At 41.4% G+C, this 72,089-nt stretch overlaps 2 protein-coding genes across 2 annotated transcripts in view; one reads left to right on the top strand and one right to left on the bottom strand.

The window, feature by feature from the left end:
- Window positions 1-26,670: 26,670 nt before the first annotated feature.
- On the bottom strand, window positions 26,671-57,814 carry LOC136871875 (agrin). Its single transcript, XM_068227233.1, has 3 exons — window positions 57,669-57,814; window positions 31,492-31,827; window positions 26,671-26,798 (listed from the first exon to the last, which is right to left on the bottom strand). Exons 2-3 carry the CDS (start codon window positions 31,736-31,738, stop codon window positions 26,752-26,754), a joined length of 294 nt encoding a protein of 97 aa, XP_068083334.1. The 5' UTR covers window positions 31,739-31,827; window positions 57,669-57,814; the 3' UTR covers window positions 26,671-26,751.
- Window positions 57,815-68,045: 10,231 nt separating this feature from the next.
- Window positions 68,046-72,089, top strand: part of LOC136871874 (turripeptide Ici9.2) — a 10,844-nt gene continuing 6,800 nt past the window's right edge. The window contains exon 1 of the mRNA XM_067145530.2: window positions 68,046-68,109. Within this exon, the coding sequence (XP_067001631.2) occupies window positions 68,085-68,109 (25 nt within the window). The 5' untranslated portion in view covers window positions 68,046-68,084. The remainder of the gene's footprint in view (window positions 68,110-72,089) is intronic.

The raw sequence follows: 72,089 nt of genomic DNA, 5'->3' as shown, positions 1-72,089 counted from the left end.
TTGAAATATCAAAACCAGAACTTGATAAAACAGGAACAGAACGAACGAAAACAGTTTCCCTTGCTACCGCAGCTAAACAGTCAGAAGCGATTTTCGATATTACAAGATATAGTAGATTAACCAAAGTTCTCAGGATCACAGCATGGATTTGGCGATTTACACAAAATACACGCTATCAAGAAAAAACGTTAGGCCCACTCCAATTAGACGAAATCCAAGCTGCAAAGTTGTTTTGGATTAAACATTCACAGAGAGAATCGTTCTCAGAAGAAATAGAAGCACTACAGAAAAGGTCAGAACTACCCAAGCAGTCCAAAATTAGAACGTTTTCTCCATTCATCAAACGTGGCATCCTAAGAGTTGGTGGACGTTTACAATTTGCCAGTTTAGATGAAAACGAGTAACATCCCATTATTTTAAATGGTGACCACCATTTTACGAAACTGTTAGTAGAAGAAGAACACAAAACCCAATTTCATGTAGGAACTCGAATTTTGTTGAGTATTTTAAGGACAGACTTTTGGATACTTCGAGGACGACAGATCATCAAGAAAATCATTAGACAGTGCTTACCGTGCAAAAAACTGACAGCAAAGGCAGCTTCGGATGTTGAACCCCCTCTTCCGGCAGAACGCGTAACTCCTAGCAGACCATTTGAGACCACTGGTGTGGACTTCGCAGGTCCGTTATATTCCAAGAATGGAGGCATATTACGGAAAAGATACATTGCATTGTTCACATGCGCTGTCACACGTGCTGTACACTTGGAGCTTGTGACAGATATGAGTACGGAGAAATTCATTCACGCCTTACAGCGATTAATTCGACGAAGAGGTTTATTTCGAACAATTTGGTCCGATAACGCACGAACATTTAAGAAAGCTGAAAGAGAACTTAGCACATTATGGGAAAATCTGAAAACAGAAGACATTGTGCATTTTTTGAATGGTAAAAATATTCATTGGCAATATATAGTCGAACGCGCTGCTTGGTGGGGAGGATTCTGGAAGAGAATGGTACAGACAGTGACAAGCTGTTTGAAGAAAGCCTTAGGAAGCAGGCGGTTCGATGATGAAGAAATTTACAGTGTTCTCGTCGGAATTGAAGCAACAATCAACAGTAGACCCTTGACGTATGTGGAAAACGATCCTCAGCATCGTGCACTGACACCAGCACATTTTCTTATTGGTGATAACACAACAAGGCTACCAGACAGAAAGACCAATGCTGAAGATAGTAACAAAACAAAAGAAGAAATGAATCAGATGTGGATAGAAAAACAGTCTGCATTGAACACATTTTGGAAGCAGTGGAGGAACGAGTATCTATTGGATCTAAATCGTTTCCATGGAGTTCAGCAACGGAACCAGAATCGTCCACTTCTTAAACAAGGAGATCTGGCGCAGCTAAGCGACGATAAACTACCAAGGCAAATTTGGAAGCTGGCTAGAATCTCCAAACTCATCATAGGACGAGATGGGAAGATCAGGTCCTGTGAGCTGACTGACAAAGAGGGGAGAGTGTTTCGAAGACCCATTCAACTGGTACATCCATTGGAGTTGAGCAACCGTGATACGGCTCAAGGTGGGGAGTGTGGAGAATTATCTAATTGACCGTACCTGTTCGCTACACAGCTAAGGAGTTTGAGCCTCCGTGGACTCCATCTCTTGCTATCTACTTAATATGAACTCCATGAAAGTAATAGTATAGTAGTCATGGTGATGTTTTGATGATGTTGTAGCAGAGGATGATTCTTTGTAAGAATAAATCAGTAACCTATGACATTTCAGTGTTCTTATGAAGTAAAACATTACAAACCTAACTATACTTACATCATGCATCTTATAGAGTATCGATGATATCACCTTCTTCAATGGTTCAATGGGGTATTTCAATCAGCTGACTGAGGTAAGTAGAAAAGTTTGGGACATTGTGTAGTAAGTGGGAAGAGTGAATGACATACTGAAATGGACCTTGATTCGCGATTCTTTAATACGATGATGAACTATTGAGCATTCAGGCAATTCAATATTTAACTTCATTAATCCACAGTTTACCGAGCTCGGTAGCTGTAGTCTCATAAGTGTGGCCAGTGCCCAGCATTCGGGAGATAGCAGGTTCGAACCCCACTGCCGATAGCCCTAAACACGGCTTTCCGTGGTTTCCCATTTTCACACCAGGAAAATGCTGAGTCTCTAGCTTAATTAAGGCTACGGCCACTTCCTCCCCACGCCTACTCTTTTCCTTCCCCATCATCGCCAAAAGACCTACCTGTGTCGGTGTGACATAAAGCAACTTGTGGTTTAAGGTCATCACAAATAATGTATATGTATTTGTAGGGAGGCCTACTCAAAAAAAAAAAAATTAACCGAGCTTTGAAAATTCTGCGTAAATGCGAAGTCAGTTCCCTGTAAGTGGCGTTGTATTGTGGTATTCTTCCAAAGTACGTAGCAATTTGCCGAATATTTCTCAAACAATTAGTTATCACCCAGTTATCGCAAGCGGATTGACTAAGTATTACGACTGATGTCTGAGTAATACGAGCAGTCTATCAACATTCGCATCTACTGCAGACTGGGGAAAGCGAGAGGGACGAAAGTGCAGCAGGTCAGATCATACGTGAAAATGTTTTTGGCAGTCTTTTTTAACATCGACAATGTTAACTCCCACCTGAGGGTCAAACGGTGTACCGCTGTCTCCAAGTCATGAGATATTTGAGAGAAAATGTCAGGAGAAAGGGACAGCAACTTGAGCCTCTACCATGATAACGCGCTAGCTCACGTATTGCTGTTTATTCTAGAATTTCTGATGCATATAAAGACAGCTGCGCTTCCCCATCCACCCTACTCACCTGGACTACTTTCCGCAGGCATCCGTCCCTTCACCGAACTGAAATTCACCCTGAAAGGCCGACGGATTCAGTCAAGTGAATAGATAATGCATTATATTTTACTTTAAAGAAAGCGTTTTGTGTAGGGATAAATGTGAAGTGCAATCTTGATGCGAGTATATAAGAATTCAGCCTGCGTGTGTTTGTGATCGCAAAACTCTAAAAGTAGTCAGTCAATTGACCTGAAATTTTGACACAACGTTGCATTCGAATATATGCGTATTCAGGAAGTAGTTTCAACGAAATCGTATATGTAGTCTTTTTATTATGAGTAATTTTTATGGAATTAATTTAATTACAAAGCCGCAAAAAGACTGAACCGATGATTGACAGATCATCACTAGACGACAACGACTTACTCTTTATCATTATAATCCGGTAAGAATTGCTGTATATAGAGAGCTAAGAACACGCCGCCATGTTTTATGACGTATCTTTCTTGCGAAGAGGAATCCAACATGGCGTGATCGAGATGTACTTTAATGTAACTAGGCAGCTCATTGCCTGTTATTGTAAATGTTAATAAATGTGAATAAAAAACGAATAAATGTATCCTGTGCTCGCGAAACTCTAAAAGTAGTCGATCATCGTCTATGTTTTCACCAGCCATAGTACGAGATTTACGAGTTGAATCGAGAAGAAGAAGAGTACCACAATCGTCTCAACAACACTAAGAACATTAGACAAACGCCTAAGACGTATACAGTTACAATAGCTGAATAATCAAGCTTCATATCTTCAGGTAATAATAATAAAAAAATCTTAGTAATAGTACGGCAGCCTTTAGCCTTTCAACAATCGTTAATCATCTGTAATGCCTCGCTCACGTTCGAGCATAGGCCGCCTTTTACGACGCGCAATCACAGTACGTCAATGGATATCAGACCGCACTGATCAAGAACGTTTATACGTCAATGAATGTGTTAGTAGTAGGGCAAGGGGGAATCTAAAACACCATGTCAGCATTTTGTGCTGAGTCAGCACCCGAGGTCATTGACCCCTAGTAGTGTACCTATGCGGGTTCTGACCCCGAGGTCATTGACCCCTAGTACAGTAGTAGTGCAATGCGATTATTCACGTAAGACAGCAAGCCTAACCTCACAGTCGCCATCTTGGTGGGGCCTAACCTCACTTTTACGGCCAAATGACCTTCCCAACGCCATATTAGAGGGGCCTAACCTCAAAAGGCCAGCTTTACGGCTAGATGCCCTTCCCAACGTCATCTTGCCAGATGCCCTTCCCGACCCCATCTTGGAGGGGCCTAAACTCACAGGGCCTAGTTTTACGGTCAGATGCCCTACCCCACCTCCTCCTCCTCCTCATCTGGCCTAGCCTCCCCTTGAAGTAGTGACAAAGCTGTGACGTAATAAGCGCGGGAGATTTAAAAATGCACACAACCGAACGCGCAGGTCTTCTCCTGGCAGAGCTGTGACGTCACAGTCCGTTTTAACATACAATGATTACATCGACGTGGTTATGTATGTTTAGACTTGTTCGTTATCAAGGTCACTCTCTAGCAAACTCAAGCCTTTATAGGTGGTATAAGTGTGAACTTTTCCTTAATCTCTGAAATACTGTGACAGAGAGTAGAGCGCTTTTATTCCATCATGACAAGAACAATAATAGTTGATGTACAAGGATTTAAAGCGAACGGCAAGAAATTTGTGACCATGGAGGTGGCTGTGTTGGGTTGCACTGTGTTGTGGACGCCAAACCTCTTCAGTTTAATATTTAGCCCACCTTTCCCTCACTGTTTGCAAACAGACGAAGACAAAAAGCTCACTCAATGGATAGAAAAAATAGGTCTGCAGTGGGAAGAAAAAGGAATACCTTATCGCTTTCCATCTATGATCATGAACGCTCATTTTTCAAGAGCAGATCTAGTTTTTTGAAAGGGTTGTGATTAGAAGGAATGGTTGCGTGAGTATCTACCATCAACATGCGAAAAGAGTAAACAATTTGTCGCAGAAAAAGGTGAAGGAACGGGCTTGGAGAAAGGTGAGGGAGCATGCTGGGCATGGATTCATCAATAAGGTGATTGATCTTCTTCCTTTTGAGCTTCATCTTCCTAGTTACCAGTACTGCGGCCGTGGAATTCGCCTTGACGTCTGCTTGGCACGTGGTGATCCTGGTATTAATACGTTAGATGCTGCCTGCAAAGAGCATGACATTGCTTATTGTCAAAACAATCCTGAACTAAGACGTGTAGCTGATCAAAATCTGTATCGTAAAGCCGTGCAGCGTGTGTCGTCACCTAAGGCTACAGTTGCTGAGAACATAGCAGCACTTGTCGTTGCTGGTGCAATGAAAGGAAAACTGTTACTAGGTGGTGGCATTACACAGCGTAGTCAGTAGAAATAATCTACGTAAGAAAGGACAGAATAGGTTTACTTGAAGAAAGAAAAATGTATGTACTCTAAAATAAATACCAATTGTGGAACATATTGCAGGGGTTGTTTAGTTTTAAATATTAATCCTACCCTAAATTAACTAGTAGTAATAACGTTGACTTGCAAGATTAATCTTGTCTTATGGCATAGAAGGAAGGAGAGGTAGATGTTCGAGAATAAAAAACTCAAGTTTTAAAGTACATCTCCTCTATTAATCCATGAATTGAAGTTGTTATTCAAACCAAGCCATTTGACATACATTTTATTTCCACAGCGTCAAAAAGCACTTTTGATTAACTAGTGATCAGGATATTTTGTTTTTGCAGCTCTTCGATGCAGAATCCTCCTTCAATAGGCTGTCCTCTGAGATCGCGAAGTAAATATGTAACTGCATTAGTAAGCTTAACACTCCTGATTTGAAAATTTTCTGTTCTCCAGTTAGGGGTGTATCCTTTTGCAAAGATAGACTTGTATTTGCTGATACGAACGAAATCACCCTTCTTTAAAGCGATGGTGGCGCGGATCATCCGTTTTGATTACAAGATGAATAGCATCTAAGCGTGGTGTATTCTTAGTAAGAAGACGTGGCTTTGAGTCGATAGTACGATGAGTTGTGTAGTTGTAGGTAGACACGAGTCTAGGTAGCAGTTCAGTCCAACGATAAGAACATTGAGCTGTAAATTCTCGCCACATCATTGTTTTGAGTGTACGATTAAAGCTTTCTACGATACTTGCCTTGAGATTGCTGTACGTAGAGTAGTGATGAACTTGAGGTAAGAAGAAAAATCCTTGTTGTAAAACTCTTTTCCTCGATCGGCTTGAAGAAGCCGTGGGCAGCGTTTCGATTGTTCAACAATATGCTTAAATGCGTTTTTGACTTGAGCTGCTGTCTTAGAACGCACAGGTTGTGAAAAAGCAAACTTAGAGTACGCATCGATTACAGTAAGTAGACACTTATACCTCTTATTGCCAGAGGCATATGGAATCATTTGTACTAAGTCTGCTTGCCAAAGATAATCTTTTCCGCGTGCAATAACGCGTCTGCGACAGTAGGTGCGACGTGGTGGTTCATGTAACTCGTGTTCGATGCTTATCTTTACAGGCGAGATCTTATTTTGACGAGTCATTAATGAATAATACCCGCATGACGTAATTCTCTATTTCTCGATTTTCTGATTCGTGACCTGTGTGACCAGCATCTGGCGAAGCTCTTAGAAGTTGTAATCGTATAACGAGTAAGTTAGGTTCATTCCGGTATCCTACGGCTTCATACGGCAACAAATGCTTGTAGATAACATTAAGACCACGTGCAGTCGCTTGATGTGACGTAACTAGCTTAGAAATAAACTCTCTATACTTCTGACCCTTATTTGCATTTACAGTTTCCGTCCTCTTGTAATTACGTCGTGTTGAGTCAGTAGCAAAAAGCAATGCTTTATATTTTTTAAGATCATCTTGTAAAATTATATCCTTGTTAGGTATTCGTGAGAAAAGAAGTCCTAAGAGTCCTTTAGTAGGTTTATAGGTGACACCTTTTACGATGAGTCTGTTGAATTACCGATCCGAAAACGTTCATCTTCATAGCGAATACCGTAGGTTGTGTCAGTTTGTCCTGTAAAGAGTTTTTTCTGTATGAGGAGCAAAGAGAGATCCATTGGTATTTCGAATAAAAGTCTTTATAGTCTTACGATACTCTGGCGTGATCATAACCTCAGACAAAGAAGGTAGATCTTGTGTTGATGTAGTAAGTGTTTCAGCAATAACATCTGTAGTTAAAAACTGAACACGCTTAGATGGTGAAGTATGGTTAAGTTCTTTTTCCTCATCCATTTCTTCATCCCTTTCCTGCTTTTCCTCTTCCTCATCCCGCTTCTCTTTTTCTTTATGCTTTTCTTGTTCATGCTTCTGTTCCTCTTCACGTTTTTCTTGTTCATGCTTCTCTTTATTATAAGATGATTGCATAGAAGCAAAACTTGCAGTAGATTGGGCAATGAAGTAGAAGCAATCATTTCTTTCAGTGGTGTACCTAGTTGCGTTTTCAAAAAAATATCAGTGCCTGCTTGAATACGTTCAAGCTGTGATAGTACATATATCACACCCTCGCACTATATGTAGAAGTGTGAGATATTCGTCAGTATTCGATTTATAATAATAATAATAATAATAATAATAATAATAATAATAATAATAATAATAATAATAATAATAATAATAATAATAATAATAATAATAGTAATAATAATAATAATAAATATAATAATCAATATAATCAATATAATCAATCAATATAATAATAACAATAATTTCGAATTATTATTATTATTATTATTATTATTATTATTATTATTATTATTATTATTATCGTCAGTATTTCAGTTGTACATTTTGTTACTAATATTTGTAAACTGGGAGGTCTCCATATATGAAGTGTGAGTAATTTGTTTTGTAACACGCCCTGGGAAAACATTGCTATGTTGAACTCTGGTAATTTGTGTGACTCATGCGGACATCCCAGTGTTTGATGAGATGAGCTTGTTGTTGTACTAGGAAAGTTCTATGACTAATGTGAAACACCCCAGCGTTTGCTTATGTCTTGGGACCAATAATGAGATCACGGCGTGGTCTTGACAAGAGGATCACTCATGGTTGGCTGGCGAGGACCAATCCAGACGTATCATGTGAGAGGAAGGGGAATGCTGATGTCTATAAAGGTTGATCAAACGGCGGGAACCAGACACTCGGTACGGACAAGGACTGCTGACACTGTACGGGGAGGAAGTGGTGCTAACACACGGGAGTGAAACTGGATATACGGTATTCGAGTGACACGGCTACAATGGACTGGACTTCAAACGTTTGTTGAACCTAGTCTTGTTATGTTCGTGGAAAGTGGCTGATCGACAAATTGTGGAGTGCTTACGCATTAAGTATTGTAGCACTTGTGGCGGCCTGGCATTATGTTGGTGAAAGCTATCTTAGACTTTCCATAATTTATGTTCAGGATCGACACGCATGTGTTGCTCAAATGTATATATCTTTACAACAAGTGTTTAAGTCTGTGAACACAGTATTACGAGGTACAGTATCTGTGTGATGTTATTAGTGCCGATTATGAGAATCGGCAAGTCGTGTTGATACAGAGACAGTGAAGGGTATTTATCTACATATATGTACATTGTTCAACGGACTATCTGCAAATGGTGGCTTAGTTCTCGCTTTCGTTTTCCCACTGTTTTCATTGTTGTTGTTGTAAATATGGAGTCTTCCATCAATCTTTTGTTTGTGTTTTAAGTGTATTTTGGTGTGTTGATGAGGTGCTCATGCACGGATTTTATTAAGAATATAGTTAGATATTTTAGAATCAGTGGAGTTATTCATGAACCTAGGTGCAGTTCCTACCTATTTAGTCGTTTTGAGAAGGTTAGGTAAGGCCTGAAGCAAATGTACCAGTACGCAGCATTATGTACACGCCCTGGGATATCAAGAATTATCATGCTCTATCTAAATTCGAGGGATCCATTCTGGTGAACTATGGCGCCCATATTTCGGACATTTTAGTTAATTATTTTTATGAATTTAATTTATTTAAAGTATTTTATGAAGTTTTTTATTAATTTCATTTTATTTATACATTTTTATTTATGAAATTTTATTATTTATCTGGACAAAATATCTACAAAGCTCGTTAAATTTTCGTCGAATGTTGTTTCGAACACGGATTATATGTTTTGTAATCTCTTTGCTGTATGTTGACATGATGGTTGTTTTTGATCAAGTGGTGACTGTAACTCTGTGTTAATGCATATAACAGATCAAAACCCATGCGATATCGTACATGCTGAACATCACTTTCTTTATCAATAACTAAAAGCCGTAACGATGTGATAACCAGCATTAGCACACATACGTTTAAAGTCATTGAATGTCATATCAGTGTTCACGTGATCATCATACACATGCCGCATGTTGCACTCATCTTGCCGAAAAAGCACAATAATATTTGCGTTTTCGCATACCAACTGCTTAGGTACACGAAAATATTTTTGACATAAATAGATGCAATCTACATATTTATGTCTCCCCATACTAAAGTATGCACGAATAAAGTTTTGCTGTTCTGTTGCAACATCCTCAAATATCATAAGAGAATTGGGGAGCACATCATCTGGTGATGGTACTTGCTCATGTAAATTAAACTGAAAATATTTTAAACCATCTTTAACCAGACCGTGCATTACAATTTGTAGAATAGTATATAGCGGTTGATAGAGTGACTTTGCGAAAACGTGAATATTCTCGAAACGTATGCCATTTAAATAGGTAATGAGTGTAAGTAAAAGATTTGTCTTTCCACATCCCAATGGACCAGATATAATACATCGAATAGTAAAAGTTAACAACGTTCCATGTCGTCTTTTTGTAGTAGTACCAGAACTAGCTAAGAGATGTGGCACTATGTCACTAACAGGTAATGTGTCTTGCTGCTTTAAAATAATCATGGTAACAATAATAATGTAGACAATAGTAATATATATATCACACGAAACAACAGGTAACTGTCAGTTCATAATTCGCTCTTGACGAGTAAAGTCATGTACAGAATAGTGAAACAACGATATCCAAACGTTATGGAGAAGAAAACTAAAACTGTTGGATGGAAAGATGTTATAAAGGCTGCATAAAAAGCTATTCGAGGGGAATACAATCCGCGAGTAGCTATTACTAAGGCACTACGCGCAGCAAGAGTGAGAATTTCTCCAAAGTGCAGAGCAATATTTTGTAACCGTGCAAGGATTATTCCTGTACCAAAACGAGGAGGATTTCTTCCTGCGCTCTTTGCTGGACTAGTAGCTTTAGGGTCTTTGCTGGTGGTGCTGGTGCTGTAGCAAGAACTATTAAGACTGTACAAGAAGCAAAGCAACAGTTGAAAGAGAGTGAACGTCATAACAAGACAATGGAGGCAATTGCATTACGAGGCAAAGGCGTGCACATGAAGCTTGAGCCATACTAAAAAGGCTTGGCATCTATATATCTCCAAAAAACTTCTACTAAATGCATTGCCACATCGAGCTCTAACCCACGAAGAAAGTTTTATGTTTGCTAAACAACTAGGGATTTATTAATTCCGAGGTGTGTATATGCGCGATCAACTACCAGCACGCCCACGTGAACGTAAGAGTGCTTTAATTAACTTAGACAACAGTCGCGGACCTGGATCTCCTCAGGTTGCCTACGTAAAACGTAAATCTAAAGTATGGTATTTCGATAGCTATGGAGACTTACCTCCTCCATTTGAGCTCATACGTTATTTCGGAAGCAGTGCAGACATTATTTACGATAAAAACCATGTGCAAATATTCAATGCACGCATGTGCGGGCGATTATGTCTTATGTTCTTATATCAAACCCAGAATGGAGACAAAGAGCAACAGTGTACACGTTATGAACAACGGTGAAAGAACCTTCACTGTACGCGGAGAAGAACCTGAAACAACCGTCTACTTTAATCCACCGATCGAGCTCGTTTATTACCCACACAGTCTTGGACTTGTGTCGTTTGAAAGCTACAATAAAATCTATAATGTGTGTGATGGCGGAAACAAGTTCTATGACGATGAGTATGTGCTAACACTACCATCAGGCAATTATTCAGTGGACGATATTCACGATTACATTGAAAGTACTTTAATTGAACAGTTTAGAGAAGAGAGTTTTAATAATCATAATAACATGTTCTCAATTACTGTGAGAAACATCACACATAAATGTGTTATTAAGTCATCATTCAAGATTGACTTCAAATCACAATCTTATTCGATTGGACCATTGCTTGTATTTTCACCAAAAGACCTCATACCGAATGTACGTCTGATCCACCTATAACACACTTCGATGATCATCATGTAAACATTCCTTGTAATATTTTTACAGACTTGAATAGTAAACAACAACCTTCACACGTCCTGCACGACTTTATTATTACAGAAGGAACTGGATGTACTATTTGTGATAAACCGTCAATAATTCTTTATCATCCTGTGTCTGTAAAACACATCAGCAACATCACTCTTAGGTTTGTAAATAAACATATTCAGCTTATTCATTTAGATCGACACACGTACGTAGCTTAAAACCTTAATCTTTAACCAGTATGAAAAAAGACCTATAAAACTCGATGTGCATTCCGGAGACTTACTACATGTTTGCGAAGACTCAACGAGTTAACAGATGCCTATAAGGAGATTCTCCAAGATTTAGGTTATACGCTACTACAACAAAATGGAAGTAATGATAGCCATTATGAACAAAGTAAAAACACATGAAGGTGTAGTACGAAGTGAGCTTCATTCTTATCAACCTTTTACGTTTGGACTTAATAACAATGATGAAATTCGCTTTATCGTTAATCAGCAAGGTGTATACACCTTACCACATGAAAGCTACCTCTATATCGATGGATGCCTAGATAAGGCAGATGAAAATGGACCAAGCAAATCTCAACTAAACAACCAGGGTCTTGCTTTTCCCTATTCTGAAGCACGTTATGAAGTAAATAATATGGAAAAAGATCGATCGAAGAATGTTGGTACTGCTAGTGCAATGAAACTGTACCCTTGTTATAGTGATGAACAAAGTAATCATTTACGGTTGTTAGGATGGTGTCCGAAAGCTAATAACAACTGGATGATTAATGTGGACGGTACTTTTCCTGGTATATTACAATTAAAACATATTCTCGGCTTTGCAGATTATTTTATACGTATTATAATCAACGCAAAACAAGAGCTAATTCTAATTCGTGATCGAAGTGATTACAATTCTCTTAAAGCAGCAGAAACATCAGTAAACTCACTTACACTTCATCGTATATTGTGGAGGATACCACATATAACATTACCTGATCGAGAGATACTTCGATTTCTCAAGATTGTAGAAAATGATACACCATTACCTATCCGTTTTCGAAGTCGGGAGTTGCATGAATATCCTGTGTTATCACCTACAAACAATCATAGCTGGGCTCTTAAAACGTCACGTTTTACTGAAAAGCCTTTGTATATTATTTGTGGATTTCAAACCCATCGTAAATTCAACCATGAAAAAGATAGCTCACAGTTTGATCACTGTAAATTAAGAATTATTAGAATATATCTCAATATAATTACATATCCCTAAGAAAACATGGACATTATTTTTGAGAAAAAATAAATATAGGTTGAATGTGACATGTTTTGCAAATTCCAATCATCGTATTATCATAAAGCAGATCGTCCGCTATTTTCGCCTGTAGAATTTAAAAATAAAGCACCGATTGTAGTTATAGAATGATCTTATCATGAAGAATATCTAAAAGAATCTCCTGTCGATATACGTTTAGAATTTGAAACATCTGAAAACATTCCTGCTAACACAACAGCTTATTGTGATGAGTAATGTTACTTACCATCCGCTAACAAATATTGTTACAAGACTATAAATATGGATAGCCCTTTATCATGAACATTAGAGTGTGCTTCTACATTATACACTGTGGAACAGAAAAATAAAAAGACTACACGGTTACAAACAATCGTCTTGTTAACAAACAAAACTGTGAATGTGGATCCTGTTCGCCTACCAGTGTAACTAAAACGCAACATCTTATTTATCTCACAATTAAGTGAGGCTATTAAATGTTCTATAAACATAGAACCTTATATCATATGCCAAAACATCTGATTCAATATTTTTATCTACGTACGCTGCTCCTTTCTTAGATGCTTTTTGGGACATCCTTCCTCTCCACAGTAAATGTTAATCGATGTAGCTTTATGCAGACCCTGCCGTCGTCAATACAAGTTCGGATGATTGGGATGGATCTAATCCGAAGATTGTAAACTATACACAGTGTATGGACGAACTTTTCTCCTTCATTACAGTACCTGATAATAATTCAGAAAGGAACAAAACACACAAATAACAACAAGGTAAGAACTGCATTAACTGCTATGTAAAGCATAACATACATAGTATAATATACTTAAAAAAACTTAATTTCATGAACATTAAATATTTTGTTTAATTTAAATGTTGCATGCGGCAATACAGTTTTGGAAGAATGGTACCTCTTCGCAGTAAGCTGTTAAGGAGTACAGCAACCTTGTCGACAGCATAACCAAGACTCTTGTATAAACGGTAGTAGTTTCCTTAATTTTGTAAATAATTACACAATAAATATTTTATTAAATTGAAAATGTTCTACTTATTGCATTCCCTTTGCCTCCTTACAGCTTTCGAAAATATTCACATATATACCATCTATAAAAGCTTGAGTTTATTAGAGAGTAATCTTGAAAACGAACAGACCGAGCTCGATAGCTACAGTTGCTTAAGTGCGGCCAGTATCCAGTATTCGGGAGATAGTAGGTTCGAACCCCACTGTCGGCAGCCCTGAAAGTGGTTTTCCATGGTTTCCTATTTTCACACCAGGAAAATGCTGGGGCTGTACCTTAATTAAGGCCATGGCCGCTTCCTTGCCACTCCTAGCCCTTTCCTGTCCCATCGTCGCCATAAGACCTATCTGTGTCGGTGCGACATACAGCAAACAGCAAAAAAAAAAAAAATCGAACAGGTCTAAACATGCATAGGGGCCTAACCATGTCGACGTAATCGCTGCATGTTAAAACGAAATGACTTTAGTATCGCACGTGCTCAGTACCGTCGGAGATAAATATATTTTTTTTTTTGCTAGTTGCTTTACGTCGCACCGACACAGATAGGTCTTATGGCGACGATGGGACAGGGAAGCGCTAGGAGTGGGAAGGAAGCGGCCGTGGCCTTAATTAAGGTACAGCCCCAGCATTTGCCTGGTGTGAAAATGGGAAACCACGAAAAACCATCTTCAAGGCTGCCGACAGTGGGGTTCGAACCTACTATCTCCCGAATACTGGATACTGGCCGCACTTAAGCGACTGCAGCTATCGAGCTCGGTTGGAGATAAATCTGACACAGGTAGTCAACTAAGTAGAAATGCGTTTTAGGAGGAGGAGGAGGAGGAGGAGGAGGAGGAGGAGGAGGAGGAGGAGGAGGAGGAGGAGGAGGAAGAGGGTCGTGTATGAGGTAAGGCAAAAGTTTGCAACGGAAAGGCCAGCGTCCCATCCGTCTGTGCCATTCAATCTTGCTGGGTTAAGGTAGATCGTAGTATACGATTTCTAATTACTAGATTGTGTGCCCAAAATGCCTCTTAAGCCTCTCCGCAGTGTGGGCATATAACGCTATTGTTGTTGGTTATTTGTGCGTTGGATGGAGACGTAAAGCCTTGAGCAGACCTCTCGATGCTATTCGACAGGAGAAGGCTATGTGCCACTACCAGGTTTTACCCTCCCTCCATATATCGTGACATGCATTTCATCTTCCCTGACGTTAGGAAGGGCATCCGGTAATCGATCTTAACAGATTTATCTCATTACAAATGAACCGACACCGTAGAGAAACGAGACAAAGAATGGACACTCCTCATGCACCCTTAGCCATCAGTCCGCATTTCAAATACTCGCGCTGTGAGTCACAACTCTGTCAGGAGAAGGCCTCCGCGTTCGGTTGTTTGCATTTTTAAATCGCCCGCGCTTATTACGTCACAGATCTGTAACTACTCTTAGTGGGGACTAAGCCAGATGATGATGAGGAGGAGGGAAGGGCATCTGACCGTAAAACTGAGCCCAGGATGGCTACTGTGTAGTTAGGCCCTTCCGAAATGGCGTTTGTAAGGAGGGAAGGGCATCTGTCCGTAAAACTGGGCCCAAGATAGCGACTGTGTAGTTAGGCCTAACAAAAATGGCGTCTGTGAGGAAGGAAGGGCATATATCCGTAAAACAGGACCCAAGATGGTGATTGTGTAGTTAGGCCCCTCCAAAATGTGGACGGAAGATGGCTATTGTGTAGTTAGGCTCCTCCAAAATGGCGGCGGGAAAGGCCATCTTCACCATAAAACTGGGTCAAGATGGCCACGGTGTAGTTAGGCCCCTCAAAAGAAATGGTGACGGGAAGGGCATCTGACCGTAAAACTAGGTCAAGATGGCGACGTTGTAGTTAGGCCCCTCCAAGATTGCGTCGGGAAAGGCAACTGATCATAAAACTAGGGTAGGCCATGTATGGTCCCTCTCGTGGGAGGATCAAAATGGCGACGGGAAAGTCATCTGACTGTAGAACTGGGGCCCTGTGTCGTTATGCCCCTCCAAAATGGCGTCGGGAAGGGCATCTGGTCGTAAACCTAGGTTGTGCCACATGAGCCCTCTCTGGTGGGAGTATCAAAATGGCGATGGGAATAGCATCTGACCGTAAAACTGGGGCCCTGTGTAGTTCCTGGCTGAGAGGGAACGGAGATGTGTTTCATGGCTTGTGAATCAAAATCACTTCCCAAACCGACAGGAATTGCTGCAGTTAGTGAATGAAGGTCTATCCCAACCTGAGAGCGAGAGAACATTGCGACGGGAGCTGCACGAAATGAACATTTGGAATCGGTCACCTCGCAAGAGGCCGTTGCTTACACAGGCACATATAGCCGCGCGTCTTCAATGGACTAGAAATCCTCGAACGTAGCTGACTGGTGGAATGTAGTGTGGTCTGACCAATTACGGTTTTGCCTGTATTCCAATGACGCACGACATCGAGTACACAAGAGACTAAATGAAGCATTTCATCCTGGATGTGTGCAAAGTGAGGTTCAAGCCAGAAGGGGGTCTGTGATGTCATGGATTGGCCCCACTCACTCAGATGAGCACTAACATGAACCAGCAAATTTATTTAAACATTCTGGATTATCAGGTGTTCCCTTTCAGTTAACATCTGCATGATGAATATGCTATTGATAACAAGAAAACAACAGGAAAAATCATCGGTCTGGACGCATATGGGACTGGTTTTTTATGAACACTCCCCGCCCTATCACATCTCGACTGGCCTACAAAATCACCTGACTTGAACCCCATTGAAAATCTGTGGGACATGTTGGAACAGCGGGCGAAACGCCGACATCAGCTTCCTCGCAATTTAGTGAAATTGCGCGGTCAAATCCTCAGCGAGTGGCTTAACCTGGATACGATGTACCTGCACAACCTTATAGACTTACTCTCTAACCGAATCCAGGCGGTTATCAAGTCCAGAGACGGAGTTACGTGGTATAAATGATGCCTGTAATGATTTCCCCAGGGGTGATTTTTAGTCCGGTAAGCTAATGTAATGCATGCTGATCGTATATTTGCTAGTACTTCACAGATTTTAACCTTGAAATGACCGCATTTCGAGACGATGCTGCACGGTGATGGGTTATATTTATTTCCAATGATACCTGTTTTCTATGCATGTGAACATTACAGTATACCAGGCTGTAAATACGACGTTGTTGTTGTAGTTGTTTTTGTTGGTTTGGTTAATATGTTTTTGTCCATCATTTTCCTTTTCTATTCGTTACAGGTAGGGATGCAGGAAATCATTTAAATACCGATATATTGATATTGCAATGTATTCAAAAACTATTTTCGATAATTGGTATATATTATGCATATTATATCGATATATTGAGGTGGTATAGATATATCACAAACTATAAGAATTTTTTTAAGTTGCCGACAAGACGAATACATTTCTGTTCGTCGATATACTTAAAAAGAACATCCTACTTAATTAAACTCTTCATGGATCTGTTTTAGGCTATTGCTACAGGAACAGGGTTAAGAGATTTTAATGTTATATAGGTTTCAATCTAAGACACAAATATAATGTTCTCTTCTACCTATCATGTAAGGAAATAGAATTTATAATGTTGGAAATTTTAACAAATTTCACACTTCATTTGACATGTATTTGAGAACAACTTGTCTTACAATGCCTATCACTTTAAAAAATCTCTTCATCATAGGAATGTAGAGTCCCATCTTGTTTTGTTTTTACATTCATAGGCCTAATGGGTTTCAACAACGTCCCCTCAGAAATTCCTGAAATTTGCTGCAATTTTCTAAAATTATCACTTGACGTTTAAACCACCAAGACACTAAACCTCTACATTTTAAAATTACTTTAACGCCTTCTGAATATTGCAAGGAACTTTGGCAAGCAGATTCAAGGTATATGGAAAACATGGTAGGGCTATATGGTAATTTCTTTCTTCCTAATTTATTAACTATAGCTTTAACCGTACTTCCACCATTGTCTGGTGGTCTGAGTGGTGCGACCAGACCCATCTCGTCGTGCTCTACGGTCTTCTGTGAACCATTCTGTACACACCCGTTTCACTGCCGGCACACTTCGTCCCACACGAACAGCAATTTCCCGGATGGATGCATCTCGTTCTCTCTTGCCAATAATGCGCCCTTTTTCAAACTCACTCATTTGACGGTACGGTTCTCGCATGCGTCTGCGAGGCATTCTGCACGTCTGATTAAGTCACACTGATCAATTACCTTTGGTTTATAGCGACAACGAGAGCCACCAGTTGGTGGTGGTGCTCCGAGATGTAGATGTGGACCTTGAACCTGAGGGCCGACATGGTTCAAATGTTAATCATTTCTTCAGAACATACTAATGCACATGTCCTGCATATATAAACTTCCTATCTCTAGTATTTAAAGGTATTCTGCTTTTTATGAACATGAGTGTGTGTATATATATATATTGTCCCCTTCAAATTTGGCCTACAATAAGCATTTATTGTATTTGCGTGTGTGAGATTTTATTTCATTAGCGCGAGCGATATTCTCCAGCCTTGTATTACGGGGACAGCTCCAACAGTTCAAAACCGGTCTTATTGGCAGGGGAGAAATGTATTGATTTTTCTCTGCGGAGCTATCACACTGAGGGAGCAGGCCAAGGTCGCCTGGACACGCGAACAGCACATGTCAAATCTCAGGCAGAAGTACTTTCGGGAATTGAACGCTAGACGTCGACCAATTACGGACAATTATAGTGCCACACCCCTTTCCCTGGATATGCATAAAAACCCGTGTTTCCAGAAGAAACGCTCTCTGCTCTTCGATTCTTCGGCTGTGTTCTTATCTTGCTGTGTTGTGCTGCGGACTTCGACGTGATATTTACTGTCTACTCCGAGATGGTTACTTCTTAAATCAATTATTTGACAGTAAAACCAGCCACCCTTCGCTTATAGTTGGATCAACGAGCCTGGCAGATTTCTTTAATACAAGTTACGTATTTTTTCCATCATTAATTTCATCGCGTATGTGTGTGGAGCATATGTTAGTTTCAGCCTCTACTCCACGAGCAGAAGGAAGAAAATCGCCACGTGTTGGAACGAGTGTTTCAAGATGCTGTTACATTGTGAAGAGAAAGCCTGCCGCAACTTTACTTGGAACACCGAGGCTACAATGCTCTGCTAAAATGTAGGCAATCTCCGGCATGGGGAGATAGCGACCACAGGCAAATAACTGACCACATGTTCCAGACCATCGGCGAAGATCCAGTTCCATCATTCATTTACGTACACTTTACTAATGTTTATCTGTTCATCTTTGTAGAAATAATGCTTTCTCATTCATTAGTGGTAATATTTCTTCTAGTCTTGCAGTAGATTTGAATATTTTCACTCTTCTTTCATATGGGAGATGGTAGTTTTGTCATTTGTGTGTGTGGATGATTATTGACCTCTATTAGTTTAGCTAGAACGTGTATGTGTCTTCTACGATTATTCTAGCTGTCCTATTTAATAGTCTAATGTGTTTAAAAATCATTGTCCTCACCAATAATTAACAATTTAATTTTTGAAAATATTTTTTTGGAAGTCGTGTGGGTCAGATTTACGGCATGTTGTGTTACGCCGGATTTCTATATAAGAGTTTCTTCATGTGTAATTTAAGGCGTGTTAGTGTCATCTGACATATTGTCGAATCCCAGTTTCCGCGAATTTGAGATCTCGCACATATAATAATAATAATAATAATAATAATAATAATAATAATAATAATAATTATTATTATTATTATTATTATTATTATTATTATTATTACGGAGATATCCGTGGTAGTTATGCGTGAAAGAAGGTGCGGGCGTGAACGGGTCTCAAACTACGGAATCAAAGTTAATGTAAAATTTAACAAGGTTATATTTTCTTTTCAAAAACAAAGAAATAACAAGCATGGCAGGTACAAAGTAGCAAATCAAAAGGGTAGTTACAATATTTACAGAATTTGGGCTTCGCGCCCTGACTTTACACTGCTTGGGCAATCAGCTCAGTTTTACCCCAAACACAAGTTTCAACAGAGGGGCAGAAAACCCCATTCATGCCTAGGAGCTCTTGCTCCAAATTGCACTGAAAAGCCTCCACGAGGCGTACAACACTCAATTTTCAAAAGAGCCACTCGCTCTCAAATTTAAGCCTCTCCCAGGCCACACCAAACTCCACCTTCAAGTTGTCCTCAACGGACATAAACACAGGGGTAAAATACCCAATCTACTGAGGTCTATTAAATGAAAAGCAGGTTAATTAAATGACCTCTAAAATAACAATTTGAGAGGAGGCGAACTTGCACTCCTAATACACTTTGATTAAGACCTACTTGGCACTAGGCCGTTAATACAAGGGCTAATCCCATACTAAAGAGGTGACTTAAGAAGAGAACAATTTGTTTTACGTTATCGAAGAATAGGTTGAGAAAAATAAGTTCACCTCAAAACAATATGAGTGGGAGCTCGAGAGGGTTAGCACTCTCTATCCCAGTATGTAGCTTTAAAAGAGAATAAATGAAAAGAGTAGTTACATTTAGGAAACGGTTACATGGTGGAAAGCTTAGAACCCGCCCCGAGAGTTAAACTGCTGAGCTAGCAAAGAAAGAAGTTATTAATCGGCCATTACCTTGTTGTTGACCGCTGCCGAGGAAAGAGGCGCTTCCCGCCTCCTGCTATGTACTTAATACACTGAAAGATGGAACAGAAGTGGCCCGGAGACCCTAAAATCAGCAGTTTATATCCTCTCGCAGAAGTTTCTAGGCATTAGGGGAATGAAAACACCCTCCCGCACATTCTTTATTGGCTAGGGTACAGAAACATATCCAAGTAGGGGGAAGATACATCGGATTGGTCGAGAAAAAACTCAAAGAAATTCGGGATTGGATAAATCTAAAACAAGGGGAAAAAGAGGGGTATACAGCCAACTTAAACAATAACAGAAGGAAATTTAGCAAAGAACAAACATTTGAAATAAAAATTTCTCCAACAAAATAGTTCTTTGACTGCGCACTACGTTGCACTATTGTTGATCTTCAGTAGTGTCCTCTAGAAGAGAAAGTTCACACTTCTTACTTCAAGCGAAACAAAAACACATCAAAAATGACACAGTTCAAAAACTCAAAGTTTTCCATGTGGTGACATCTTCAGAGAAAGTAGAGAATTAATAGCGTAGATAAAGTTCAGACTTCCTCCAACAGAGGAGTTTCAACTGGCGCACATTTTGAATTAGCGGTGTGGAGGTGTACCGCCCGGTACAATAATAATAATAATAATAATAATAATAATAATAATAATAATAATAATAATAATAATAATAATAATAATAATAATAATAATAATAATAATAATAATAATAATAATAATAATAATAATAATGAGTTTTCATGTCGGGTTAAATAAATGAATAAGGGTCATGAGTTTAAATATTGCTTGATCTTGTGTGTATGATGTTAATGTGTGCTCAATTAGGATGAATATGAGCCTGGAATATGGCAGATTCTCGTCGGATCATTTATTATATTTTATTGGCTTGACGTTGGATTATTTACTGTGTGTTTGTGACTTGTGAATCCATTTATTGAGTCTTATTTTGGAGAATACGTGTTGTTGAACGTAATTTCTTCAAGTGGAGCACGTGTTAATTGATAGACGTGGAGTTGAGTAATAATAATGTCGTGACTCATGAACCATGAAGGCGAATGCCTGTATTTGATCTGTTCTATGTGCGTTTCTGTAGTCGACAAATTTCTTCAGACATCAACCGCCGATATTGCGCCGTTCCCGGCTCACTGAAAGGACGCATAATATCCAGGCTAGCTTAATTATGATCTTCCAACTAAACATTTTAACAATTTGGGTGTTGAGTTCCAATTCAGAGAAAGATATACCATGCGGAGCCAAATAAGACTTAAATTATCTATAGAAACGACTCTCGTATGTTGCTTATTCTAATTCTTATGCTATTAAGATGTTATCGCTCTCATTTACTTAAATCTAGATCTCTATACTACAAACACATTGAAAGAACTGTTTAACATTTTCTATATTTGTTTATTATAACAATATCTCAATCCAGAATTCGAATCTTGGACTATCCTCCATAAAAAAAACTGGTAAAGGAAATTGTATGGTCGACTGTTTATTTGGCCTATATTGAGGGAACATGGACTTGACCTCAGGAATTTACCTATTTCTCCATTCAATATTTAATTATTCATTACATTTTTCCTTCTAATTGCACTATGTCATTCCTTTATTCCACATTTCCACGTTTCTGGGTGGAAAGAAAAATCGAAGAAAAAGCGGTATCGTGCAAAGATATATGTAAGTATTGTTTATGGAAATCTACTGGTATTTGGCACATCCAGTGTCCACTACGCATTCTAAAGTAAGGGTTGCTCAACCTCGTCATTATCTGTAATATATCTACTGGAATTCATTACGTTAAGTGCTCAGGTCATGCCTGCCCACAAAATCAGGGACAGAATGCAATGTATGGCAAGATATTAAATTCTGAATAGGCCATCATTAAGCTGAATACTCTTAAACTCCAGCTCATAATTATCAAATTAAACCCATAATCCAAAAGAAAATGTCAAATTTTCCCTCTAGGCACTTCAAGCAATAATTAAATTGGAATAAAGCATTCAATTAATGGATTGAAACAAATCGAATATGTTCGAATACTTAAATTGATGAAAGCTTTCCTAACTTAGGTAACCAAAAATTCATATAAATAATTGAAAACTTACTCGGATGACTAAAGAAAAACTCATCTGTATAGTTACTTATTTATCTGAGTAACAAGAAATAAAATATTATTGGTCTAGGTAACAAGAAAGAAAATTATTAGTTTGGGTGCACCCTAGCAAAGAAAGAAAAGAAATATTTACAACATGAGTTCCAATAAGCAAAATATAGATTGAGGGTATCTTCTTCATGGTATCCAGGATGCATTTCTAAGACTTATAGCAATATCTCAAGAATTGGAATCTTTCCTACTACATATGAGGTCCGAATTAACTATTAGCTCTCTCTCGGAGCTCATATTCACTTACTGCCATAGAATAATCCTATCCTTCAACATACTAATAAATACCTAGGGATGCTAATCTGGGAGGATAGTTCCCTAATGTTTCCTTACATAATCAAATCACAATATCGAATATTAATGCTTCTTCGTCTCAGACTATTTCATTCTGCATCAATTCCGATAAGTTTCCCCTTCAAATCAATGTAGTTCTCATAAAAGTTCAATCAGAACCAGTAAGACACATATACCATTTAAAGATCCAAATACTTTCGTCATCTTAAGCTAAACATAGGTGCGATATCCTACTTGTTAATGACTACCCTACTATTCTTGTCCGAAGTATGCTATCAAGAGTGGTTCATAGTGTGAAAACTTGATCGTTGAAAATCATTTCTATATTTTCATTTGGTCATCGGTGATGGGATGTCGCCTAAGAAATTACTACGTTCCTCTCGTCTGAGAATAAATTGGTATTAAGAAAACTTTATGACAGTACATGTGTTCATTTCGTCCTCCTAATTGAGATGTTGTTGACACTACCAAGTGAACGTTCTAACCAACAGATGTCACTCAGATCTTATTTGTACTCCTACTTGCTTGCTCGTGAAATAAACAGAACATGAAATTGCTACACGTTCATTTCCTAATTAGGAAAACTCTGCATGAAAACCGTTAAGTGCATAGCCACATCACCGTGTTCATCCTCGCGTAGAATTAATAACTATCATTATTCTCAATCATCAATTACGTATCAACTTCTCTAAAATATTACTATTATACTTTCAAAACCATAATTTGTCTCCTCACTAACACGGGTTCACTTCCTGCCATTGTGGCCCTTATTTTTAATTAATTAATTACGGTTCACGGATACATTTCCAAATACTATGACCTTCATCCAGTCATAACCACCATTTATCATAAACAAATTTGTCTACCTAGCAAGCATAACCCACAGTTGGTTCCTAACTTGACATTCATTGACTATAACCAATGTACACATGTATCTATCGCTCTTTTATGTATCATACAACTACTGTCACTTTGACTAACTCAGAACTTCCCACAACATGGATCATATTTCGAACGTAGGCTTTTATCACTGAATGACTACCTATCTAAGGATTTGTTATGCACATCTGAAGATTACCTATCCACCTTCATTCTAATTTATCACACCACTCTTGTTGTTAAATCACTTCGCACCGAACAAGATAATAAACCATACTACATTTACGGTTAAATACAAACATTATTACACTGATTTAAAAGTAAAACTTATCTGAATTCAGCAGCTCCAGTCGCCGTCATATGTCCAGCTGACAGGACATAATGAAACGTCGCTACTTATTTCCCTTGGTGGACGGGAAATATTCACATGTTCCTCCTCTGGGCTCAGTCATCTCGGTCGGCCACGTCATCCTGCGGCACCCATTTGGGCAGTCTGGCTTATCATCTCCTTAGAGCTCCATGTTCATCTGTGGTCTAGACGGAATAGAATGGCATATAAGATTGATTAGCATTTCCATTGAGAATAACTGCGAGAAGCTGTCTAACATGAAGATTGTTTCCTCTGAAAAAGTTGATTTACTAGTCGAATATTTCCTTAACTTGATATAATTTTAGAATTTGAAATGATTAATTCTTTTTCTTCACTATATTTCCAGTTATTGTAGGATTCCCTTTGTAATTCTTCACTTCGGTAATATCGGAAGTACGTCAGCTAGGACTGCAGTGACGTAAGCTAGTTGCCGTTATTTCCTCTCTTCACGTCTCTTGGAGATCGCTGAATGGAATTTTTGATCTCTAGTTCAATTCGCAATGTAGCTTTTAGAATTCCTTCTTTATCCCGCGGAGCTGATTTGTTGCTGTGCCGTCTTCAAGTTTGGTACAGTTACTTCTATTCTCAATCCATATATTTCTTGGTAGCAATCCAATCTCGTTCTCCTTTTTTTTTTTAATTGTTAGTAACAATATTCCCGTTCGATCCTTTTCACTGCCTTCTGGATCTTACTTCTTCTTCTCTCCCACTTGATGCGAGCACTTTTGTCTTCACATGCGGTATGATTCAGATCTTTCGGCATTAATTATTCCCAGATACATGGATTCCATCTTTGTTCTACTTACAGTTGTAACTTCTCATAACAGTGAAATGGCACAATATTATCATGACCAACTTTGTTAATTTCATCTTCTTTAATTAAGTGATTATCCAGACTTCATCACATTCCTGAGGGACGAAAAATATTTTTCTTTGCCCGATACCGTCATCGAAAAATTTCAAATATTAGGAGTAAAAATCAAAGATTAATATTCAAAGGCTAGAATTCGTTGTAAATAGTGTAAATAATTCTCGTGTGCCTTAGTGTGAATGTTGTGTGTGTGATTGATATTATTTCAATGCATTGTGATATTTTCTTTGACCATGATTTTGACCAGACCACGTGTTCGTTACGTTGAGACCTGATTGTCAGCGTCGTTGTTTGTGTTGGCATAACTTTCTGAAATTTAAATCTTTAGTGAATTTTATTTGGTATTTAAGTAAAGGAAGGTTCAGAGTATCACACGGTAATGAATAAGGAAGGATCATTTCCGTGGACTTGGTTCACTATTTAATTTTGTAAAGCTCACGATGTGAAAATTTTCTTTAGAAGTGTCAAATACCAAAGATTGACTTTACGTTTGTCAGACGAAATATTAGAGGAAGATTAAGAGGAATAATTATTGTACAGGCACAACGGTGCAAAATTTAAGTCCAATGGAAACATTTTTAGTAATATTTTTGATAAGATTTTGGTTTAATTAATTTTCAATTTTATTGAGGTAACGCTTTATTCAGCACATTAAAGAAGGAAGGATTTATTTGAGATAAATATTGAAATGAGAAAATCTAGTAATTCGACATTCAAGATAAATAGGAATCAGACAAATTTCTCTTTCTTTTAACTTACAAAGAATAAGATCATTATTATTTTTATTTTGTTATTATTTCACTGAGCCAGAAGTAGGCTAATACACGTTATGTATACTTACAGAAACATTGTCGACCGAGAATAGTGGAGATTATATGCAGTTAAGAGGAACTGGCGGAGAAGAAATTAATTTTCTCATCAAAATTGTTAATTAAATTTGTTATTGTTAAATGTGTTAGTTTATAATAAATGTCAGAACCTGTTGTTTTATATTCTTGTGTTATTGTCGCTAGTCCTTGTCTCTTACCCTGCCTTCGAAAATAAGTAAAGCCAGACAACGAACGGTCCACCCTCGGGACTCTCGTTCTCCGGCTGAGCTATGCCCGGTAAGAAGAGGGCAATATGATAAAAAGAAATATTGGCAAACGGTGTGTGTATTTTCCTTTGATTAGAAAGTAGTAATTACATTTTACTTACCTTGCCTGATATTTGACATATACGAATAATTACATTTGCGAATGAGAATTATACGAAAATGAATAAAAAGGTAATTATGTGATATCCTGGTGCTACAACGGATGATTAGCGCGGTCCACAATCCAGCCAAATACTTCAACCCTGAAAATACTTCTTGACTTCTGCCGGATAAGCTTGCCGTGACCATCTGACCTACGCACGTTCACACCCATACCTTACACTGTGGAAATATTGGCAAACGGTGTGTGTATTTTCCTTTGATTAGAAAGTAGTAATTACATTTTACTTACCTTGCCTGATATTTGACATATACGAATAATTACATTTGCGAATGAGAATTATACGAAAATGAATAAAAAGGTAATTATGTGATATCCTGGTGCTACAACGGATGATTAGCGCGGTCCACAATCCAGCCAAATACTTCAACCCTGAAAATACTTCTTGACTTCTGCCGGATAAGCTTGCCGTGACCATCTGACCTACGCACGTTCACACCCATACCTTACACTGTGGAAATACAGGAATAACGATACGTTTAGTATTTCAGGCTGTGGGTTATTTAATATTAGGATTAATCAAATTTCGTCAATGTAACATTTTTATCTGAAGGGTTGGTTATGAATGGGGATAAGTCTTTGCATCAAAACGTGATGGTATTTTTTTAATGTTTTAATGAAAATTCAAAAAAATAAGGCAAGTTTACTAAGTGGTTTCTTTATTTCCCTAATAATTGTACAAATATCACAAGAAATTAAATTAAATAAATAAATAAATAAATAAATAAATATAAAGTATAATCAAAGACTTTCTTCAGCATGTCGCATTCTTCTCGACCTAATGCATAGAGCACCTACATGGTCCAAGCGATACAATCCGCAAATCTAAAACAAATAAAGTAGACATTATAGAGAAAGATCAGGAAAAACATGTCAAATACATACTTAGAATAACTTCACCAGATTTAAAAGTATACTGGGCAGAAAATATTCGAGCCACTGGGGAAACAAGTCCTACATTTCCTGACAAATGCTGAGTAGCCTAAAAGAGGATCGAGTAGTCACCGGTACAAATGGCTTCCCTATATATTGCTGTCAGCCTCTTCAGAGGGTGGGAGGAGCGAGTAGGTTATCAGGTCACTCTTTTGACCTTGGAGTGAGAAATTACCCCTACAGGCGGATTAAGCAGCATTATTTAGTCAACGGCATGGCATACGATGGAGAAGCCAGCAGGAAACCAGTCCATTAAGGAGCCTTATGGACATCCCAAGACGTATCGAACTAAACTCCAAACATACTAAGTCCTGAGATGAAATTTTCAGGAGGTAAAATATAGGCCTATTCACAGTCGGATCTCCGGACAGGCAATTTATCACTAAGTGCATGACGAACTACTAACAAGACTAAATTAAACCATGGCACATTGAGGATAGGAACTTGGGACATGAGGACAATGAATAGAAGAGGAAAGCTGGAAAATGTGAAAATGGAATGTTTGGTCTTCACCTTTACAGGCGAATGTGTGTGTCTCCATTCCATGCTTTCGGTGCGACGTAAAGCCCCTAGCAAAAAAAAAAAAAAAAACAAAAAAAAAACAAAATAGCATTCCATGCTCTGTTACTTCGATTCGGGCGTGACATGCGAAACCCATGCTTCTTCTCCCGTTACGATCACGCTCAACATGTCGTCACCTCCTTCGGCATAATGAGTCAAAAACGTAATCGAACACTAAAATCTTGTATTTTTGTGGTTCTCCGTTAGGAGGTTAGGAACGTGTCTAGGTTATGCCGAAGAAGGTGATGGCATGTTGAGTAACGGGAGACGAAACATGGGTTTCGCATATAACGTCCGAATCGAAGCAACAGAGCATGGAATGGAGGCACACACATTCGCCTGTAAAGGTGAAGGCCAAACAGACTGTCCCAGCGCAAGATCAAGATCAAGAACTCTTGGTTATCGGAGCATTTTTTTTGCTCTTTTGCTTTACGTCGCACCGACACAGATAGGTCTTATGGCGACGATGAGACAGGAAAGGCCTAGGAATGGGAAGGAAGCGGCCTTGGTCTTAATTAAGGTACAGCCCCAGCATTTTCCTGGCATGAAAATGGGAAACCACGGAAAATTATCTTCAGGGATGCCGACAGTGGGATTCGAACCCACTATCTCCCGGATGCGAACTCATAGCTGCGCGCCCCTAACCGCACGGCCAACTCGCCCGGTGGTTATCGGAGCAGGTGGCGAGTTTCTATGTAGAGGATATTCAAAACTTAGTTGTAAATTATGATAAGTGCTTAAACAAACCTGGCGGCTATGTTAAAAATTACAGTAAAGTAGGTAGAGTCTGCAAATAAATGTAGTGCTTGAAAATCGTCTTTCGTTGTGTACTGTAGTTATTTCCAAACGGCCCTTACATAAAAAAAACCACACCTCGTACATAGGAGAAAAGAGCAAGAACAAAGGAGCAGGTATAATAATAGTAAAAGAACTGAAGTATTATAATGAAGAGTGAAAGAGTGGTCCGCCTCTGTGGTGTAGTGGTTAGTGCGATTAGCTGCCACCCCCGGAGGCCCGGGTTCGTTCCCGGCTCTACCACAAACATTTTTGAAAAGTGGTACGAGGGCTGGAACGGGGTCCACTCAGCCTCGGGAGGTCAACTGAGTAGAAGTGGGTTCGATTCCCACCTCAGCCATCCTGGAAGTGGTTTTCCGTGGTTTCCCACTTCTCCTCCAGGCAAATGCCGGGATGATACCTAACTTAAGGCCACGGCTGCCTCCTTCCCTCTTCCTTGTCTATCCCTTCCAATCTTCCCATGCCCCCGCAAGGCCCCTGTTCAGCATAGCAGGTGAGGCTGTCTGGGCGAGGTACTGGTCATCCTCCCCAGTTGTATCCCCCGACCCAGAGCCTATAATAATAATTTCGTGTGGCTATATCTAGCCGAGTGCAGCCCTTGTAAGGCAGACCCTCCGATGAGGGTGGGCGGCATCTGCCATCTGTAGGTAACTGCGTGTTCTTGTGGTGGAGGACAGTGTTATATGTGGTGTGTGAGTTGCAGGGATGTTGGAGACAGCACAAACACCCAGCCCCTGGGCCATTGGAATTAACCAATGAAAGTTAAAATCCCCGACCCGGCCGGGAATCGAACCCGGGACCCTCTGAACCGAAGGCCAGCACGCTGACTATTCAGCCAACGAGTCGGACACCCAGAGCCTGAAGCTCCAGGACACTGACCTTGAGGCGGTAGAGGTGGGACCCCTCGCTGAGTCCGAGGGGAAAAACCAACCATGGAGGGTAAGCTGATTAAGAAAGAAAGAAAGAAAGAAAGAAAGAAAGAAAGAAAGAAAGTGAAAGAGTGATGGCCATCAAGATAGAAAGTGATCCTATGCGCACGTTAGTCATACAATTTACAACATCTCCAGCAGAACGATACGGAATGAATATTAAGTTCACTTAGTCAACAGTGATGAAAATCTCAAAACAACCTAAAAATTCCCACGTGGAGATATAGGGAGATACATTGGAGCAAGTATGGTCTTTTACATATTTGGGAAGTATTTTAACAGGGAATGTAAACTGTCATCATCATCATCATCATCTGTTTACCCTCCAGGTTCGGCTTTTCCCTCGGACTCAGCGAGGGATCCCACCTCTACCGCCTCAAGGGCAGTGTCCTGGAGCTTCAGGCTCTTGGTCGGGGGATACAACTGGGGAGAATGACCAGTACCTCGCCCAGGCGGCCTCACCTGCTATGCTGAACAGGGGCCTTGTGGAGGGATGGGAAGATTGGAAGGGATAGACAAGGAAGAGGGAAGGAAGCGGCCGTGGCCTCAAGTTAGGTACCATCCCGGCATTCGCCTGGAGGAGAAGTGGGAAACCACGGAAAACCACTTCCAGGATGGCTGAGGTGGGAATCGAACCCACCTCTACTCAGTTGACCTCCCGAGGCTGAGTGAACCCCGTGCCAGCCCTCGTGCCACTTTTCAAATTTCGTGGCAGAGCCGGGAATCGAACTCGGGCCTCCGGGGGTGGCAGCTAATCACGCTAACCACTACACCACAGAGGCGGACCAATGTAAACTGTACAGAAGGAATACAGAACAGAATAAGAGACATAATATCATTTCAAAATATTATTCCTGGAGTGACTGTTATCCTGGCCAGGTCTCTAGAGAAGCGCTTTTACCAAAACGTTTTCGTCAGTGTGGGAGTGTGGAATTGGAACAGTCTCGGCGACATACTCGAGGATAAAAAAAAGAGAATATGTTATTGAAACGAATTGAGATCTATCCATATCTTCCTTTCTTAATCCGTTTACCCTCCGGGGTTGGTTTTTACCTCGACCTCCAGCGAGGGATCCCACCTCTACCACCTCAAGGGCAGTGTTCTGGAACGCGAGACTTTGGGCGGAGGGGTACTGCTGGGACTGAGGACCAGTAACTCACTCAGGCGGCCTCACCTACTATGCTGGACAGGGGCATTGTGGGGGATGAGAAGATCAGAAAGGATAGAAAAGGAAGGAGGAAGGAAGTGGCCGTGGTCTTAAGTTAGGTATCATCCCGGTATTTGTCTGGAGGAGAAGTGGGAAACAACGGAAAACCACTTCGAGGATGGCAGAGGTGGAAATCGAACTCTCCTCTAATCAGTTGACCTCCCGAGGCTGAGTGGACCCCGTTGACGTCCTCGTACCACTTTTCAAATTCCATGGTAGAGCCCGAAATCGAACCCAGGCGTCCGAGGGTGGCAGCTAATCACATCACAATAACCACTACACCACAGAAACGGTGTAGAATCATTAACTACCTACGTATAATTATTTTAAAATACCTTAATTATCAACGTTTCCTGGTTATAGCCACAATTATGACAAACGTGTTTCAGTCGCTCAACATGTCATGCAATTCTGAACGAATTCAGGGACTTTTTTTTTTTTGCTAGGGGCTTTACGTCGCACCGACACAGATAGGTCTTATGGCGACGATGGGATAGGAAAGGCCTAGGAGTTGAAAGGAAGCGGCCGTGGCCTTAATTAAGGTACAGCCCCAGCATTTGCCTGGTGTGAAAATGGGAAACCACGGAAAACCATCTTCAGGGCTGTCGATAGTGGGATTCGAACCTACTATCTCCCGGATGCAAGCTCACAGCCGCGCGCCTCTACGCGCACGGCCAACTCGCCCGGTAATTCAGGGACTAATTATTCTTTCATTTACTACTTTACCTCCTATACTTGTTGTGCCCTTAATTTTAACTTCTTTTTTAGTTAAACAATCCCCTTTGTATTTATGATTTGGTTTCTATCTAAGGAATATTCTTACTACTGGTTAACATTGTCAGCCTTCCAAATAAATTTGAAACTTCATCACAAGTTTCACCTTCTTAAATTCCCAATCTTTAAATATTTAAATTTTTAACTCATACTAACAGAATAAACAAATTCATCACCATATTGGAAATATCAGCATTATACTTTGAAGAGAACTCAAGTGTGTTTTGAAATATTCGCTAAGAATACATTGTTCCAAAGTCTCGTGTAATGTCACTCTCAATTAGACAACGTTTTACTGAAATAAGAGCTAGATACTTACTTTGGTTATTCTTACAATTGTACATCTGGAGGAAACACCTGTTGGAAAATGTGTGAGCTGGATGAGTGTTACTAGCTGCACAGACCGGTTCGAAGATCAAGGGGCAGACATCTGGACAGACACTACGGGCAGATGGAAGCTGAAGGATTTGGTTTGGATAGGTTGAAGCCGGTGGAAGATATCCCCCTGGAAGAGCGTACGACTGCAAACCACCACCTTGGTATGGTGCAGAGGAAGATAACGTCATTTTATTTGAAATTCCAATGTCCTTATTGGGTGGCAGGAGCAGATCTGTAGTACCGCCAAAGCATAGGCGATGACACAGGAAGAGTACCGCTGAAAATGTAATAACAACATTAGACACTAAACTTCAAACACTTCTTCCAGCATGATTTTGTTAAGTTTTTTTTTTTTTTTTTTGCTATTTGTTTAACGTCGCACCGACACAGATAGGTCTTATGGCGACGATGGAATAGGAAAGGTGTAGGAATGGGAAGGAAGCGGCCGTGGCCTTATTTAAGGTACAGCCCCAGCATTTGCCTGGTGTGAAAATGGGAAACCACGGAAAACCATCTTCAGGGCTGCCGACAGTGGGGCTGGAACCCACTATCTCCCGATTACTGGATACTGGCCGCACTTAAGCGACTGCAGCTATCGAGCTCGGTATGTTAAGTTTAAGGGTAGTTCCAAAGTTAAGTGCTCTCAAGTCGGACAGCGTGTTTAACAGCATTTCATACGGGAATTTTAGGAACCATTTTTCTGGGAAGTCATCATCGTCATCATCATCATCATCATCTGCTTACTCTCGAGGTTCGGTTTTTCCCTCGGACTTAGAGAGGGATCCCACCTCTATTGCTTCAAGGGCAGTGTCCTGGAGCTTCAGACTCTTGGTCGGGGGATACAACTGGGGAGTATGACCAGTACCTCGCCCAGGCGGCCTCACCTGCTATGCTGAACAGGGGCCTTGTGGAGGGATGGGAAGATTCGAAGGGATAGGCAAGGAAGAGGGAAGGAAGTGGCCGTGGCCTTAAGTTAGGTACCATCCCGGCATTCGCCTGGAGGAGAAGTGGGAAACCACGGAGAAACACTTCCAGGATGGCCGAGATGGGAATCGAACCCACCTCTACTCAGTTGACCTCCCGAGGCTGAGTGGACCCCGTTCCAGCCCTCGTACCACTTTTCAAAAATTTTCGTGGCAGACCGGGAATCGAACCCGGGCCTCCGGGGGTGGCAGCTAATCACGCTAACCACTACACCACAGAGGCGGACTTCTGGGAAGTCACAGACCTAAAACACTATACACGTAATAAGACGACTTATAAGATGATGATGATGATTGTTTAAAGGGACCTAACAGCAAGTTCATCAACTCCTGATATGAATCGAAATGAATGGTAACTAAAACTTACCTGCTGATTCAGAGGAGGGCGTTAATTTAAATACAATGCCCAAAAACAAAAACTTAACACTACAAGAATTCTGCAGTCAATATCTGCAAAAGAATTTATAATGAATACTCAATTACTTTCAGTTTGGATATATTTTTCAGTACACTAACGCATTTTATTTATCTTTGCAAGACAATGTGTGAAAACAGTACTAGAATTTCTAAGACTCAGAATCAATCGTTTAATATTCAGATAATAACGGTGTACTCGATGTATTTCGATGACCTTTTCCTTTCCTTAAACTTATTATCCGGAGTACACACGAACATGAAACCTATGACCAATAGTTAATTGAATTGTTTGTATAGCATTGAATATACACTAGTGTCCAAACGTTAAGCATAAGTTACGAGTAAGTAGGGCAACAGGAAATAGACCGCAAATCGCACGACATATGCATCTACCAACCTTACGTGTTCGCTCTGTATAGGAAAGGAGTGTTCCCTACTTTGACTCGCGGCGTAATCGCAAGGTAAACACAGCCAGTGCCTGCGCCCCATATTACCTCAGTCCTGTTTACCTTGTTATAGTGTGCAAAGTGTAGCCTCGTGGTGAACGTGACAACATAATGGCACAATGATGCCATTTGGACCCCGTTTTGCAGGGTAGAATACTCGGCCGCCTGGAAGCAGTCCATACACCGACCGAAGTCGCCGTATCCTTGAATGTGCCACAAAGTGTCATTTCTAGGCTTTGGAGACGATTTTGAGACACAGGAGATGTTTATCGTAGGCCAGTACCAGGTCGACCAAGGGAAACTACCCCACAGCAGGACCGATATCTGGCCTTAAGCGCCCGACGAAATCGGAGTGCACCTGCAAGATTGTCGGCGGAGCTTGCAGCCGTCTCAAGGGTTGCCGTTTCCAGGCAAACTGTGTACCGGAGGCTCAGAACAGCAGGGCTGTTTGCCCGACGTCCAGCGTTGTGCGTCCCGCTCACTGCAGCACAGAGACGCACCCGTTTACTGTGGAGCCGTCAACATCGAAACTGGACCATGAATGAATGGAGGTATGCGCCCTTCATAGATAAATCCCGCTTCAGTTAGCAGAACTATTCCCATCGCACATTAATCTGGAGAGAACCGGGTAGCCGATACAACCACAGGAACATCGTGGAACGGGACCAGTATGGTGGTGGTGGCGTCATTGTTTGGAGCGGCATCATATTGAATGGCCGTACGGACCTGCATATCTTCATGGGTGGTCCGAGGAACACTGTTAACACTCGGACATATAGGGATGAGCTACTGAGACCACATGTTCGACACTTCAGAAGTGTGGTTGGTCCAGACTTCCTCTTAATGGACGATAATGCCCGACCACACCGCGCTGCTCTGGTGGATGAATTTCTGGCTGGGGAAGACATTAATCGTATGGACTGGCCAGCGAGATCTGCGGATCTGAATCCTATAGAACATGCCTGGGATGCATTGGGGAGGCGAATTGTATCCCGGCAGCCTCCACCAATGACCCTCCAAGATCTTAGCATTGCCCTTTCGGAGGAATGGGATCGACTGCCACAAGAGCTCTTGGACAATCTGATAGAGAGCATGCCACGTCGCTGCGAAGCATGTGTGGCAGTTAGGGGTTACCATACACTCTATTAACAGAATATTTTGTTGTGGAAGACATTGCAAAGTTTTGTTAGTTATTGTCAAAGGTATGCCTTAGCTATCAGAACCTTTCTGACACTGTTTTCTTTGGACAAGTTGTGTGACATATGGTGTGTGATTCAGCCTCCGTTTGTTCAGCAATCCGTCTGACATTCCTATCAGGCGGTATGGCCTCGTTTAGTGATCATGTTTAACTTTTGGACGCTAGTGTATATACCACTACCTCATTATATGTATCATACTGCATGCTTGTGTTTTGCTTTTTAATGTAACTTTAGTTGATGTTTGGAAATTATGTTTTTAGAATGTCTTAACTTTAATATTTGATACTAGCAAATGTACCCGTGCTTCGCTACGGTATTCTACATTGTATACGGATATCGACGTAAATACTGTGCGTGCAGCAAATGAGATTGTTTTAAAATTGCATTTCTCTTAGCCTTATCCGAGTAATAGCATGGGGAGGTCCACATATGTTGTTTCCAATGTAAAGTGAGGGTTGCGGAGTTGTGATGATAACGGCAGGCTCACTTGCCTACTGCCATTCACAATCGAGTTGGCAAGTTTACATTATAATTGCAGGCCCCAATGCCTACTGCGCGGTCACAATCGATTTGGGGAGTTTTAGTTACAATGGCAGACCCATTTCCTACTTTCAGACAGGTTACAGTTGAGGAGTTTTTATTATAATACCAGGCAACTTCCCTACCACCAGTCAAAATTGAGTTGTGCAGTTATCATTATAATGACAGTCCCTTTTTACTGCTGTTAGCCAGCTTACTGCCAGTCACACAGAATTAGTGAGTTTCCATGAAAATAGCAGGCCACTATGCCTAATGCTAGTCAAATTTTAGATTGGAACATTTGTTTATAATGGCGGGCACCCTGGGCTAGAGCCAAACACAATAGAGTAGGGGACTTTCGAACAAAACTGCATGATCCCTTGCCTTCTGCAAGACAAACCGAGAAGTGAATTATTCATTAAAATGGTAGGCCCTCCTTACTAATGCCAGTTACACAGGAGTTGGAGAAGGACCCCATTCCTACTGCCAGCAGTCAAAGTCGGTGTAGGGAGTACTGATTACAATAGCAGACACATCCTTTCTCGATCGCTACAAATCGACATCAATGAATATATACAGATGGACATACGAAAGTATATGAATGTTTACAATATTGCAGACCTTCATTTACAGATTAACTGCTGCTAAACGGTACGTCATATCAACAAAGGATTGTACAGTAAGGCGCAGTATTTAGCGATCTAAATGGCTGGTCCTATGATATTTTCTCGCATCTAAGCTATTCATGGGTCAGATTGAATCAGAAACGTTGAGTAGGTTGAAATTTGTGTAAGAATATCTTACATTGCATTACTTTTCGGATAATTATGTGACACAGCATTTGGCTCACATATGGGTACTGGGTGGGCCAATGTTCGTGTAGAGTTTGATCATACTATCTTTCCTGTAAGTGATTGAAATTATGCACATGAGAAGAAAAGGTTTAGAAATTAATTTCCATTAAGGCAGGTAGATTTCCATTAAGTTTGGTTGTGTGTATTTTGAGGGAGTGCAAAATCACGGTTTCGGTTTCGTATAAACCCCCAATTAGTTCAGGGATTTAGAAACAATATTTGCAGTAAAACATCCCCAAAGGACAGGTGGATTCTAAATATGAAGTTTGGTGGAAATATATACAGTAGTTTTCAAGTTAGAGAAAGACAAACAGACAAACAAACAAACAAACAAACAAACAAACAAACAAACAAACAAACAAACAAACAAACAAACAAACTAACCAACAGACACCAAGGAAACCTACCCTCGGACAGATGGATGCTATATATAAAGTTTGGTTCAAATATCTTGTTAGTTTTCAAGTTGTAAGAAGTACGCTTTAAAAGCACCCGCTCTTGCGTTAAGTCCACTGGGATTTGTACCGAAAAACGGTCCGTTAATGATATCTCCCTTACTAAATCCTGTTATCGAAATGATGCACATGAGAAAAAAAGTTTAGAAATTAATTTTCATTAAGGCAGGTTGATTTCCATTAAGTTCGGTTATGTATACTTTGAGGGAGTGCAAAATCACGGTTTCGGTTTCGTAAAAATCCCCACTCAGTTCAGGGATTTAGAAACGATATTTGCTCTAAAACCTACCCAAGGACAGGTGGATTCTAAATATGAAGTTTGGTGGAAAAATATATTTAGTAGTTTTCAAGTTATAGAAGGACAGACAAACAGACAAACAGACAAACAAACAGACACCAAAGCTAAAAATGATGCAGATGGTCATTATTACACCTGAAACGGATAACTGTACGGAAATTTCGCCAAAATAATCAATGTACAGACACACGGTCGTTACGATTTTATTTATATAGATGACGGATAAGCATGAGCACGTTGAAAAGTGCAGACTTCCACTTCGAGATTCATATCTCCTAAACGGTTTATGATATTAAGAAACGGTTTGCGCCGTCAGACGCCTCATTTATCGCTCTAAATGTTTGTTTCTAAATCATATCCTCGTATCTCCCATATTAAGGGGGTAAATTGAGTTCAAATTTTGAAGAGGGTGAAATTTGGGTGCATTTTTAACATTTTACATTACATTTTGCCTACTTATGTATAAGCTAGAATCATGAAATTTGGTACACATATGTCCCTTAATCGTGCCAATGTGCGCACCTAACGCGATGATCCTATCATTCTTATACGTGTGTCAAACAATGAAATATACTTGTAAAAATCACCAAATTTACGAGCAATCCAGAAATACGGCCAAATTTAACGTATAAGGGAGAGAGATACGACAAAATGTCACAGGACCAAAGTTGTAGATCACTCCAAATTGAAGCGACATTGTGCCATCCGTTTTGTGATACGATTTACCGTTTAGCCAAAAAATAGCTGAAAAGGAATGTCTGCACAGTCATTAAAATTGCCTCCATATTTCGATATCTTTGGGGGTAAAAAGTGAAAAATTTGAACATCTTGGAATTTTCCCGTCTTTTAGGGACCAAAAGCTATAATTTCACCAAATTTCAATTGTCTACCTCGTCTGGCAGGTTGTGCCGCCATCTTGATTTGGGGGTATAGGGGATAAAAATGAGGAAATTCCGGAAAATTTTTAAGCCCACGAAACGTATAGGTTATCGTTTTGCATATACTATACGACTGTGTTCTTATGCTGAGCCCAAAATTTGAGCCCCCCCAGCGTGCCCCCTTCAGGGAATTTTGAGAATTTCAGATTTTTCTAGGGATCCTGGGGTCATCAGTTTCCCTCGTACCAAGTTTCAAATTTCTGAGATTTCTGGAAGTGCCTCATTAATTCACGTCTTTTTTCATTTTTAAATATTTATATATACATCGCTCCAGCCCGACTTGCTTTTATATATATAGATGACGGATAAGCATGAGCACGTTGAAAAGTGCAGACTTCCACTTCGAGATTCATATCTCCTAAACGGTTTATGATATTAAGAAACGGTTTGCGCCATCAGACGCCTCATTTATCGCTCTAAATGTTTGTTTCTAAATCATATCCTCGTATCTCCCATATTAAGGTGGTAAATTGAGTTCAAATTTTGAATAGGGTGAAATTTGGGTGCATTTTTAACATTTTACATTACATTTTGCCTACTTATGTACAAGCTAGAATCATGAAATTTGGTACACATATGTCCCTTAATCGTGCCAATGTGCACACCTAACGCGATGATCCTATCATTCTTATAAGTGTGTCAAACAATGAAATATACTTGTAAAAATCACCAAATTTACGAACAATTCAGAAATACGGCCAAATTTAACGTATAAGGGAGGGAGATACGACAAATGTCACAGGACCAAAGTTGTAGATCACTCCGAATTGAAGGGACATTGTGCCATCCGTTTTGTGATACGACTTACCGTTTAGCCAAAAAAATAGCTCAAAAGGAATGTCTGCACAGTCATTAAAATTGCCTCCATATTTCGATATCTTTGGGGGTAAAAAGTGAAAAATTTGAACTACTTGGAATTTTCCCGTCGGTTAGGGACCAAAAGCTATAATTTCACCAAATTTCAATTGTCTACCTCGTCTGGCAGGTTGTGCCGCCATCTTGATTTGGGGGGACAGGGGATAAAAATGAGGAAATTCCGGAAAATTTTTAAGCCCACGAAACGTATAGGTTATCGTTTTGCATATACTATACGACTGTGTTCTTATGCTGAGCCCAAAATTTGAGCCCCCCCAGCGTGCCCCCTTCAGGGAATTTTGAGAATTTCAGATTTTTCTAGGGATCCTGGGGTCATCAGTTTCCCTCGTACCAAGTTTCAAATTTCTGAGATTTCTGGAAGTGCCTCATTAATTCACGTCTTTTTTCTTTTTTTTTTTTTTTTTTGCTATTTGTTTTACGTCGCGCCGACACAGATACATCTTATGGCGACGATGGGATAGGAAAGGCCTAGGAAGTGGAAGGAAGCGGCCGTGGCCTTAATTAAGGTACAGCCCCGGCATTTGCCTGGTGTGAAAATGGGAAACCACGGAAAACCATCTTCAGGGCACGTCTTTTTTCATTTTTAAATATTTATATATACATCGCTCCAGCCCGACTTGCTTTTATATATATAGATGACGGATAAAAATGAGCACGTTGAAAAGTGCAGACTTCCACTTCGAGATTCATATCTCCTAAACGGTTTATGATATTAAGAAACGGTTTGCGCCATCAGACGCCTCATTTATCGCTCTAAATGTTTGTTTCTAAATCATATCCTCGTATCTCCCATATTAAGGGGGTAAATTGAGTTCAAATTTTGAATAGGGTGAAATTTGGGTGCATTTTTAACATTTTACATTACATTTTGCCTACTTATGTATAAGCTAGAATCATGAAATTTGGTACACATATGTCCCTTAATCGTGCCAATGTGCACACCTAACGCGATGATCCTATCATTCTTATAAGTGTGTCAAACAATGAAATATACTTGTAAAAATCACCAAATTTACGAACAATTCAGAAATACGGCCAAATTTAACGTATAAGGGAGAGAGATACGACAAATGTCACAGGACCAAAGTTGTAGATGACTCCGAATTGAAGGGACATTGTGCCATCCGTTTTGTGATACGACTTACCGTTTAGCCAAAAAATAGCTCAAAAGGAATGTCTGCACAGTCATTAAAATTGCCTCCATATTTCGATATCTTTGGGGGTAAAAAGTGAAAAATTTGAACTACTTGGATTTTTCCCGTCGGTTAGGGACCAAAAGCTATAATTTCACCAAATTTCAATTGTCTACCTCGTCTGGCAGGTTGTGCCGCCATCTTGATTTGGGGGGATAGGGTAAAAAATGAGGAAATTCCGGAAAACTTTTAAGCCCACGAAACGTATAGGTTATCGTTTTGCATATACTATACGACTGTGTTCTTATGCTGAGCCCAAAATTTGAGCCCCCCCCCAGCGTGCCCCCTTCAGGGAATTTTGAGAATTTCAGATTTTTCTAGGGATCCTGGGGTCATCAGTTTCCCTCGTACCAAGTTTCAAATTTCTGAGATTTCTGGAAGTGCCTCATTAATTCACGTCTTTTTTTCATTTTTAAATATTTATATATACATCGCTCCAGCCCGACTTGCTTTTATATACTGTATATAGATGTTTATTTGAATTTGGAAATGATGTGTGAACTGTTGTAGTCTTAAAGTGCAATAGTATTAATATAGTATAGTATTAACGTAGTCCGCCTCTGTGGTGTAGTGGTTAGTGTGATTAGCTGCCACCCCCGGAGGTCCGGGTTCGATTCCCGGCTCTGCCACGAAATTTGAAAAGTGGTACGAGGGCTGGAACGGGGTCCACTCAGCCTCGGGAGGTCAACTGAGTAGAGGTGGGTTCGATTCCCACCTCAGCCATCCTCGAAGTGGTTTTCCGTGGTTTCCCACTTCTCCAGGCAAATGCCGGGATGGTACCTAACTTAAGGCCACGGCCGCTTCCTTCCCTCTTCCTTGCCTATCCCTTCCAATCTTCCCATCCCTCCACAATGCCCCTGTTCAGCATAGCGGGTGAGGCCACCTGGGCGAGGTACTGGTCATTCTCCCCAGTTGTATCCCCGACCAAGAGTCTGAAGCTCCAGGACACTGCCCTTGAGGCGGTAGAGGTGGGATCCCTCGCTGTGTCCGAGGGAAAAGCCGACCCTGGAGGGTAAACAGATGATGATGATGATGATGATGATTAATGTATTTATCATTTTTGTTCCTTATTATTGGGTCTGTACCTGTCAGAAACACTTTCTTTCTTTCTTTCTTTCTTTCTTTCTTCATCGGTTTACCCTCCAGGGTTGGTTTTTCTCTCGGACTCAGCGAGGGATCCCACCTCTACCACCTCAAGTGCAGTGTCCTGGAGCGTGACACTTTGGGTGGGCGTACACAATTGGGGAGGAGGACCAATACCTAGCCCAGGCGGCTCACCTGCTGTGCTGAATAGGGGCTTTGTGGGCGAGGGGAGATGGGAAGGTTGGACTGGATAGACAAAAAGAGGGAAGGAAGCGGCCATGGGCTTAAGTTAGGTACCATCCCGGCATTTGCCTGGAGAAGAAGTGAGAAACTACGGAAAACCACTTCGAGTATTGCTGAGAAGGGAATCAAAGGCCTCTATACTGAGTACACCTCCCAAGGCTGAGTGAACCCCTTCCAGCCCTCGTACCACTTTTCAAATATCGTGGCATAGTCGGGAATAAAACCTGGGCCTGCAGTGGTGGCATCTAATTACACTAACCACTACACCACAGAGGTCGACCAGAATCACAATAAATAAATAAATAAATAAATAAATAAATAAATAAATAAATAAATAAATAAATAAATAAATAAATAAATAAATAAATAAATAAATAAATAAATAAATAAATAAATAAATAATATTTAATACGAATTAAAAAGATGGAAAAATAGATAAAAATCATCAAGGCACTGATTAAGTTTTCATTTTAAAATACATCTACTACTGTCGGAAGCCCTGAAGATGGCTTTCCGTGGTTTCTCATTTTCACACCAGACAAATGCTCGGGCTGTACCTTAATTAAGGCCACGGCTGCTTCCTTCCAACTCCTAGGCCTTTCCTATCCCATCGTCGCCATAAGACCTGTTTGTGTCGGTGCTACGTAAAGCCACTAGCAAAAAAAAGTAATGGAAGATGACTCCTTGAACGTGATTCAGAGGCTTCTGCGTTTATTCCCTGACAAGGATATTACCAAAGTGGTCATAATTCAACAGCGTCTCAACTTGGGCAGTGCTGCGAGTCCTTAGTAGCAAGCTATCGATCCTCATCTTTTGGAGTACGTCTAATTCCCCATACTCCTCAGATATTTCACCAGCTTATAATCACCTCCGTCGGTCCTGATAATGACCAGGGACTTCGAAGTGTTGATATCCATCTTTTCATACTGGCCTTATTTTATTTTATGTTTTCTATCCCTCAGGAATCAAATGTTAGGAAGACTTGGGTGGCAGGCCACCCTTGAAGGGCTTAGGGCGTTTCGCAGCCATGCGCGAATGCATCCTCATCGAATGCCACCCACTCCGATCATGGCCTGTCTCTGCTTTCCCTACGCAGCCTAGGCAATAACCTTCTGGCTTGGAAGGTATTGCCCGGGGTGCGACGTTAAACGATACGGTACTGAGATGTATCCTATATCGTATATGGGCGTTCGGCTATGTTTTCAGACGAATACTACTGCCGTAATTATGGCGCTCCTTCCCAGCGCGATGTAGATACCGTCTGGGTTTTTGGGCGTAATTGCACATGTAAGAAGATCTTAAATTTTGAATCGGTCTAAAAGAACCCTCAAGAGGGGAGCGATGGCCACATGATCCTTCTACGACAGGCAGAGTCCAATGGCCCCATAGGAGTGACACGTGAACGCCTGGAAATCTCCTCTGCCATATTGCTTACAATGCACGATCGAATTTATTGTCTACTGTATCAAACAACGTAACTAAGTTGCAAACCTTACAGAAAAATTACAATCCTTAAATGACTTTAGAATCGAACTAGAGGACAGGGAAATTTTCGAGTCCTTTCTTTGAAATACTTCAAACTTTTGTTTGATGTTTAGCAACATTTTAAAGTGGGATAAAGTGTAGGGTAGGAAATAAAAGCATTTCAACCGCATTAAATAATTTAAAAAAGTATACAGTACATAGCAATAAATACAGGACTAGCGGAGAAGTCTGGCGAAGATGTGCATTAAGAATCGCAAAGGAAGACTTTCTTGGAATAAAGGAAAATTAAATAATATTTGCCCTGAAATAACGAGGACGTTTTTTGGGGCCTGATTTAATTTCCATCACCGTTGCCTTAAATCCGTCCGGCATAATTCTTCGGGATTCCGAACATCATTCGTTTTAGAGGATAGGATTATTTGCCCTATACCAAACCTCCATTGTGGAGGACCGAGGACTTTTCTTTTAGGGTTACCATATATTACCCAAGATAGCCCAGTTCGAAGATACCCGTTGTAAAGATACAAGTGTAGAGTAAGAAAGTACTCGACAAGGAAAGGTGGATGGCAATTCTAAGGAAGGTTGATATTAGAAAAAGTCCGAAAAGCCAAAGGAAAAGACGGACAATTTAATATAAAAAATTAATGTACGTCTATTAAAAGTATAAAAGAAAGTATAATAAAATACTGCTATTTAAACGCTCCCATCCTTATTATTTAGTAATAATAACAGTAGCACAGCCATCCCCCACAGGAAATGAAGGTATAGGCTTCCACTATCCGTAACCTTGGATAGGAACGATGAAATTGCGGAGCCTCGAACAAGTAAATGAAAAAAATGCCAGGCCCAGTCGCTACCTGTCCCTGAGGTACACCAATTTCGTACATTTAAACTAAGCGCCTTTTAAAAGGCCATCTGTGATACGAACACTGAAACCTCTAGTGAAGAAGTTTCGAACTTTATCTCTACTGTCGATTTATGTGCTCCCTCTGGTGAGGGGACGGACAATTAAATTTCAAGAGTATTTTGGTATTCTTTGGTTGCCTAAACCGAATTGTTTGTAGATTGTTTTTGGTGTTCTAAGGTTACTAGCACTTCTATCTCTTCCCGCCTGCTTAATATTGTAGCCAATCAGGATTTTTTGAGATTTATTTAAGCAACCAATTGTATTAGTGGATGTGTCCAGGGTTTCGGCCCAGAGAATTCTGGAACCTTCCTCTCCACTACAAAAGCTGCGAATTTTGGGCCATGTCCTTTTTCGATCGCTCCAGTCAAGAGGTTTTGAGTGTGTTAATGGAGGGGGCAGGGGATTGCCTCGTCCATCTCCGGAAGGTGCACCAGCTCAAGGTAATGGCAGGCATCTTTTAATCATGTAATAGTCTCAGAAAGCTAACTCGAGGGGAAGGTTTTCAAAATTCTTTCTGGATGTAATCATTGAATGTAAATTTTCAGTCTGGTCTAAGAACTTTGTCTAACTTAGGGAATAACGAGTGTGAACCCTCTTGTATTCCCCTTCAACTTGGTTTTGAGGTGACTGTGATTTCGTAAACTTTAAAATTTTCCTTTTGTAATTTAAAACTTTCTCTCCAGCTAGTCACCTCCGTAGTATAGGCTAGACTCTGTAACTTCGGGCCATAAGCTCACAGAGAGTTTTAAGTACTGTATTTTCGTGTGCATTTCAAAGAGTGCAAGAGTTCGCCTCCTAACATTTTGATTTTCAGCCAATAATCTTACCTTTTCTTTTTCACTAGGGCCATGTAGAATATGTACTTGTTGCCTCTGTTGATGTTTAACTATTTAAATGTAACTTGAAGAGTAGTCTCTAGGTAATTATTTGGAGCAAAGACGCTTTTTCGAATGATGTAAATTTTGGAGCTCAGTCCTCTGACTTGTAATTGACTGGAGCAGTAGTGTTCTTGATAATAGTGTAACGTTTGGACTACCTAACTCATTTCGTAGAAATCTTTATGTCTATTGTACCTGATTTGAATAACTATTTGTATGAGAGCTGAAAAGCTCCCCTTCTGAGGATCCAAATGTTATTTGTATAACGAAGTTTAAAATCTGAAAAGCCGTACGGTTAGCGGCGTGCGGCTGTGAGCTTGCATTCGGAGATAGTGGGTTCGAACCCCACTGTCCGCAGCCCTGAAGATGGTTAACCATGGTTTCCCATTTTGACACCAGGCAAATGCTGGGGCTGTACCTTAATTAAGGCCACGGCTCTTCCTCCTCATTCCTAGGCCTTTCCTCTCCCATCATCGCCATAAGACTTATCTGTGTCCGTGCGACGTAAAGGAAAAAATATCTGAAAAGAAACAAGAAACAAGGAAAGAAATACAATTTTGAACTTTAGAGTTTTTAGTGCCGGGCTGAGTGGCTCAGACGGTTAAGGCGCTGGCCTTCTAACCCCAACTTGGCAGGTTCGATCCTGGTTCAGTCCGGTGGTATTTGAAGGTGCTCAAATACGACAACCTCGTGTCGGTAGATTTACTGGCACGTAAAAGAAATCCTGCGGGACTAAATTCCGGCACCTCGGCGTCTCCGAAAACCTTAAAATGTAGTTAGTGGGACGTAAAACAAATAACATTATTATTATTATTATTATTAGAGTTTTTAGTTAAAATTTGATCTTTTCTCTATCGAACCATTTCATGCCCGCACCTTCTTACACCTCTGTTAACCACGGAAAACTCGTTGGCTGAATGGTCAGCGTACTGGCCTACGGTCCAGGGGGTCCCGGGTTCGATTCCCGGCCAGGTCGGGGATTTTAACCTTCATTGGTTAATTCCAGTGGCCCGGAGGCTGGGTGTTTGTGCTGTCCCCAACATCCCTGCAACTCACACACCACACATAACACTATCCTCCATCACAATAACACGCAGTTACCTACACATGGCAGATGACGCCCACCCTCATCGGAGGGTCTGCCTGTCAAGGGCTGCACTCGGCTAGAAATAGCCACACGAAATTAAATTAAAACCACGGAAAGTCCTTGACAGCCGCTAGAAATTGCCGCATTTGACCACCTCTTATGACAGACAGAGATACCGTGGATGAATCCTCCCCCTCCCCCACCCTCATGCGATGCCGAACTCAATTTTGACTCCTCTGTCGACAACTGACCCGCAGTGTTTCATTACAGCTGATACAGGCTATCGTCTTCCTTCCTCGTGCTACACGTTCATATTGTGCATGCGTCATCTAAAGAACGGCTGGGACTTTATCCTTCACACAGAACGATAAAACACGCGTCAGCTGATTAAAGCAACCTGCAACTTACAAAACAAACAAACTCTGTTTTACGTTATGTTAACATACGCAATGAGCATCCACAGTTTTATACGAAAAACGAACCACATGGATGTAAATTGCTATTTCAAAACCTCCACATACAGTATTTTGTCCAGGACTCGAACTGTGACCGTCTTAGTGAGGAGATATTGACGATGTCACTTTGACTTATTCCAACTCACAAAACAACGAAAACTAAAAGTAAAACTTATCCCAGTTATTTCTGGGGTCGCTGGAGCCCCCTAGGCTTATTTTGGTTTTGGCCGGGGGTTTAAGACCGGTGTCACGTGATTCTTGAGATGAAACTCTCGACCCAGAATCGAGCGGGATTCGAACATTAGCCTTCCGGGAAAGAAGCCAGCAGCTGAGCCACTGAGCTAATCAAAACCCGACTCCATGGCTAAATGGTTAGCGTGCTGGCCTTTGGTCTGAGGGGTCCCGGGTTCGATTTTCGGCAGGGTCAGGAATTTTAACCACCATTGGTTAATTTCACTGGCAAAGGCTGGGTGTATGTGTCTTCATCATCATTGCATCCTCATCACGACGCGCAGGTCGCCTACCGTTGTCAAATCAAAGGACCTGCACCTGGCGAGCCGAACATGTCCTCGGAGACTCCCGGCACTAAAAGCCATACGCCATTTCATTTTTTTTACTACAGCTCTTGAGGGCCCTTGGCCTACCAAGCGACAGCTGCTCAGCCCGAAGGCCTGCAGATTACGAGGTGACGTGTGGTCAGCACGACGAATCCCCTCGGCCGTTATTCTTGGCTTTCAAGACCCGGGCCGCTATCTCACCGTCAGATAGCTCCTCAATTCTAATCACGTAGGCTGAGTGGACCTCGAACCAGCCCTCAGGTCCGGGTAAAAATCCCTGATCTGGCCGGGAATCGAACCCAGGGCCTCCGGGTAAGAGCAGGCACGCTACCCCTACACCACGGGGCCGGTACTGAGCTAATTAAGCCCCCACAAAACGACTACAACTGAAAGTATGAAAGAAAATAATTTTAATTTCACAAGTTTCTTCGCATTTTCCGTCATTAGATACTCTGTCTCTGTGGTGTAGTGGTTAATATGATTATTTGCCATCCATGGAGATCCGAGCTCGATTATCGGCTCTGCCACGAAATTTGAAAAGTGGTACGAGGGCTGGAACGCGGTCCACTCAGCCTCGGGAGGTCAACTGAGTAGAGGGGTGTTCGATTCCCACCTCAGCAATCCTCGATGTGGTTTTACGTAGTTTCCCACTTCTCCTGCAGACAAATACCGTTATGGTACCTCTTCCTTGTCTATCCGTTCCGATCTTCCCATCCCGCTGTTCAGTATAGCAGATGAGACCGCCTGGACGAGGTACTGGACCCCTCCCCAGTTGTATCCCCAGTCCAAAGTCTCATACTCCAGGACACTGCCCTGGAGGCGGTAGAGGTGGGATCCCTCCCTGAGTCCGAGGGAAAAGCCCACCCTGGAGGATAAACGGGTTAAGAAAGGTAGTTCGGCTCCTTAGTTTTATTTTTTTTATTTTTTGCTATTTGCTTTACGTCGCACCGACACACATAGGTCTTATGGCGACGATGGGATAGGAAAGGCCTGGGAGTTGGAAAGAAGTGGCCGTGGCCTTAATTAAGGTACATCCCCAGCATTTGCCTGGTGTGAAAATGGGAAACGACGGAAAACTATCTTCGGGGCTGCCGACAGTGGAATTCGAAGCCGCTATGTCGCGGATGCAAGCTCACAGCCGCGCGCCTCTAATCGCACGGCCAACTTGCCCGGTGCTCCTTAGTTTAATAGTCAGCAGAGTGATCTTCGGTTCAGAGGGCCCCACGTTCGATTCCCAGCCGTTCACGCTAAGTTTACAGACCCTGATCGAGGGTTGGGTGTTTATTTTCGTCAGTATTTTATGTTTATTTTCGTATGTATCAAACTTGTATTACTGGAGTGTATTAATTTACTTTATAAATACTCTGAAGCCATAATATTAGAATGTACTGCACCACAGCGAGCTTTAGCTCAGGTGCCTCAGCTAATAAATAAATGAAATTAAAAAAATACTTATCCTGATTTGCACACAGCACATCATCACACTACCAACTACGGCAGAAAGGCAAAATAGTAAATATATCCCTCCAGGAAAGACGTCCGGCAGTGGTGGTGGTGATGATGATTGTTGCTTTGAGAGGAAATACAACTAGGCGAACATTCTCTATGCACAATAATCAGAGAGAGGTGACATCATTCAAGGAAGAAAGGTATCGGCAAAAGGAAACAGGAATTGACCACAGTAGGTCTGGCAGGAAATGTGAAAGAGAGGAGCCTGACACACATGAGTAGAAGCAGTTTCAGATTCAGCTAGGAGAACCGTGGTCGTAACCTACGCTAAGTTCACAGCCTCTGGTGCCTCTTTAGTCGCCTCTTACGACATGCCGAGGATACCGTTGACGTATTATACCATCCCACCCATCTCTGGACAAGAGACACCAACTCTATCCCTATACTAGAAGAATTACATTATGGAAACAAGAAAATGTTAATATACTGAATGTTACATCTCTGTCAAATTCATTGTTTGCATTTATATAGCAAAAAAAAAAAAGCAATAAAAATCCTGTTCAATGTTCCATAAGCACTCCATCTATTAAGCCAGTCACTTCTTCCATACCAAGTGGCCTCATTATCTTCAAGTGGTTTAAAGAACAGCTGTGTCTTTTGGTAAGATATATTCCTAGGGTATGCATGATATGAACATGGAAAACCGTCTTCAGGGCTGCCGATATTGGAGCTCGAAACTACCATCTACTTAAAGCAAGTATACAACTGCTAGTTTGTTTTATTGCCTGGTTGTTTCTCGTTTTAAGTGCTGTAGTTGAGCAGCATACAGCCTGAAATTTTACATGCAAGCTAAGACATGCCTAAACAGATAAACTATAAAAGGATAGGATTAGTCACAGAGAAACGGGCGAATGAAATGACCACATTACGTAAGTCGTCCTCCAGTTTAGGTCTTAGAGATACTCTCATCAAATAAAATTAAGCATAATAGGTCAGTAGATGCGGACTGGGTCTGGACCATAAGTGGCCACGGCTGATCTGTGGTCCAACAGCTCTGCACTATGACCGGCCAACCGAGCAGTTGAGGCTCTACGCCTCTGTATTCGGGAGATGGGAAAGGGCTGGCCCCCATCGTCGGCTGTCCTGAGAATAGTTTTCCGTGGTTTTCGATTCTCCTGCACTAAGGCGAATGCCGGGACAGTTCCTAATGTAGGCCACGGCCGCCAACCCCTCAACTTCTCCGAGCATTTCCTTCACCGTAGGATCTGAGAGACGGCGTCATCTTCAGGGGAGGAATGAGAACATTTTAGTAGTAGTAGTTCCACTTTAAGAAAGTTGTGAGAAAAGCGCAAGAAACGTAAAATAAAAGACACATGGAACTTACCCGTGATCAGGTTTGGTAAAACTTGAGAGGAATTACATCTTCCTGGTCTAGATTGCTCACGGCATTCGATAATATTCAACTACTGTAATGCATGTGGACGAAATACTGATTTACTTTTTTGGAAGCGGAAATAACACCGTATGAACAGACACTCCTCAATTGCAGTTTACCCACCAATGTCTAATATTCATGTTTCATTTATGTTTAGATAGTACGTACGTTGTTTGAATAATGAAAATCCTGCCCCTTTTTTCCCACAGTAAGAGGCATTTGACTCACGGCTGGTAAACAAATCCAGTATACTACAGCTGAGGTGGCGTACAAGCAGACTTTTCAGTGTGCCTCGCTTCTATGTCATCATCATCATTAGTCGTTGTGCTCATTACTGAGCGTCGTGACCTCATAACTCCATCATTTCCATGTTGCAACCTTGACAAGATGTCTCCATCCCGAGCGGTTTTCACATTTCGTTAATATGACCTGAAGTGGTAGCCCAGTGATCTTCTTCGTCTGATCTATCCATCTGCTTGCTGTTCTTCCTCGTGGTCTACTGCCTTCAATTTTGCCTTGTAAAATTACCTTTTTCCAAGTTCTCTCCATCTCGTCTTAAAATATGTACTGTGCACTAAAATGCTTCGTTACATGCCTTCTGTAGCACATCGCATCCAAATCATCACTTTGGTGCAACAGAACATGAAACAAATTGGAGTTGCCAACCTGATGGGGACTGTATTCAAGAAGACCCCTCAGGACTTCAATAATATGTTATTGGCTTTACGTCCCAATAACTACTTTTTACGGTTTTCGGAGACGCCAAGGTGCCGGAATTTAGTCCCAAAGGAGTTCTTTTACTTGCCAGCAAATCTGCTGACGTATTTAAGCACCTTCAAATACCACCGGACTGAGCCAGGATCGAACCTGCCAAGTTGGGATCAGAATGCCAGTGCCTTTACCGTATGAGCCACTCAGCCCGGCCTCAGGACTTTATTTCGACACCACAGCGTGGTTCACGTTCGATGGGCTAGAGACCAATGGTCCAGAATGTTGCTCTCGGATGAAGTGCGAATTGGTTTACACCCTGGCGACAAGAAGGGCAAGAAGGGAACGTTACAATGTGTCTTTCTTAGCAGAACGTTACCAGCAGGTTGGAGGTTTAGCACTATTCTGGGCAGCTATCATGTTCGGCCGTCGTGCACCACTGGCTCACATTCAAAGAAACATGACGGCCGCATTGTATGAACACAACATACTCCTATCTGTAGAAAGTGGTTTTGCAGAAACTATAGAAGGATGATAACGCTCATTCACATGGTGCAGCAACTGTGAATGGATACCTAGAGGGACGTGTGATCCCCAGAATGGACTGGCCAGCTTCTTCCCCGGACATGAACTGCATAGAGTATACATGGACCTTTCTTAAAAGACCAATTTCCAACCAACATCCAACACTAACTATGCAGGTCCTAAATTATGCTACCATCGAGGTATGGGGCCGTTTGCCTCAAGAAATGCTCAGTGATTTGGTACCCATTGCATTCTAGATTTCCCATGGTTCTTGGAGGACCAACACGATATCGACTTATGTGGCTGCATGAAAAACGGTCTTTAACTTACGATATTCTAACTAAGGGGATTCATTACTTTCATTGGTGTAGATACATACTGAAAGTTTTCTTTTCATACTGTGTCCAAAATTACCGCGAAGTTTACGTTTTCATTGTATTTATTATTCTGAGTTTCATATTAAATAATAATGATGGCGGTTCCACCTCAACACAACAGAATCTGGTATATGCTTATCATTTTTGACGAGTATATATCGTTTCCCATGTCATACAGGCATATAACGTACCACGAGAATACGGTACCAACTTGATGCATTATACACTCGCGGAAATGGAAAGTGTTACACCATGAATACCTTGACTGAATGACACCAAACTGTTACCCCACTATTTCCATGCCTATGAGATATGTTGTTTAAAATTTCATCCTCATACGACCTAATTGTTTGTACAGGAAACCCCATTCCTAAAGATGGCAGCTGATGTGTGTACGGGACGGCTTTAGGGTGTGTCTAACATTACTCTCTGTTTTCAAGTAGAGATCGCAACCCAGCATGCCTAGAGGAGGTGCAAGGGAAGCTTATCGCGATCTTTCGGATATTGTGAAAGGTCGAATCATGGGCATGGGGGATATGCGGGCATAATACCGACAGATTGCGCAGACAGATGGTTGTAGTGCAATGACTGCAGAACGAGTAGTGACCAGATAGACTCAGGACAACAGTGTGGCACGAACAGCAAGTACGTGTCCTTCCAGAAGGGCCACACCATGAAAGATCATGGAATCTGTCTGCTGGTTCTGACGAGCACACGGATCACAACAGCTGAAATCTGGGCAGAGGTTACAGGCAGAATGTCACCACAAACCGCCGGGAACAGATTGCTGGAAGCTGGGTTGAAATCTCGAGTTGCCATGCGTTGTTTACCGCTGACACCAAACCAAAGACAGCCGAGACTTGCATGGAATAGAGTAAGAGTCAACTGGGACATTGAGTATCGCTTCTGTTTGTGGAGATCAGATCGACGTGAATATGTCCGTAGACAAAATGTTGAAAGGTCACAGGAAGAAGGGATTATCGAGGCACATACCTCTCCAACTCCTGGAATTATGGTGCGGGGAGCAAATGCATATGAAAACAGGATGGATTTGGTACTTCTTGAAGGGAGACTAAAAGCTCGCCAGTATATGGCAAAAATTGTAAACCCTGTTGTCATTCTCTTCGTGACGAGGGTACCAAATGGCATATTCCTGCAGGATAATGCATGACCCTACACTGCAGATGACACCAGAAACGCCTTGTGGATTGTATGGATCCTTGACTGGCTTGCCCGGTTCCCTGATTTGTCACCCATAGAGCATGTCTGAGATGTGATGAGAAGACATACGGTCATACCAGCTTCCAGCCAGCGATCTTCATGAAGTGACACCACATGTTTTTCAAGCATGGCAAGAAATCTCTCAAGATGACATTCGGAGGCCACACCGAATACAAGAGTTATTCTTGCACCTGGGGGTCATAACTTATACTGATGATGATGGTGATAGACAGTTCCGATTGGACTGAAAGTTTAATCGTTTAATACCTGTTATGTGATGAACATCTCCACAAGTTATGATAAATATCGGATTGATACTTCATGGTGTATTGCTTTCCATTTCCGCTAGTGTAATAATTGTAGCCAAACAATGAAGATTATTATCATTCTCTCTGACTGTGAAGTAGTCAAGTCCTGTGGGAAAGAGGTAAAGGTAGAGTGTCTACCTCTTACCACCCGGTCCTTGGTTTGACTTCTGTCTTGTGCAAATCTATTAAATCTGGATTGAAAATCGGAAATGGGGTTCACTCAGCCTCGTTTTATCAAGCGAATATCTGCTGATATGTGAGGCAGCGGATGAAATCAAGAAAATTAAATTGATAAACTGCTGACCACGAAAATCTTCAAAATCTGACGGTCAGCAGTAAGTTGTCTATTTTTGTGAAGCAACTTTTGACAAGAAAGAAATGCATCGAACTTCCATTGCCCTCTTATGATTGTTTAATTCATTAGGATAATAATTATGGCGCATGCTAACGTTTGTTCTTTTGCTCTTTTAATTGACCATGGGATTTTAAGTATATTTTGTATGAATAATAAATTTTGTGTTTCCCGCATTTAACAATGAACATTCTTCAACATAATTAACTGCTGGGGTCACTCCAGCCATCCTGGCTCATTGCGGGTTTTGGTAAAGGCAGATGCTACGGAATTTTTAAACGAAAATTCCAACCCAGCATTAATCAAGTTTCGTATTTCAGCCGTCTGAATTGTAAAGCTATCAGCTAACCTAATGCATTAACCACACCCACTTAGTCAAATTTCACATTATTAATGCAGTGCTGATGGTGATGGTATTAAGAGAAAGTTCAACTAGACAACCATCCTCTATTAGCACTAATCAGAGAGGAGGAAGGAAGAGATCCAATACTTCGAAAAATGACGGTACCGGAAAAAGAAAGGTAGGGGCCACGAAGGTCATACAGGGCTCGCAAACCCAATACCGTCGTGGTCGCAAAAGAACAAGAATTGACCGCGGCAGCTCGGATAGGAAAGATGAAACTGATGAGCCTGACCAGTCTACGATGTCTCCTTAAAATAACAGAAGATATCAGACTTGCTATGGAACATCGACAAGTTACAGTACTAACGTTACTGGATTTCAGTGGTGCATTTGATACAATAGACTTACAGCTACTAATTAACTTGTTTGACCCTTTAGTACTGAAGATTTTTACGTCATATTTGAAAGATCGGAGGCAGCGGGTGATAACTCGCAAAAGAAATTCAGACTGGCGTACAAGGAAAGTTGGCACGCCACAAGGAAGTATTTTAGGATCGTTGACTTTTACATTGTATATCAATGACATTTCATCTTCTCTAAAAAATGCTTTCTTTTTTTCTAGTTGCTAAACGTCGCACCGACACAGATAGGTCTTATGGCGACGATGGGACAGGGAAGGGCTAGGAGTGGGAAGGCCTTAATTAAGGTACAGCCCCAGCATTTTCCTGGTGTGAAAATGGAAAACCACGGAAAGCCATTCTAAAAGATGTAATTAACACCTATATGCTGATGATCTCCAAATATATTACCATTGCAGCTTAAGCGAATTACCAAGCGCAGTAAAATGCATAAATGATGACATGAAAAAACTCAGTGAATATGCCCTCGTAAACAGACTTCTCATAAATCCATCAAAATCGCAAGCTATCATTGTCGGTTCCCAGAAGCTCCTACACAAGATCAATGATTCGATCTTTCCTACTCTACAAATAAATAATAGCAGAATCCCGTACAGTAAAACAGTGAGAAATCTTGGGGTGACTATGACTGAAACTCTAAATTGGGCAGAACATATCAAAACCGTAGGTCAGAAGGTGTTTGCTACTCTACACCCCCTGAAATTAAATAAAGGTATTATACCTCTAAATATGCGGCAAAGATTAACACAGACCCTAATTCTTCCTATCCTTGACTACTGTGATGTTACCTTGGTAGACGCTACTAAAGAACAAACTAGGAAACTGCAGGGTATTATGAATTGTTGCCTTAGATTAATTTTTAACCTAAGGTATGATGTGCATATTACTCCTTACTATCAAGCACTGAACTGGTTAAAACCTGATAAGAGACGTGAATATCATATACTTGTCCTAATACACAAACTCCTGCATAGTAACTTCTCCCAGTATATTTCATCTAAACTTCACTTCCTCTCTTCCTTCCATAACCGTAACACTCGCTCGGGCTCCACTCTAGCTATTCCTCTTCACCACTCTTCTGTGTATAATAAATATTTTATTGTAACCGGTTCCAGGCTTTGGAATTCCCTGCCAGTAAGTGTCAGGGCAATTGTCTCTTTTCTCAAATTTAAAATATCTTGCCGAGACTTCCTGTTGAGAGTTACCGATCGAAGTGTGTATTGGTGTGTATTGTGTGCGTGTGATTGGTAATTGTAAAATTAAAAATTGTTTCTATTAGTTTTATATAATGTAAACGTAAGGGTAGTTGATAAGTGTGTAAATTATAAGTGTGTGTGCAAGTGTCTGTGTGAGAGAGAAAAGAGGACTGAATTAACGAGGTAATAAGCTAATAAGCTGCATGTTGTGTGAGTGTGTAATTTAAGCTTAATTAGAAAATAGTATAAGTAATATAATTAGTAATAGGCAGCCTTAATATTATTTCTTGTATTGTGGTTAAGTGTAAGAGAGGACCGTGTGCCCTAACTTCGCCACATGAAAGAAGCCATAATAAATAAATAAATAAATAAATAAATAAATAAATAAATAAATAAATAAATAAATAAATAAATAAATAAATAAATAAATAAATAAATAAATAAATAAATAAATAAATAAAATGTAAGTTATTTCAATTATCTGCCTGCTGTCATTTCTTGATGGATATAGTACTTTTGCATCCATCTCTTGGCACAGGCCAGAGTAAAGTGTAGCTTCCACCGAAATCCCAGTCAACATCCATGGCTGTGACAATATGGAAGTTGCTGGGGTATGGGTAGTGCTGAGTAATGACATTCAGAGCATGACTAGTGCATCTGAGTGTTATGAAAGGTGCTGCTCATAGGGTCAGTCGTGCTGCAATGCTGACCCAGTGAGGAAACCAATGGCAAACTACCTCACTCCTCATCCTGCCTAGTACGCCTCATTTTGGTGCTGCCATTGGTTTTAGGGGTTTCCTTATAACCGCATAACCTTTGGTGGTGCTATTTGAGGATCCAACCAGCCTCTGGGCTGACCTAACATTTCAATTACATTTTGAGACTGATAACTTCTTATACAAAACAAAAATGCATTTGCCTGGTGTGAAAATGGGAAACCACGGAAAACCATCTTCAGGGCTGCCGACAGTGGGGTTCGAACCCACTATCTCCCGAATACCAGATACTGGCCACACTTAAGCGACTGCAGCTATCGAGCTCGGTGCTGAAGATTTTAGCCGTGTCTGGTTAATTTCTCAAAGTTGGGGGTTAAATGTATGTATACACATCATAATTTTGCACAAACACTACAAAAAGTCCGGCCCCATGGCTAAATGGTTATCGTGCTGGCCTTTAATCACAGGGGTCCCAGGTTCGATTCTCAGCAGGGTCGAACCATAATTGGTTAATTTATCTGGCACGGGGGATGGGTGTATGTGACGTCTTCATCATCATTTCATCCTCATCACGACGCGCAGGTCGCCTACGGGAGTCAGATCAGAAGACCTGCATCTGGCGAGCCGAACTTGTCCTTGGACACTTCCGGCACTAAAAGCCATACGACATTTCATTTCATTTCACTACAAAAATAGATAATAGTATATGCATTCCTCCATAGGTTTGGTGTCTTGGAAGGCATCCAGCCATAAAACTGGGCTCAGTCCTCTGGTAGTATTGACCTCAAGAAATGGTAAAATGCCAGAGATACGAATGAGACTATTACACTTATCAGAATATACAGTGTTGGAATGTTCTTCAGCGATGCCCTATAAAGAAATATAACAGTGGTGTATCGCTTTATAAATCTGAAATCTCAAAGTATTTTACGTGTCTGCAACTATGGAGTAATTATCTACCTACGTAACATTTAGAGAATCAGTACTTTATTTAGGAATAATACTCCAATATGGAACAGAATAGAATACTCACATTCCTTATGAGCGAGTAATCAGTTATTGCTTTTCATATTATTTTGATACATTAATTATTTTCTTGTTACACTTAAATTTATTTACTACTACCTTAACAATTACACTTACACCTAATTACTATTTACACCCACCCAATCTCTAAATTATATTTAAAATTTATTGTTGTCCTAGACATTAACAGTGTTTAATAGTATAGGATATCTTATATCTTTCCCTTACTATTAATTAGTGCAAGTATTTGTTTTGTTGCGAGTCCGAACATATTTCTCCTTAACTCACAATAGATATTGTGAATTAACTGAATGACTGTACGAATGAATGAATGGATGGATGGATGACTAACATGCCTAGGAGATCTGCTCATGCAAGCATGCATGAATGAATGAATAAACACTCCCCTCTCCCAGTCACGGATAGCCACCAACGGGGGAGAGAGCATTTATAATGAAATGAGTGAAGGGATGACTGAATGAATTGGATGCTCTCAGCCTACATCTACGGAGCCCCAGCAGATAAGTTGAGAACACTTCAGGGTGGATGATTGAGTGATGACTGATGAGTGAGTGTATGAGTGAATAAATGACTGAGCTGAATTTAAAAGCCTCTCTCTCTGATTCACAGATAATCACCAAATGGGGGAGAGATACTACAAAATAGTTTTCGCAACTATACTTACCAAAAATTCTAAACAATCTCAACATTGCGATCGACTGTGAAATCCACACTGGTCTAATGGAGCCCGAGCGGGGTTTTATATAGTGGAATTAGTTGATATTGTTGTGTATCAACATCAAATTCATCAGTCCATGTTTCGAGAAAAAGCAGATATTTCCTTGATATCACGTACCCAGTTCTTCGTGATGATAGCAAGCATTACCAATGTTTGTGTTTTGTCCTCAAATGTTGTCAGTTCCTGCACAGGTGAAATCTGTGAATAGTCCGAGTTGTGCTTTAACTGACGTGTGCATTTCCTGTGGGTTATTATTGTTTCAAAACATAACAAAGTGAAATCTAGGAGTCATTCGCATATAAACAGATATATGGATTAATTCATCGGCAACAACCTTGACTGTGAGTTTCAGATCCAAGTGTTATGGGTTGTCGACAAAATAGTGTGCATTTGAGTATACACTGACTTAGCAAATGTCATGGGATAGTCACCTAATAGCGTGTGGGGCCTCCTCTGGCACTGCGAACTGCAGTGAGACGCCGTGGAATTGCGTCCTGGTAGTCCTCTGGACGCTGCTGACACCAAATCGTTTGCAGAGCGGTAGCCAATGCTGGTCTGTTCGTGGGTGCAGGATCCATGGCAGGGAGCCTGCGTTCCAGGACATCCCAGATAAGCTCGATAGGGTTCATATCGGGGCTCCTGGGTGGCCATGACAGTCATTGGATCTGCGCTGCATATTCCTGGAACCATTCCCGGGGGATGTAGGAGCGATGTGGCGGCGCGTTAACATCATGAAACACCGTAAAACCGTCTGGGCGCTGGAAGGCCAAAAATGGGTGGAGATGGTCTCCGAGCAGCTCAGCATACCGCGTACCAGTCAAAGTCTCTTCCAGAACAACTAGGGGGTCCATTCCATACCAGGAAAATGCACCCCAGACCATAACAGAGACAGCAGCGCCCTAGACCACACCTTCGAAGCAGGCGGGATCCATCGCTTCATGAGGTCTGCGCCATTAACGGTGTCTCCCATCGGCATGGTGCAGTTGAAATCGTGATTCGTCCGACCCTATCTCGTTACGCCATTGTTCCAATGTCCATCCCTGGTGACTGGCGACAAATGCGCGTCGTTGTGCCCGATGACGTTGGGTTAACAGTGGCGCCCGTGTGCGGTGCCGGCTCCCATACTCCATAGAACCCATGTTCCTACGGATTGTCCACTGGGGGACGTGTCTAGCACGGCCTGTGTTGAATTGAGCCGTTATTTGTTGCACGGTTGCCCGTCTGTCACCATTGACAATCCGTCTCAGATGTCGTCTGTTGAGGACGGTGACAACTGCATTCAACCATTCGCGATACACCCTGGACACGGTTGATCGTGTGAAACCGAATTCCCGCACCACTTCCGAAATTGCACTTCCCATCCGTCGGGCACCGACCACCATACCCCATTCGAACGGTGTCAGCTCACCAGTTACACCTGTCACATGCGCAGCCACTGCTCACAAGGTCTCCTATACAACTGCCGCTGACACAGGGGGCGTGTAATGCACAGACAACACACCTGCGCATCAGTGCTCCGCTATCCCATGACATTTGCTCAGTCAGTGTATCTCCTAATGCGCAGTAATTGTATTTATAATGAGGGTATAGTTTGCACTGAAATATGACACCGTACAGCACCGACCAAATGTATACGCTAGCAGTAGAATACTATGAAATATCACCTGGAACGTTTATTGTTTTACAATTTGCTTTACGTTGCGCCAACAGAGATGGGTCTTATGGCGACTATGAGATAGAAAAGGCCAAGGAGTGGGAAGGGAGCGGCATTGGCCGTGGCTCGGTGTGAAAATGGAAAAATCACGGAAAACCATCTTCAGGGCTGCTGACTAGAACTTAAAAGTATGTCTAATAAAATGGTTTCCTCTGAATACTAACACCTAATGGCATATATTTTTATGAATTTCACAGGGTTTTGCCAGGTATTACAGGGGTTATGAATTTTTCTTCTTATTAGAAAACCACTCCATGATATTGCCACTATTAGGGAAGTAATGTAGTGTGTGCTGTAAATCGCTGCAAGTATTGTCACCAAGATATTTTGAAAGATGTAGAATTAGATGAGCTACTGTATCACGTGAGCCAGCTTTCTGAGTGCTTTCACACACACAACAGAAAAGTTTTGCATCACCAGTATGTTAGGTTCTTCAGTCACCTGAAACTAATTTTGAGTAATAAATTTATAAATTACTTGAAGGAGAAAACTGCCTCTTGTACCGTTTTTTCATTGTGCGGGGAAGTCTATATCGGACTAACTGCACATAAAATTGCTGTAATATTTGCGCAAGATAGAACTAAGAGACATTTAATTCCTAGCTGCTTGCTTATGTTTGGAAAAAATAGGGGCAGCTGTCCACCCGGTATAGATTAGTTCATCGGCAAGAACCTTGACTGTGAGTTTAAGATCCAATTATGTTTCTAACCCTCACTGTTCCCTGTAGCTTATCCAGGTGCATCTAGCATGCTTAATTCCACGCAGCTACTTCCTTACAGTACATGAACGTCTAGCTCTTACAACTCCGTATTCACGAGAAGAGCGAAAGTTCTCGCTTCGTAAAATTACTGCTGTATTACAGCGTCATGGTCCAGTTTTATGACTTTATTGAACTCAAACTGTAAGAAACAGGTTGCACGAGGCACTACTTCATTATCGACGCGAGGCCCGCTCGCAAAAACCTAGACATCATGGGACGCGGTACAGATGGGCCTAATATTACGCTGAACTCAGAACTCTTCAGAACTGGCATAAAATCCTTTTCATCGAAGAATGCCTTTCAAGCCTTTTTCCTGGCTATCGTTGGTAACGTGTTTGGAGGCAGTTTGATCAGGTTTTACGTCTCAGACACACTGTCCAGCACGTGCAGCAAGGTGGTGGTTCCCTTATGTTTTGGGATGGCATTTGGAGGAGAAAAACAACAAAATTAAAATATGAGCAGAGTGCAGAATCTACAGTAGCTGTGTCGAAAATGAAAATAAATGAATACTTTCACGGTCGGAGTCAATATAATCTAAGTCTTCCGGGCTATTCTGCCGTGGTTTCGACCACTGCTGCGGTAGTCATCTTCTGTGGCATCGTCATAAATGAGAGGAATAGACAACGGCAGAACAGTCCGAAAGACTTTGATTGTATAGATTGCTTCAGATATTAAAAGACGTCACTATGTATCATTTAACTGTGTTGCAATCTTTGTCTGTCATATGTAGACAGAAAAATCGACTCTTAAGATGATTGAAAACACTCACAACTGCGCTTACCCTAACTCACAGACGGAATGTCACTCTCAAATGGGAGATTGTATTTCAGATGAAGACGTATCACTAATGTGGAAACGTTAGAGATATTTTCTAAGCAGTATAGCGAGCGTCTAGGATGGCACGATGTGCAGTGTTGACATGTGAACGTGCACGCATAATCGCATTATATCAAGAAGGATGGCCAACAAGGTGTAGGCCGTAATCAAACTGGTGGGGATCGAACATGGAAGCGATACAGGGAGACAGGAACTGTTGATGACTTGCCTCAAGCAGATTGCCCGACGGCTATGGCTGCAGTCGATGACCGTTAGCTTCGAAATTCAGCTCGGAGAAACTCTGCCTTCAATGTCCCCATGCTGAATTACGATCTTCGGGCAGCGAAATGTCACCACGTTTCGACTGAAACTGGTCCACCTCTGTAGTGTAAAGGCTAGTGCTATTAGCTTCCTTCCTCAGAGACTCGGTTTCGATTCCTAGTACTACCAGAAATTTAAGAATGGCTGGAGGGCTGGTACAAGCAGGTCACTTCCATTGGAGGTACGCCTGAAATGAGCTGCGCTATCTCAGAACGAGGATGCGAATTTACTTTAACTCAAACTGTGAGAAACGTTTTTTTTTTTTTTTTTTTGCTAGTTACTTTACGTCGCACCGACACAGATAGGTCTTATGGCGACGATGGGACAGGATAGGGCTAGGAGTGGAAAGGAATCGGCCGTGGCCTTAATTAAGGTACAGCCCCAGCATTTGCCTGGTGTGAAAATGGGAAACCACGGAAAACCATTTTCAGGGCTGCCGACAGTGGGGTTCGAACCTACTATCTTCCGAATACTGGATACTGGCCGCAATTACTGTGAGAAACAGGTTGCATGAGGCACAACTTCATTATCGACGCCCACGGCGAGGCTCGCTCGCGAAAACCTAGACACTATGGGGTGCGATACAGAAGTGCCCAATATTATGCTGAGTATTCTCTTCAGAACTGGCATAAAGTCCTTTTCATCGATGAGTGTCACTTAGACTTATACAATAAAAGATGTATTTTGTAACATTTTAAATAGTGACTAAAAATAATATAAAATGTGATGAGTCTGAATTTCTATACATTTGTGGGTATGACTCATTCACAGTAAATGCAAAAATGAAATTCAAGACATGTACAGATGAACACAAATGCATGTTGTAACATAAATAGAGGGGTAAATGGTCATTTTGCTCGAATATTTCGCTGGAGTTGAATAGAGTCCTAAAACACTGTAACCACTCTCCGCGTTGGACCAAACGAATCCGATCACCAAGAAGATCAGGATCCTTAGAAATTTGATAAAAATATATCCTACTAATTTTACTAATGACTTTTCGTAATTGCTTACATATCCCGGAACTGCACATCTATCTGGCATAATTATAAAATTTTCACATTACCACACACACCATAATAATGAAACTATCGACATAATTATACAAGCGTGTACTGAGTCTTACATACAGTCATACGGTATACTGTTCAGCTGATGGGTCGAGGTGCGGCGTTGCTTCTTATAGTGGAACCCGGCCATGACTAGAGACAGTTATGGTGCTTGCCACTGTAATATGGGAACTAGCACACAGCTACACAATGTCACGTCTAGGTGGAAGAATGGGCCATGTGCGCTGCTGAAGTGAGTAGGTCCTCCTGTGTTGAGCGCACAAAAATCGAACTGGTTGATCAATCACTCAAGGATCCTTCCCCTAGCGCAGGAAGACGAAGAGCTCGTTGGATGTTACGGCAATCACGTCTTCCAACAAGAGGAAAGGAGGAGGTAATTGAGCGATCAAGTCTTGGTGTTCATGAACGTGAAGATCGTAGTGCCGTGGAAAGTACACGTTGCACACCGTTGTTAATCTTGGAAAGGGAAAGCGAATTGCAACTGCTTTAGTAGTGGTACTTCGTCACTGAAGAGGTTGCCCTGCCATCCACAGATACTTGGTCCTTGGAGTAAAGACGGGATCTTCTCGTAGTTGTGTCGTGGCCAGGACACAGACAAGATTTCTGTAGAAAGACTATGGTGGCCGCATTGACGGATATCAATTGACATAGCTCAGCTAGGAGACAAGTATAACTACTGCAGTTCCATTTCAATAGTACTATACCGAGCTCGATAGCTGCAGTCGCTTAAGTGCGGCCATTATCCAGTAATCGGGAGATAGTGGGTTCGAGTCGCACTGTCGGCAACGCTGAAGATGGTTTTCCGTGGTTTCCCATTTTCACACCAGGAAAATGCTGGGGCTGTACCTTAATTAAGGCCACGGCCGCTTCCTTCCACTTCCTAGGCCTTTCCTCTCCCATCGTCGCCATAAGACATATCTGTGTCTGTGCGACGTAAAGCAAAATAGCAATAGTACTATTGTGTGGATGAGAAGCGCAACGAAATTAGGATCATTGCTAGTCCTTTCCTCCACCTATCTGCTATTTTCCACCGTCTTTGTTGTTGCTGTTGTTGTTGTTGTTGTTTTTGTTGTTGTTACTATCCATTATGATGAGCGTTTCACTTTCCATGTTCTCCTCAGAAGAGAGAGATACAGTGACTGAGCACTCCGTGGATGGTGAGCCATCTGATCGGGAACGGTGGGTCCTTTTCCCAGGAGAACTAGACGTCCCAGGAAAGGATCGATGGAGAGGGCATTGGGACTTCTCGCTCTTGCTCACCGTTTCGAAATATTTGGAGGACATCCGGAGGATGGTTTGTCAGATTTCTTTGGGGATGCTGTGACTCTCGATCGGGTTCTTCTCCAACATTTTAGCACTGGGGTTTCCCCTTATCCTCCTTTTGATTCTGGTCATTGATGGGAGGGCAATATTTGGGAAAGGTCCCTCCCCGGCCCTGGAGGGAGGAGACTTTAGAGCCGAAAGTGGCTGGGAAGGCTGTGTATTTGTTGAGGTGGTGGTGTTGATTATTATTTTAAGAGAAAGTACAACTGGGCAACCATTCTCTACTACCACTAACCAGAGGGAAAAATGCAGAGGGTCCGACACTTCGAAAAATGAAGTTATCGGCCAAAGAAAGAGAAGGAACATGAAAGGTGTGAAAATTAGAAACTCCCTATGATTCGCAAATGTAATACCGTCTGAGTCGGAATAGAACATGAGTTGACTGAGGGAGGTCGGGTAGGACTCAGCTAAGTGTTCCGTGGTTCCCAACCCACGCTCCCAAATTAAGAGCCCCTGGGGCTCCTTTTAGTTGCCCCTTTCGACAGGCAAGGAATGGTGTGGAAATTGTTCTACCACCACCACTCCGATGAGCAAGGTTTCTAAACATGTCATTATCAGAAGCCTTAATCAAATCCCTATGGAAAGTAACTCCTTTGCAGTAATTCAGGGATTTGTGCTTTTTGATGTTAACTTCAACCTTCCTGAATGATTTGGCTTTTAGTAACCATCTAGATTGCTGAGCCATCGATGTCTTGATCAGTATGGATCCATCAAGAAGCTTACTCATTTCGTCGACTTCAGCACTAGCAATTTCTTCCACTGGTTTACAGATTAAGAAAAGTATTTTATCTACAGAACTATTTCCATCGACCGCGGAAGAAATCAGGAGTCGAGGTAGACACTCGTCACTCTCATTATCCACACGTACTGGAGTAAACCGCTTTCGTTTCTTACCAGTTCTAGATGCTGTTTTGAGGATGCCACACGTTGAAGAAATAGAAGAAGAGGGTTCGATTTTTGGTCGCACGATTAGCTAGGGAAGTTTTTGGTCAACCCTTGGCAGAGCGGTGGTGGTGGTGGTGGTGGTGGTGGTGGTGGTGGTGGTGATGATTGTCTTAAGAGGAAATACATCAGAGCAGCCATCCTCAAATAACACTAATCAACGGGAAAAATGGAACGTGTCGGACACTTAGAAAAATGAATGTATCGGCCAAGGAAGGAGAGGCAATGGGCACGAAGGGCGTGAAAATGAAAGACTTTCTAGGATTCAATAACCTACTGTAATACCGTCGGGGTCGCATAACCTCGCCATGACCCGAGACTTGTGATTGGGGGAGGATGAAACCTCAACACACATACTCTTGCTACTCTTGCTATCCGAGGCAGAGAGGCTCGCTAGACAGTCGGAGAAATGAAATTCAGGTAGATAGGAATGAAGAAAAAGTGCACAGAAACCTCTCAGAGAAGTAAGTCTGGTTCTAGTCCGAGGCCAATAAGTAGCCCTGAGCTGGCACAGCCCATGGGATCAACAAGTACACAAGCCCCCCACACCGACGTCATCGTCATGGTGTCTCTCGAGGGGTACCGTACACGATATAGGCTCTACAACCGAAGTGCTAGGTTATGTTTCCGTTAAACCAACAATTTCACTTTGTAAAGCATCTTCTTACACCAGAATTTCTATGAGTGCAATACGTACAATTCCCAAAGTACGAAAGTTTGACACTTATAAACTTGAAACACATAAAAAATTGACAGAAAATGAATTTCATCGAAGAATAGAACGTTGTGAAATAATGTCGGAGTAACTGAGAGAATCGCCTGAATTGCTAAGAAATATTTGCTTTCGTTGAATAATCTGTAAATAGACACAATTGTAGGTACTGGAGTGATAATAAACTATGCATTGTCGGGGTACGTACTTTAGGTGATACAATTATTAATCTTTTTTTAGGAAAATCTACCTAGAAAGGTTAGAAGATTCTCTCATTAATGAAGAAAATTGAAAATTAGAAGATGAGAAGTAAGTTCTTTTAAATGAAAACTTTCTTACATTCCAGCATGATGGAGCATATCCACATTATACCCAGATTCTTCGACAGTGGATTAATAATACATTCCTGTATAAAAGGATCGATAGAAGGTGGAATACCGAGTGACCTGTAAGATCCCCTGATTTCTTTCTATGGGGTACCTACTCGTAGTAGCTTTTAAAACACAGCCTGCTACAATTGAACATTTCCGACAACGGATAACCACAGCATTCAGGTGTATATGGCCCTGTTACGTGAGCTTTTGAAATAGACTATTTTTGTATGGAAGTGAATTGAGAAAATTTCGAGCACTTGTAATATTATAAAAGCAAAGCAAAGTCCTCTCCGTAGAGGCCATGAAAGTCCAGGGAGGGATGGAAGGTAAAGGCTTCCACCATCCGTAACGTCGACAGTTAGTGGGGCAGAGTGGTTAGCTGTACGCCTGGCCGCCTTTGCCACCAGGAATTAACCTGGTACTCATTTTATTGTGTAGGTTGTGTGAACCTCAGGGCCATATACACCTCCAGAAGTGGAAATCTCGTTTCTCAAACGTTTCGACTTTCTGACGGGGAATCGAACCTAGTCCTTCCGGGTGAACGGAGCAGGCCTTTACTACCTCAACCAGGCTGTTGTGATGTTATAACATTGATTAATCAGGAATTGCTTTTTTAAAAAGCACTTTCCACTTTTTATTATAATTATGAAGGAGGTAAAAGGAAAGAAACAACGTTTGTGCTTAAACCGCGTTTATTTTTCGTCAAATGCAAAGAAATGAAATCTAAGTTAGTCATTCAAAGAATGAGCGTAATGTTCTTCAACCTTCATAGATATGATATTCTCTAAAACAGCAGGTTTAATAAAAATTGTTTCAAAAAAAGTTGTTTGCTTTTTGCCAAAAACCCGAATCTAATAAATAAAAATTGCGGTTCCCATTTTTAAATTAGCAGACCTTGCTAAGTGAAATGTGACTAATATTGTTTTCTCCCTCGAAGGAAGAAACATTTGCCATAAATAGTTGTCTTGAAAACGTGTTGATATCGACATAAACAGCTGGAAGTAGCTGTAACCCTGTACAAGATAGACTGAGCCCGTGGTCTATACGCAAACCAAAACATCTAAACCAAACAACAAGAACAAGAAATCGAAACTGATACCACTATCACCCACTTTCCAGTCTCACAATGTACTGAAACTGTAAATCCATCGCCCGTAATCCATCAACAAGCAACAAACATCCACCGTACCAAAGCAAAACCCCACCGCCTCCGAAACTGTTTCCACAGAGAATCGAGCCCGCACCAACTTTCGTAAAACTCGCTCACGGCCTTCCCTAAATTCCAAGTGCTAGAATATTTTCCAGCTGAATCATTAGGCTTCTACTGCACCAATGAGACCCGCTGTAACAGATGTGGTGATCATCACCATCATACCGCTTCCACAGTTCTACGGGAACAGGTGCAGTGCGCCAACTGTCAATGCAAACATGCTGCCTCACATCCTGGATGCCCCTTAAAAAAAAAAAAAAAAAAAAGCGATCAATGCCCACTATACCGGAAGCAAACACGTGCAACGTTCTCAACCACCAACTCATCAACCTTTATCTCTTTTAAATCTTAAACTCAACCCGCCCCCCCCCCCCCCCCCGCACATCACAACTCTCTCTTCTTTTTTCTTTTTTTTTTTGCTGGTGGCTTCACGTCGCACCGACACAGATAGGTCTTATGCTGACGAGGGGATAGGAAAGGCCTAGGAGTTGGAAGGAAGCGGCCGTGGCCTTAATTAAGGTACAGCCCCAGCATTTGCCTGGTGTGAAAATGGGAAACCACGGAAAACCATCTTCAGGGATACCGACAGTGGGATTCGTACCCACTATCTCCCAGATGCAAGCTCACAGCCGCGCGCCCTTAACCGCACGGCCAACTCGCCCGGTCATCTCAACTCTAACCACCACACTTTGCAGTCTCACCCCTCAATAGAGCTCCTAAAATGTCTTCTACCCTTAACTAGCGCAACCTAATGTCTATGTACCCCACACTTCGAATACCTCCCCCTTTCCCGCACTCATCCCAGAAATACTGCATGTCAATGTCATTACCTCATTCAACTCCTCGTAGCCCTCATAATGCTAGCCGGACAGATGGCAGGTGCCTTTCTGTACGTTCAGTCAGTCTAATCTCCTCTTAAACCGCACCGGCACATTGCTATACTTTGCCGACACCACATTTCAATTACTCCACTTTCTCTTTTATATTCCTACCCTTCCTGAAATACTCAAAATATGGCAACTCGTCGCAACGTCGTCTACGTCTCTTCTTACAATACTGCAAGTTAATGAGGGTAATGAGAAATAATACCAACCAGCAGTTTTGAGACATAGGACCTGAAAGGTTGGCGGTCCCACCATTCATTATCCCTTCGGGGGCACACAGGGAGTTGCAGACATGAGTTCAGTTCAATTCTTCAGGAGATTACTACCTGGATCCACAGACTGACTGTGCCGAGGCCTCGAGGATAGGTCCAAGTTCGTACAGAACTGTACAGGAATAGCATTCATTACCTGATGCACTATACTCGCGTGCGTAGGTCAGGAAATGAAATGAATACATTGCTGTTTTTGTTTTTGTCAGCATCACCTGTACAGAATCGTAAGCTGCGAGCAGGATGAACAGAGGATTTTCTCCGACATAAGCAAACTATTACCGAGCATGTTTTAAGTTACAGAACAAGGACTCACGTTTCTCTCTAAGAACTGTTGAGCAACGGTTAACAATGTGTTCGAATCAAGTCACGGTTCAACTTTCAATGAGTGTATAAATGAGTTCAACACTAACAATTATTCCATAGTTTGACAGTCAGCCCTTTGTAGGAAGATGAGTTCTCGACTTTCTTTCACAGGTGAGTTTCAACAACACTGCATCCTCAAAATTATTTATTCCCTTTTATTCTCCTGTAGGTATCTACGTTCGCTGCTAACAATGAAAATCCTGTAGTCCAGGTACTTTTAAAAGAATATTTGCAGCTTCCAATGTTTACAAATGGGATCCTTAATTCCTTGATTAATTCATAAAAATACCTTCCACCACGACCACCAAACACACCGTTCTTTACTGCAGATAAGTAAATAAATTCGTATCTTACAGTTAATTTTGATCAATCTAATACTTGAGTTAATCCATTTTAATCTCACGGTTAATCTTAATCTTTCAAATACATGAGATCTATATTATTTTTCTCTATCATCCTCACATTTTTATATTTTCAAGCAACCCTTTCATTACAGATTTTAGAATCTTTCAAACTCTGTAGCCAGTTAATTATTTGTATTCGAGGATTAAGTAGCATACTTACTTTCTTTCTTTCTCAATCTGCTTACCCTGCAGGGGAGGTTTTTCCCTCGGACTCTGCGAGGGATCCCAGTTCTACCACCTCAAGGGCAGTGTCCTGGAGCTTCAGACATTGGGTCGTGGGATACAACTGGGGAGGTTGACCAGTACCTCGCCCAGGCGGTCTCACCTGCTATGCTGAACAGGGGCCTTGCGGGAGAACGGGGAGATTGGAAGGGATAGACAAGGAAGAGGGAAGGAAGCGACCGTGGCTTTAAGTTAGGTACCATCCCGGCATTTTCCTGGAGGGGAAGTGGGAAACCACGGAAAACCACTTCCAGGATGGCTGAGGTGGGAATCGAACCCACCTCTACTCGGTTGACCTCCCGAGGCTGAGTGGACCCCGTACCACTTTTCAAATTTCGTGGCAGAACCTGGTATCGAACCCGGGCCTTCGGGGGTGGCAGCTAATCACATTGCTCACTACGCCACAGAGGCGGATTAAGCAGCATACACCCATATAAATGGCGGGACAGGTCATATTCACAGGCCATAGACGATTCCTTCCACTTTTCTATCCAATTTCATTCACCATCATTAAATTCATCTTCATTAGCCCCCCATCAGAAGCTGGCATCAGAAACGGCTGTTTAGGAGGGGTTTAGATATAACTTTATAAGCAACGGGTAGGAGGGAAAGACCTCTGTAGTTTTTGTCACTTTTTTATGCAATGGATGAATCAACGCGCACTTCTAGTCCTGCGGATCCCTTCTGTTTCCCAGATTTCTCTTAGGAGTGCGTGGATTCTTCTGATGAGCTCCTCTCCTTCAAATTTCAACAGCTCTGCGGTAATGTCATCTTCTCCCGGTATGGTCGGACAGAATAGCAGGCTTCAGAGCCTAAGTCCCGCCATATAAAACAAGACAATAAATAAATAAATAAATAAATAAATAAATAAATAAATAAATAAATAAATAAATAAATAAATAAATACTTTCTTATTTTTAAGAGATCGAATGATCTCCGCTGTTTCTTCCAGTGTCGGTGGATGTGAATCTGGGCTCGGCGTGGGCTTTTCAAAGTGCAATTTCTCGTTTCATGGCTCACAATTGAATAGGTACCGGCATTTGAAGTAATTTCCTAAAATCTTGCAGTTATCTTTGCAGTTTGTTTCTAGTGTGCCATCTGATCTACAGATACATATGCTTTGAGGTTCATAACTGGATAGACTCTCACGAAAAGTTTTGCAGAAATTCCTGCAGCTGCTTTTGAGGAAATCTTGTGATATGACTATGAGCTTGTTTCTGTCGTATCCGGGCTTTTTTTCTTGCGAATGATCTCAGCTGTCAGTTTCTGAATCTTAATGAATGCCTGACTGGTATCCGTTTCATTCTCGTAGCCTTTGATTCTATCTTCAATTGCTTTATCATCATCATCATCATCATCATCTGTTTACCCTCCAGGTTCGGTTTTTCCCTCGGACTTTGCGAGGGATCCCACCTCTACCGCCTCAAGGGCAGTGTCCTGGAGCTTCAGACTCTTGGTCGGGGGATACAGCTGGGGAGTATGACCAGTACCTCGCCCAGGCGGCCTCACCTGCTATGCTGAACAGGGGCCTTGTGGAGGGATGGGAAGATTGGAAGGGATAGGCAAGGAAGAGGGAAGGAAGCGGCCGTGGCCTTAAGTTAGGTACCATCCCGGCATTCGCCTGGAGGAGAAGTGGGAAACCACGGAAAACCACTTCCAGGATGGCTGAGGTGGGAATCGAACCCACCTCTACTCAGTTGACCTCCCGAGGCTGAGTGGACCCCGTTCCAGCCCTCGTACCACTTTTCAAATTTCGTGGCAGAGCCGGGAATCGAACCCGGGCCTCCGGGGGTGGCAGCTAATCACGCTAACCACTACACCACAGAGGCGGACAATTGCTTTATCACTGGTTGCAATCCACAATTTGTGTTTCCCTTTCCTCTGGGGCTCTCGTAACGTTTGCACAGATGTTAGATTTGTATATCGCAAGTCAAGCCAATCATTGGGATATTGTTCTTTTATGCCCCGAAGAAATGCGTTTGAGTTCAGTTTAAGGTATTCAGGATCCACTCTTCGTGATCTATAAAATTTGGCCTTGAATCTATTTTATTTCATTTTGACTTGGGTTAGGTAGTGATCAGAATCGAGCACTCACTTACGTACTGTAACACGCATGTTCTGTTTGGAGACTGCTACATAGTCGATCTGGAATTCCCTAGTAAGAAATTTGGTAATTTCCATGTTTTCTTCCTGTGAAGAGGCCTGGTCAAATATTTAGACATGAATCTCAAATTAAAGGATTTACAGCAGTGTCTTAGGTGCTCAACGTTCTTATTTGTCCTTCGATGTGCTGGATGATGTCCTACGATCCATCTATACTTTGTTTCTCCTCCAATCTGTGCATTAACATCACCTAGGAAGATTTTCACATGATTTTTTTTTTTTTTGATGTTACTAATGATTTCCTCATAGAGTTCCAGAATTCTGCAACTTTTTGAAGGTTTCCCTTAGTGTCACTGTTTATAGGTGCATGACCATTAATGAAAGAGTTTTGTTTGTTGCTGGATTTCATAGTGAGCACACAGATTCTTTCAGAGAAAGATGTAAAATTGAACACCGAATTTGCCATTGATTTTCTAATCAAAAAAGGCTGTTCCAAATTGCGGTAGATACTGTCCAATTTTTATGGCTGGGTTACACTTATATCCTAACATTTTCTGAATCAAAATTCTAGGAAGCGTGTTTCCTGCATTGCTGTAATTTGAATGTCAAATTTATTTAGGGTGTCAACTAGTTGTTTGAGTTTCCCAGTTTTCAGAAGTGTGTTTACGTTGACAGTACCTATGATGTTCTTTTTCTTGGGACGAAGAAATTTTGAGAATCTCCGACTCTTCTCAGCATGACGCTCCCGATCCCCTAGAATCCAATGCTTGGGAGAACCCGAACTGTGTGCGGTCGTGGTCTGGGCTTTGATCGACTACGATCCATCATGCCAGGTTCATTAAACTAAGTAGCTGGAGTGATCGCTTTAGATCAGGCCTTTCCAACTCGAGCACTTAGTGCCGGGGCGCACCAGCGCTGCACTCAGCAGCACCGTTCCCCACCTACCCCGCGCAGTGGTCGGTGCATGTGTACGTAATAAGAGACAGTACATTCCTTCTCATTCTCTCTCTGTTTGCGTCATTCTCAGTGGAATCTATTCGATAGAACAGACAGTGGAGCAGTTGGTTTCACCTTCGTTAAAAATGTCGTTTAATCCTTCATGGGTGATTCATATTTTGTTCTCAATACCGAAGGGAAAGCTCAACGTTTAATTTGTCATGTCAAGTGTAAAGTCTTCAACCGTGCGACGACACTACCACAATAAACATGTTTTCACCTATGATGACATTGTTGGCACAGCAAGAATCGAACAAATTGCTAAGTTAAAATCGGAATTGCCAAGTTTTTCAGAGATACGTAATAACTTAGTCATTACGAATTGTTTTACATGCAATTTAGGAGATTTGTTTTCGTTTTTTGTTT

Source organism: Anabrus simplex, chromosome 4 (assembly GCF_040414725.1).
Source record: "Anabrus simplex isolate iqAnaSimp1 chromosome 4, ASM4041472v1, whole genome shotgun sequence".
Taxonomy (NCBI): domain Eukaryota; kingdom Metazoa; phylum Arthropoda; class Insecta; order Orthoptera; family Tettigoniidae; genus Anabrus; species Anabrus simplex.
The sequence above is the reverse complement of the archived record's forward strand: the minus strand, read 5'-3'. Positions and strand labels throughout refer to the sequence as shown.

Bases quoted from the DNA above. Each gene is read 5' to 3' on its own strand.
- LOC136871875 (XM_068227233.1), bottom strand. From the start codon at position 31,738: ATGACGTTATCTTCCTCTGCACCATACCAAGGTGGTGGTTTGCAGTCG. The intron at 26,799-31,491 runs GTAAGTATCTAG...TATTTGTTTTAG, and splicing joins CAATTGTAAGAATAACCAAA to ATTTGCGGATTGTATCGCTT.